Below are 69,700 nucleotides of genomic sequence, written 5' to 3'. Positions count from 1 at the left end.
TACAGATTTCACAGCCAGGCTGCTCAATTAGATTTTGTTTATCAGGTTTGTTAATATCAATCCAAGGAGGCCTCTACTCGGTATTTTATGTCCAGAATAGAAGGGGAGAAGGGTAGACTCCAATTTCCCGAAAAATGTCCAGCTTTTTACCTTCTCGAATTTTGCATAGACAGATTTCCAACAATGTTCCAGCACATGAACAAGCTATGAATAATTCAATCCAAAAACTAATTTATAAAAGAATTGAAATTCTTATGTTAGAAGACAATGAGTCGTAATATTAGAGTGGCTTTAACATTTTACAAAGAACATTACAAAGAACGGATTAAATGCAAATCCGTTGGAAAAGGTTTGAAGGATATTTGAATATTCGAAATCGGTGAAAAGAATGTACGATTTGTCAAGTATTTTGCAGCAACAAAGTTTTTATAAAGATTTTCGTCTCGATATTTTGCTTTAAAGTTCGTGAAAAAAAAAAATAAAAAAAAAAAAAAAAAAAAAAATAAACGGAAATATGTTTCTGCCATGCTAACTATTGATTATTGATAACGAGACTTGACGCACAAATTTCATCGATAATAAAACATCGCGGTGTGCATCACCAATGACATTTATTTCAATTAATTTTATTATCGCAAATTGTTATTAACTTTCATGGTATATGATTTTCCATACGGCCAATTTGATTATTATCAATGATTGATAAATTCACAGCAAAGAAAAAAAAATCAATTGCAAATGCTATAGTTTCGCTGTATTCGCAGCTCGCGCGCGTGATACGACAGTTTTTATTAAAAAAATTTATCTACGATGAAAAATTATACGAAGGCCTTTACGACATCCCAATTACCGAGTGATACATATGCGATTTATAAGCTTCTTTTTTTTTGTAACATCGATTGTTCCAAACTCCTCAGCGAAACGATAGATTATTGTAGTACAACACTCGTCCTTCATCCCTGATGTGAATTTCGATTTTGCGGGCAAGGCACGTGGAAGCCGAATTTTCAACCCGAAAATTCAAGGGAATTGATTATTTAGAGGACTTCGTAATATGGACTGAAGTGTTTTTTTTTTCTTTTATTTTCAAGTTCCTTGACACCGAATACTCCTCAATAGCTTTCTTCTTGTTGGAGGATTTTACTTTTAAGTCCATAAAAATTGATCGCGACTTCGAGGTATTTGATCTTGAGGTATTTGATCCAACCAAAACTATGGTTGCCGAAATTTATAGAATAATCCCGCAATACACACGCGCGCGCGCCCTTATTAAATACAAACGCCTGCACGATTATTAAAGACTTTTTAAATCTATCATTAAACATTGATTTTTCAATAATAACTTTATACTTCATATGATAGAAGAAAAATATTTTTTTTATCATATTTCAATAATTTTATTTATTCCATACTTCAGCTTCAATTAATTAATTAATTTTATTATTGTTATTAATTTTACGACTTATATTTATAGTACCAATGGCTTTTATAAATACATCTCTTGTTGCTAAGGATATATGACATAACAACTTTTTATATTAAAACTCTTGCGTTGTTATTACATTTATCCGATATGTTTTTAGCATCTTTTACTTAAATAATGAAAATTATAAATACATTTTTATATACTACAAGTATAAAGCTTTGGTAGGGTTGCTGAATGATATGTTCTCAATAAACCTTAAAGTGTTAGGTAGTTTACAATCGTAAATATTAATAAGTAATTATCGATACTTTTTTTTTTAATCCAAATTTGTGTGTTATCGTAGATATTGCACAGACGTCACTCCAGTATAATGAATATTAGTAGTTATTATGTCGCTCTAAAGTGCACAAATTATTTTTTTTACTAGTACACTCGACGTTCTATGTCCTAACACAGGCTATTCGAGTAGTGGATTGCAATAAAAATGCAATAGGACAAAAAGAGACGAGAATTTTGTTGAAAAAATGGAGAAAATTCAATTTTCAAATATTTTTTTACAAGTATTTTATATATTAACTTAACATGGTTAAAAGCTTAATACTTAAAGGTACTAAGATATAAAGTATTATTAAAGAACTTTGGTAAAAAAAATATATATATATAAAATCCTTTTTGTACACAAGCTAAAAAGACAGTTGAATTCAGCAAAAAACGAGGAGATTGTGATTAAAAAAAAATAGCAGTTTATTGTTCGAAATAGAAATAAAGCAGATATTTTAGCAAATTTAGCATTTCTCGAAATATGCATTGTTATATATATATATATATATATATATATACATAGAAAGCGATAATATTATAATAATAGAAAAGCTCTTTACCATATAAATATAAATATAAATAATTTCATAAAATTACCATTATATTACAATATTATATTTTAGTCTTTTACATATACGAATTCATAATATATTAAATGACATTCGCAAATAGTGTGCCAAATAAGCGTTTATTTTTTTACAGCCGTTTTCTATAAATATAATTACAAAAACACGCTTACATCGAAATACTTAGATACAATTATATTTAAATTTCTATATTAAAAACAATGATTTACTACTTTTGTGATCGCCTTCGTGGACTTCCCATACTCTAATATATGTACGACGATACCATGTTTACAATGAATATTAAAATATACAAATTAAATAATAAATATCTATTTAATGTTTTTAATTTAAAAGTATTTCTATTTTAATTGGCAAAATGTAAATACGTACAAGCTATTATTAGATATTTATAATAAGAATTAGCACCGTCTTACAATTATTTTTCAAAATTTTTTTTATCTAATTTTTTCTATCTTTTTTTCTTTTTCTTTCTTAATACTTTCGAACTTATGTATATTCCTTATAGTCAATAAGTTAAAAGAGATTATCTTTATTAATGGAGTCACGAGTAAAACAAAGCTTTTATCAAAATAATGCGATTGTCAATTATTATAAATAATTTACCGCGGCAATTTTCGAATATTATTTTATTCGAATTTTCTCGATTAATAGAGCTTATCTTGAGTATTTTACACATTTTTCGCCGATTCTTTAATCTCGTCGAAAAATAATTTAGAAATATTAAATCTTTGAATGAAATTTTAATCCTTTGATTTTATTAAACTACAAAAATTAATAAAAACTCGATACTCTTGGTCGGTATGTACTTCATTGGCAGTGATTGTACATGGATGCTTGATTTATTTATTTTTATTTTGGGCACATTAGAGAGCTTATGCTATCTATCCAATTGGCTTTATTCTACTATCTAAAAATATAAATATATTTGTCGGACTCAAGAAAAACTATCTACGTTAATGTGTTATGTATGTACCAAATGCATTACCTAAGCAACTCATAAATAAAATTATCGAGAACATTTTCAGTTCTAACGAATAATTAAATAAATTAGTATTAGTTCATTTGAACTCCAGCGAATATTCAATACGATTCAATATACGACGTATACGTTTATTAGAATGTTCATTAATGAGTCTCACACGAATCACACGAAAGTTTGGACTTTTTCCTCTTCTCTAACATTATATTGTAACACATAATTATGAATATAGGAAGCACCTGCTTTCAAATTAAATTATGCTCTCATTATCGCCTCCAAGTGTTCATTTAATTTAATCATCATGTTGAATAAAAAATCTAATTACAAAATAGATTAGAAATATCAAAAAATGTACTTAGGCTAAACCTTTAGTGAAATTTTAATCGACTTAAAATTACTTATATAAATAGTTAGGAGTATTTTACTTTCATGAACAGAACCAAATTAAATGCGTCGCAAGACATTATATCCTCTAGAATGAAGATAAATTTCAGACATTTTCTGTTTTATTTTGATAAATTAATTAACTTATGATGCCAAAATCGATTAAATTTGGTTAACAATTTAATAAGTCATTATTTCCTTTATTTTCCTAAAACTAGTGTCAATGTCAAAAACTACCTCAACATTTCAAATAGAGAGGGTAAAATAATTATTGTTTATTTAAATGTTTGAGATTAGATTATATGAAGTTAGAAATTTACAAATTAGAACTATTGATTAAATATTATATTATGTGTGTTGTATTTGTTGTAATCGTGAAAATATTTTAAATAAATGTATTGTCGGTAAAGCAGGAGTCTAAACAATTTTATCATAAAAATCCTATTCGATACTTACGTTCTTTCTACCTAAATGTAATTCAGGTTGAATAAAAAAAACCTTCCATACCTTGCCACAATTCGAACGATCATCGAGAGTTAAGTAATTTCTCATTGGCATTAGTAAATTTTCATAAGGATCGGTATTTAATTTATATTCTTGCATTGCTGTATAAATTGCTTTGAACGGTGGCTGTTTCTCAGAATGAAAAGTGCCTCTAGAACCATGAAGAACCAAAGCACCATCTTTCTCAGCTTCGGAGCACACAGACATGTACATACAATGATCGGGTCTATAATTATAACGACATGAGTAGACATATAATTTCTCCGGATGATAATGAAATATGATATTAATAATATCTTGATCTCCCCAAGTAATTTTCAATTGATACTCTTTGTGAATGGGTATGACATATTGCGTCCATTTGAATTCTCTCATTCTAGTCAAATTCATTAGCATCACACCAGAATTTACTCCTAGTTTTCCATAATATGGATGCTTAGCGAAGCGGTTATACCAGCCAGTATTTGGATCTTCGTGTTCTGGGCTTAAAGCTGCAAGCTGAACATTGTTCATTTTTTTAAATTCATCCCATATTACTTCTGGCGGCGTTAAAAACAAAGTGTCCGTATCAACGTATAAAATTGCATCGGTATCGTTTAATACAGTCTGAAAAGTCAACAAGCTTATGAATTATTTGACAATTGGTATGCCAACTAAATTTTTAATCATGACATTGAGATTTTCAAGTAATTGATTATTAAACAAATTAGTCGAATAAATTAATGTACTATAATATCATTATTAACGCTTTAAATACCCAATTTCATACATAAGATGGAATATTAAAAACTTTATTATATTATAACTCTCATGCACAAGGATTGTATTCTACAAATAAATATTTACGTACAGGAAGAAACAGTCGTTGAGCTGCACAGGGTTTAAATAGTTTTCGCCACATGGTGACATCGCTAATATCTGGAAATGTTACAGGTCTAACGACAAAGTCAAATGTTTTATTCACAATTTGCTTCCATTCGGTCAGTTTTTCATGGAACGCTGGGATAAGCTCGTAATCGGATATAACGATAAAGCGAAGAGGTCTTTTAGAGAATATTAGAGCAGATTTAAGCATTGTCAAAGATTCATCGAGTCTGTTGTCGCCACAGGCAACGACGCATATGACAACTTCATCCTCGATGGGTTTAACACTTTTTTTGGATGATTCGGCAAACATGTTGCTCGCGCGATTACGTACATGGTTAATTTTGTTAGATATATTAGTTTGATAATTTAACAAAATGAAGAGACCAATGAAGCCAAGGCCCAACAACAATAATCTATAAAATGATTTCATATTTTTACCAAGTTCATTCTCAACTAAACATAATTATTGTCATGATGATGTATGTTACAACGTCCGAAGCAAACATGCCCAAACACTATTTTTAATCAGCATCAGTTTACTTAAGTCGAGTATCAAAACATAGTTTCTAACCTTCACTTCAATAACTCGCCTTTTTTCGGCTTTATTACAAGCGACTTTGATTTAAACCTAATCGAACCCATTACCAATGTTTCTCCATAACAACGATACGTTGCATTTCACGCGCCACGATTACTTATCTTATATCCTACAATTTTGCTTTACCACTGTCTTGGGAGAGCGACGAAAAAAATGTTCAAATCCCTCGTTTTGCTCCCTCTTCTATTATCTTCTATGATATCCTGATTAACGAAATACTTTACTCTATCGTTGTTTACGTCCTTGGCGTCTCGATGGTAGCGCCCCTCCCTCTCGTGGCCACTTCACGTACGACAAATATACGAATAATCCCATTAGGAGTCCAAATGAAAGTCCTTAATTGCTAATTTATGCGGCTCTGGAATTCTTAATAAAAAAATGTTAAGCTCTGCTCAGACGAAAAGGAATGACAGGCGCCGTTACCAAACTAATGGAGGGAGGGGCGGGCATTGATTTATTTAAAATGTTGTATTATTATTCGACATTCCTATAAATTGGATCTATGGAATTTACTATAATGAAATGACCGAAGGAAACGAATGGATGAACGCATGGGCGAGCGCCGATATTGCAAAGGATATTTCCTATTATTAATTTGTAAATTCTAGATGTTAGGGTAATTCCTCATTGACATTAACGTAAAAGATCATTTGTTCAATAGTTCATATCGCCGGCCAACATTATTTTTTTTAAAATGATTTTAAATGAAACGGTGGCATTTTATGCAGAAGCTTAGTATAAAATTCATCGGTCTAGTTGCAAATGATCTATTTAATGGGATTATCGTACGATTTATAAAGTCGAGAAATAAAAACACAGGGCATCATTTTCAGTTGTATATTTCTAAATCTTCGCTTTATCCACAAGACACATTCTAAATTTTTCGTACAACCGGAGATGTCTCTTTTGGCTTAAATTTACTATATTAAATCGGTAAGTGAAAACATACTCCTTACTCGGACGACTGACACAACGTATAAAAATCAAAAAATATCGATGGCGATGGTTCACACAATTAACTACGTCTTACTATCAAAGTAAATATTGTTTATATGTAATAGTTTAATGTATTTATATTGGGCTGCATTCGTCGTCAATATCGTCTCTCTTAAATAATTGTACATTCGAATGTCTTTGCGCGTGTACGTGTGAAAGGACGTAGTACGAAAAAGTATGAAAATCTTAATGTTCCAATAAAAATTTTCCAATGAATTGTTATTGAAAAAATGTGAAAATATTCTCTGACGGTTATTTTTCTTCTTCTTCTTCTTATCTCTCTCTCTCTCTCTCTCTCTCTCTCTCTTTTTTTTTCTTTTTTGTAATTTACTAGCAGCTTATGGGCATTATGCATTTTTATTAGAATATTAACATTTTTATTCTTTTTCTTTCTAGAACAAATTTCATGTAATGAAGTTTCTTGAATCGTAAAATACTTATAATTTTAAAGTTTAAGAACAGCATTGTAAAATGTATATAACGTGAAACGCAAAATAAGAAGGGCTTATAAGAGAGACGGAATTCACTGAAAACACGCTGTTTTTTTTTTTTTTTTTTCCCGTCATTATAACAGTGTTTACGTCATGAATGCGTTGTAGCATAGCGTATTTAATCTAGCATATTTTATATATTTCTTATTTTTTATATTTTCTTCTTCGTTTGCATTCAAATTTTATCCTTCTCCATTCTTCATTCTTTGGTTGCAATATTTCAGCTTCTTCGCCGGTCGCTTTTTCCAGTCGCGAGCGCAAAACAAAAAGGTAAAGAGAAGAGGCAAGAATTTTTGTTCAAAAACTTATCACAGCTCAATCAATTTTTTTTACATACTTGATATACTATCAACATACATTTTAACTTTATAACTTTGTGCGCTAATTAATTTTCGTTATTTAATAACAAGTATTCTTGATTAACAAAGAAATTACATTTTTTTTTTTTTTTAAATTTTATTATTATTATTATTTTTTTAATATAAAACTCTCGGTTAATAAATCTTCAATATAGTCCTTCCATTATTTCATTAAAAATAAACTTCGGTACTTTAAATGTATCATTAAAATAATTAATTCTTATGGAGTCCTGCTTACTACTAATAATAGAAATATTACTCGAACGAAGAATTAATAATCAAAGCGAGCGTAGATTAAAAAACAAATACTTATAATGTTACAATGTAAAACAAGTACTTAAAATAAAAGAAAATATAATTGCGCCCGCGCGCATGCACGAATAACAAAACATAAAAATTCTACGTTCCCAAAAACCAATTTTTTCTTCATCTTTTTTTTTTTTTTTAACCTAATAAGGTAACATGTTTTTAAACACATAGTGTTTGAAAATTTCTCAGGATTTGCCTTTTTGTATTTACGCAATAATTGCAATCGCGACAGACTTTGATTTCGTTTTTAATAATAATAATAATCGCAACTGATTATAAGACAGCACATCTTGTGTTCAAACACGCAGATAAATGAATAAAATACTCTTCTAGGATTCAAAATTACATGTGAAAAACGTAGCTGTGATTTTTCAATTCAACAATCGGGAGTACTTTTATTTATTATTATTATTTTTTTGTTTATTTGTTTCGTTTATATTTTTATTTTATAGAAATTTCGCAAGAATTATTTAGAGGCATACGGTACAGTACATCGTTGAGTACGACTTACGGATATCTAGAAATTTACATTACGCACGCGACGACATATCGTTTATGCTAAATGAACTCGGTGTATTGCACAAGCATTGAATTATCATTGTGTAGCTAAGATTTACTTCTTATATCAACGAATGAAATGGTTATGAAGAAACTCTTGGGTGAATAAAAGCTTGGGAATTTTACAGGCATGCCAATACAACCGACAGATTTATTAGCAGATAAGAGCCGAATCAATCGGGGAAATATTAATATTGAAACTCAAAGCGAATTGAAATGATCGTTAAGCAGTCACCAGCGATTCTACATGCCTTCGCGACTAGTGCTTTATGAATCACTGCTGCTTAACACGTCAAATCGATCAAATTTAACACCAAAATCATAGAAAGTGATTTTACTCTGAGAGTTCAGTTAAGATACAATAGCATAGGTTAAATCAAAGTTGAAAGTGAAAATCTAGCCGTAGACCTTGAATATTCTATTCCTATTCTCACTGAATCCATGATATCGGAGTTGTCGCGCACACGTTTACCTTCAATGAAATAATTAAGCTACGGATGTGACCGAAGGTCAATTCGTAATTCTGCGTATGCTTACGGTTATAATTTACGATTAAGATCACGCGAATTCACGAGATGTTGGTCAATAATTATTTATCTCGGGCAGAGTGTTTAATGGCTGCAAATATCGTTTATCTTTGGCTCTCATGAGAATTATGGTAAAATGTTCGAATGTGGAACAAAATTTGTGAACAATAATCCAACGTTAAACTCATCGGTGGCGATGGACCGAAACCTGACACGAAAATGCGGAAGTGTTGCAGCCAGTGTTTTATTCCGTTTTATCTTATTCTTTCTTTCAGACAATGTTTCTTATTCTTCGTTGAATATAGTCTATTCTCGATTATTATCATACAACGCTTAAATGCATATCGACTCGAGGCATGAAATGCGAAGACAAAATTATACGCTCTACTTTGGTATTAATAATTAGAAGCAAAGCTGCACCCCTCTCTCTCTCTCTCTCTCTCTCTCTCTCTCTCTCTCTCTCGCTCTTCCCCCTCTTCCCCCTCCCCATCCCCATCATGTACTAGTCAAAAAAGCCTAAATAAAGAGTATGTTAAAAGTGTGCAAAGAAGTTAGAAATATTTTACAGAGTTAAATTCAAGGGTAATATATTTTGGTTGAATGCACTTACTTGTCTTTCTAATTTATCGAGTTAGTCGAATAAAGACACAAGATATACCTTTCATTATTTCAAAGCCCACCATAATCGCTAATGTCGTATTCATATTGAAATTAGATAATACTAATCATGCATATATACGCATGTATGTGTGCATTATTTGGGCTGTATAAACATTTTTTGTGAAACAGAAATTTATGTTACATTAGTTTTACTTCTTCATTGATATTTTATTTAAAACAAAGTTACCATTCGATTATAGCTAAAATGCAATACTATGCAATCTGCATTTTTAATTTTTTGCAATTAAACAATTGTAATATAGTAATATTAAATTCTCTGATTTTTCTTATATATATATATATATATATATATATATGTATCCAAATAGTTATTGAGCGCGGCTTAATTTTAAAACTATTTGAAATAACTATAATTTCTTGTAAAACGTGCTTTAATGTTTATAACATTAAGACTATTTAGATTATAATAAGCAAATTGTGTTGTTCTGATTGAGCAACGTAACAAATTTTAAGAACTACGTACTATCGTATTTACCGCGTTAATAATAAAATGATATCTTGATAAGGAGACAACCTGAAATCTTCAATTGTTTTGTAATGTTATTTTGGCGAGTTAAAACATGGATATTAATTATGCACACAATACCTATAATTACACGGCGAATGAACTAAATTAAAAAACAAAAACAAAAAAAAAACAAAAAAAAAACAAGATGATACATATGATGAAGTGCCTTTAGATGAAATGGGCAGCGACATATGCATTTGTGCAAGCCAACGACCAACCATCCACAACAGGGATGTCCGATTCAAGTGGGGACTCATTATTAACCTAAATGGTATGTGAAAAAAATACTTGCTTGGAAAGTTAATTCACTCTTATTCAGATCATTAGTCTATGCAAAATATATATCGCAATAGAACCACGTAACATAGTTCTACAATGCTATGGCCTCATACGATGATGAATGTATTCATTTTATCGTAACCCAGGACATTGAAAGTATTATATACTATATAATAATAATAATAATAATAATAATAATAATAATAATAATAATAATAATAATAATAATAATAATAAAGGTCCTAAAAATTGATAAACTGAGTAAAGAAGAACAGTATATTATATTAGAGATAAGTGCGACAGTATCAAGAGCGATTAAAACAAATATACGTGAAAACAAGGCAAGTACTCACGATGGCAGAGTCTAAGATAAGCAAAAATTTAGCATTGAAGTGCAAATTGCAAACATAAGATTACTCGGAGAGTGATGACGACAACGAGCCCAAGAAATTTAAATAATAGACTGTTCAGTTGGTCGCATACAATAAATATAAAAATTAAGAAAGAAAAAAAAAGAAAAAAAGTAGTCCGTTTATTTTTAGTTATGTCTTATTAAATCGCTCTAGAATTGTACTATTAAGTCGATAAATTAAACGAGCATCATGCACTTGACTAAAAAAAATATTTCACGAAAGAAAATAAATAAAAGAATAATATTAGTAAAATTTGTAAGGCAAAATTAAATAAAATAATGAGAGATTAGAGATCAAGTATAATAGAATCACGATTATATTATGTTGTCATTGTCAAGCATCATTGGGCTTTGAATTATACTATACTTTATTCAAATCGATGTTTGTTTTGATCGTTAAGGAAGAGAGTTTTAAGTGCTTATCAAATACATTTGAAAAGTTCTAACAATTACGATACACAGAGAAAATAAAATAGATTTGCATGCTATTTTACCGCCGACTACTGGACGTTTATATATTCACCGCCACGTTTCCTGTTCATTTTTATCAATAGACATCTTTTATAAATCCAAAATCAATGCAAATAAGTTCGAAAATTATCGATATTAGTACTTTTAAATACTTTTAAATAGAGTTAATACTCCATTACGTCAAAATATTGATTGATCATTATTATTGATATTTCTTCGATAAATATTTCACGATTAAAATGTATTTGCTGTTATTGTGCACTATGTGAATGAAAACATATTAATTTTTTTTTTATCAAAGGATTTATTAAAAATTTGTAAATTATAAATTTATTAGAACTTATTAATTTATAAGATTTGAGAGCGCAGAGAAACGCAAGCTTTACTTTTTTCATTTTTTAGCCATTAATATGTAAAAAAAAAAACAAAAAAAATTGCACTTGATGACTAGTATATAATAAAAAACAAGATAAAATTTTTCATTTTAACAATAAAATGTTTAAAATGTGATAATAACTTACAATACATGTATAATCGCCATTATCTAACAAGTTCAGATTGTAAAAATTATAGTAATTGCTAATTATCTAAGAACAGTAATAATTAATAGCTTATGAGTAAAATAAAAAAATTCCATTTAAAAATTAGTTTGATAAATAATTAATCGTTAATATAATGAATATGCATCGAATGGTATACGGATGATAAAATCATTGACATGGAAAAGATTTTTAATTTTTTTTTTTTTTTAACAGAAATCTAATTGTTATATTTAATGGAATGTTTATTGTATTGAAGTTTTAGAGCTTTAGTTATGGAATTATACGAAATGGTAATAATTTTGTTAGAATTCATCATAAAATCAATCTAAATCTGGTTTCAATGTGTATTCATAATTGCATATAAAGAAAGACGTAAATCGTAAATGTTTAAAAATTCTCTCTCTACGATCTCATGTGTGTTTGATCTCATTTGTGTTTTTAAGAATTTATTTAAATACAAATTATAACTGTATATTTATTACTGCGACTTAAAAAAAAAAGAAGTAAAATAAAAAAAAAAATTTTCTATTTTAATATTTATATTAATGCCCATTGTATGGATAAATTAAGCTTTAGTAGAATTTGATTCAAAAGAATAAATTGAAAAGTGTTTAAAGCTTGATATTCATCATAATAAAGTAAAATATACTGTTTCCATTAATAAAGAATTAGTCACAAAATTGCTAATTAGTATACAGTAAAAACAATCAGTGAGATATAAAAAGAAGAAAAAAACCAAGAATTTACAACCAATCTAAAATCAAATATGTTTAAAATGTACTTATTCCGAACAGGAAGCTCATTCAGAATATTTAAGTATTATGAAATTCTATTTGGCCCATCAAGTTAATTACTGTACATTATCAATATACATAAATCAAGAAAGAAATGTTACAAAGGAATTCACTTATACACATTGATTATGTATAAATGTATATATTGATCAATGAACTATGCAGAAATAAAATAAACGTGTTACATATTTATAATTAAATGTATACTCTATTATTACAGAAACGCGTAATAATTTTTCTAGACATATAATTAAAATTATACGGATAAATTCTCATACGAAATAAATCACTTTTTAATGATGAACGTCAATGATACACTAGTCCTCGATATCAAAGGAAAAAAAAACATGGATTCTGAATTGTTTATCTGTTTTACGCTGTAAATTTATGATTTTAACTTTCATTTAACTCAAGATGTCAGTTTGTCCTACTTTTATCAAATATATCGATTTCGAAGAATTTGCCTACAAGAAAGTACATACAATCATTTTGAACTCAAAAGGTATAGAAAATTTTCTAAATTCTTATTGTATATACTAAATACTTATTAACTTTTAAAATAAACAATAATATAAAGTGTTATACTTGTCTGATTTGTATAGTATAAAAATAACAAAGTCTAGCCTAATACTTTAATTTTGATTGTATATGCTTTCTTCAAATTTTCATAGCTAAAATTATATTTAAAATTATAGGTAAAAGTAAGCACTTAATTGTACACACTTTAAAATGATATATATATATATATATTCTTTTTTATTTATAACAGATTATCAAAAAAAGAAAAAAAAAAGAAAAAAAAGAGGGAGGCTATTTATTTTATACGTAGCTCTCTATTTAGACGAATCTCATAATCGAACGTTCCTTTGGACTTTCGAATATAAAAAAAAAAAAAAAAAAACCACACAAATAGAATTTAAAAAGAACTATAAACGATGTAAAATTTTTTACCAAATAATTTATAATTGAATTTTTTTTCAATTTATTATGTAAAATTGGTATTTCGTTCTTTAGAAGAGATTACCAATGATGATAAACGACTTCTTTCCCCCTCCCCCACCCGCAATTTTTATCGTTCCATTTTGATAATAATTTTTCCCTTGCCCAACACTCATTTCATAGAATGAGATAAGCGACCGGACAATATTAAGATATGTAAATCACGAATAAAGTGAAAGATGCTTCGACGGCTTCGGCTGTCTTAAGGAGGTTAAAAAAGTGATATGCTAAGGTGCAAATTAAAATGAACTTTTCGCAAAAATTATAAGATGCTGATTGTCTATTAATTGTGAAAATAAAAGAATTTCCTTGCATAATGTCGAGATAATATCTCATAATCTACAATTCTTCCTGATTTATTTAAAAATATTTTTTAAAGTTTATGATTAAATCACATTAATTAGATAGTGTCTTTTAAAAATCTTGAATTTTTTTTTTTTTTTTTTTTTTTTTTTTTACAAAGAACTATCTAACTACATGTTTGAATCGGTGATAAAAACACTCACCCTTGAAAAAATATACTATCCAGGTCTTATTTATTGGACGGACGAAGGGTGATCGTTCATTGTTATGGAAGTTAAGGACTTTACATTTAGATATTTAGTCAATGACTTAATAAAGCGAGATTACAAATTATTAAATGCATCTATTAAGTACTGGAGTATTTTTCATTAGGTTTCAGCATTTCATCAGAACCTTCGAGATCATTGAGCGGAAGCTGTCGTACAAGTTCCATTGCTTCGAAACGAACAAAATGCATTTTACAAAATTAATATAATGCAGAAGGAGAAAAGTGCGTTACTGTGCAACTAATCGTGTATGTGTTGTCATGGTGCACCCTATTTGGCACTTTGCAATGCTGGTTTAATTCAACACAAGTGCCAAGAGCTTAACGAGTAGTGCAATTACAATGAAATTATAAATTTACATCTTTCTGCACAAATAAACTGTTAAAACTGCCAGGTAATATTCGCTTTGTACCACCATAGCCATTTTGTGCAACTAGTCAATTGCAAAAATTATCCGAGGAACGACAGTTTTTCATAATTCTATGTGAATTATGAAAATTTAAAAGTACCAAACGTGCAACACATAAACCATTATGTAAATACGATTTTAAATTTAACCAAATCTCTTTCATTTATTTCATTTTATAAGTGTTAATAACCTCTGTCGTACTTATTTTCCTCAGCAAATAAATTATCTATGATAGATATTTGCACATAAAACTTAAATTTTATTGAAATGTAAATTGAAGGAAACTTATAACTAAACTTATGAAACAAACAACAGTGTTACATACATTATGTTCGCATGCTTATGAAATTATAGAACTTTTTCTCCATAGATGCTATTAAAAAATTAAGGGGCTTCAAACTATCTAATGATCGTAATCAATGATTAGGCAGTTTTTATATAAGCAACTTTGTCACATGAAAAGTACTGCTATGTATAGAGCTTAATTGTTCTTTTTATGAACAATGCTGGTGCTTACTTTCTAATCTTTATCGTTTCTTAAATTCCTGCTATGTATAGAGCTTAATTGTTCTTTTTATGAACAATGCTGGTGCTTACTTTCTAATCTTTATCGTTTCTTAAATTCTGTTTTTTTTTTTTTTTTTTTTTTTTTTTTTTTTTTTTTTTAAAGACGAATATTATCGCACCTTATAGTAAAAGTAGAGTCGAATATTTAATACTTGTTCATTAAGAAAATGCTTAATGAACTACCTTTTGCGTGCTCTAGTCGAATTTTCTTTCACTAACATTCGCATGGTATCAGTTCTTGTGGTATGCAACTCACTGATAAATGCATGCGTGCCATGCATATTCCAGAGGTAAGCAAACTCGGCAACTTCTTAATTGTTGCAAAGTGAAACAAAAATTGTGCCTGCCACTTCAAAGAGTCTTGGCCTTTTCAAGTAAATCATTAATAAATTTCTGAAATACATATAACGCATGAATATTTTAAACCGTCAAATGTAAAAACAGTTTTATTATCGAATGTATAAGTCAATTTTACCTTGACATCATGAGGAGACTTCTTAGCGTCGACTAGCAGCTCCTATTTAGAAAAAGAAAAATATTACAATCGAACGCACAATGACGATATAATTTTATATAAATTATTAAAATATTTCAACGAAAGGGTTCTACGCTTACAAGTTATTAAGTGATTCAGAAATGAACAGCACATTCATTATTCAATTTATTTCATTTAATAATGACACATAGTAGACGTATATAAGAAATGATGTATTTAAAAGACTATTATTTACTTAAAATTCGTGCATCGGTGTTGAAATTAATTTTCATTCGTATTACAATAAATACTCTCTGCGGATCACTACTTGGGACGATTACTTGTTTTTACTTACTTGTAAATAGTTTCTTCTGTGATCATCACTGTCCATATCAAGTAGCTCATCGATATCAACTTCCACTTCCCTGCTATTTCCATTCTCGTTCTAAAATTAAAATCTTTAGTTTTATAATCGCTCAGCCTTGCTCAAAGTATAACATTTATGAGTTTTAAATTTCAAATACTCACCACAGACTCGTATAACTTTTGAAGTTCTTCGAAGAGCCACATTTCAACAGCAAGTCGTTTACGAATAAGAGACATTTGATGAGATCCATACTTGGCTGTTAGAAATTTTTCTCTACGTTCCTTTACTTCACCTTTCACAGTGAATGCAACGTGCAAATTTCCCCGAGCAGGACTGCGATCTGCCGTCAAAACACCTCCAGCTTCCATGATCTATAAATTTATAAGAAATCTACAAGAAGAAAAAAAAAAAAGAAAAAAAAATTAATATTAGCGTTTCATTTATTTAGCTGGAGTTTACTTTTTTTTTTTTTTTTTTTTTGAGTACTTTAAATACACGATAGATAATAATATTATCGAATGATATTTTTCGCTTAAATCATTCATAAACTTTAATTCCAAAGAGGACTAATTTTTACAAAATTAAACTTTAATATAAGAAATGAAAGATATTAGAATGTAAGAAACTAAAAATCAAAAATTCTTTATAAACTCTTCTTTTATAAAGCCTTTTGTTATTTAAAAGTGTGTGTCATATATTTACAGGTCCTTGAAATACAATATGAACAAAGAAAATAAAAGTGCCTATTGACATACTTGTTTCGATTGAATTTCACTGTAAGTGAATTGACAAAATTTATTCTATAAAAAAAAAAGAAAAAAAAAGAAAAAAGAAGAAAAAATGAGAAAAAAAACCTCTCGAAAATAAACTTTTATCTTAAAAAAATTTTAATATTCATCAAGATAAAATATATTATAATTACTAGTAAACAATTGAAATTTAAATTAAAAGTAAAAAAAATAAGCCTAATTAAAAAATTTACATAATTAAACATTAAAAGTTTTAAGTAAATAAACTGTTATTCCAATTAAAATCCTGAAAATCTTGCGATTTACTATATAAATTTTATTATTTATAATGTGCATTAAAATAAAATAATAAATATCAATAAATTTCCTATAATTGTTCGGAAACTATCATTAATAAATAACAAGTGTATTGGTTGTTTGATGATTACGATTGTCATAATTGCGAAATGTTGACATTGCGATTTGCTTAAAATGAAAAATGAATTTGTGACGAATTAAAAAACTTGCCACCATAAAATTCGATAGTAATTTTTAAAATTTCATTATTAATAATCTAAAGATACGTGGTTTTTAGATCGGTATAGGCGAACTTTTATTTAAAAGATTAAAATCGGCGAAATCATTTGCAAGTACCGCCACCGTACACATGCGCACAAGCGTAAACATGCATATGCCTCCGCTCATTGACACGCCCGTACGCTTTTTAAAATTGATGTGTTTTCATTCGGTTATTCTCAGAATGCGTTTCCGTGTTATATTAAGCGATATTCTTCACTATAGCGAATAATTTTCTTAGAAATCCATGATTAAAAATTTCATTAATTCTGAGTAAAGCTATTTAAATAGGCAGCTATTTAGCTATTTAAATATACAATAATTAGAATTGATTATTAACCAATACATGTGACTTAATATATTAAAAATTTATCTGAATTGTGAATAACAAATACATTGTTTTATAATTGTTGCTGTAATTGTAAGCTAATGTTGATAAGGAGTGCACTATAAATGAAATACATTCAGCGGTTAATATTTTAAAAGTGGAAAAATAATATTGTTCCAACAAAATGCAAATGTACACGATCAAAAAAGTTTATAAAACGAAAAAACCACGTTTTATTCTTATATTTGTACACGTTTTGTTTCAACATCGATAATATTCTGCCTTCGTGTCACCACATACTCTGACAATTATAAGCACTATTAAAGGCTGGGCCTTAGACATTAATACTAACATGCAATGTATTATGTAAGAAAGTGGAAGCACGTTTGAGCTTCGACAAAGAGAAAAAAGCACAAGTGCATACGAAACTACATGTTAATGTGTATTCACTACCCTCCCCCACGCCGCGGCCGTCACCGCCCTGCCAATCACGTGCAGGAGAATGAAGACGAAATTTTTATGCGGCAATCATCAGTCGTCGTTCCCCCAGAAAACTTGGGAATACGTATAAAGCTCCGGACGCTCGTACTACCAACAAACCTCGAACGCTTTTAATCATTGTGCGCTCTGCGGATCCATTGTTTTCAATTCAATGGTACACACAATACATGAAGAGTCGGCGACGTCGGTAAGCTGAAAAGGGGAGCGAACGAAGGCACACGCATTGAATTATTTTTCACGGCTCCGTGAGCGCGTCCGACTCTCTACCAACGCCTGGACATTCCTAAAGGATGTCTAATTTCCGCGTGCCTTCGCCTCTGCGTTCCCTCCCAGGCCCCGCCGCCGTCACAGTCACAGCCACAGCCGCTGCCGCTACGGCTGCCGCTACGGCTGCCGCCACCTCCATCACCGCCGCCCCACGACACCGCCGTCACTTTACTCAATCACTTTGCTCTCTCTCTCTCTCTCCCTCATGCGTACACACACACGCGCGCGCGCGCGCAAACACCCGCCGCTCAGACACGAACGCACGCACGCACGCACGCAGATAAAACAACAGCAGCAGAAGCAACAGCAGCAACAACAATAATTATGATTATAATTATTATAATGATAAAGATAACAATGATAACAATAATAATGATAATAATAGTAATAATAATATCAATGACAATAATAATAGTAACAGCAGCAGCAACAAGAACAACAATAACGATAACAAGAATGACAGTAGCGACGGCAACGGCAACAACAACAACAATAATAATGATAATGATGATAATAAGACGCGAGGCGAGTATACTCACGCTCTCCGTCTTGCTGCTCGTCGTCGTGTCGTCACTAAACTTTTGTCGCCGAGTTGTTATACGAGTGAAAGACGGCGCGGAGGAGGAGGATGAAGAGGAAGAAGAGGAGGAGGAAGAAACGAGGGGCCGAAAGCTTTTATGCGCTGCTACGACGATGCACCGCGGCGACTGAAAAGTGTCGAGTGAACAGCGGACGCGGACTTGGAAAATAATCCCTTCCTGGCCACTGATCAACAAGCAATCAACCGATATTTTATTGGACGGTCAACGGCACCACACGCGAAATAAAAAGTCTTCTTCGTTCGGCGGAATAAGATGAGAAGGAGGAAGAGGAGACCCGTACAGCGAGATGGTCTATAGCGGAAAGCGGCCAATGCGCGAGTCTTGCTCGCGACTCCCGACTCCCGACAATTGTTTTTTTTCTCTCTCTCACTCCCTCTCTTTCTCTCTTTTTTTTTTCGCCGCCACCGCCTCTGCCGCTGCCTCTGCCGCTGCCGCTGCCGCTGTCGTTGCCGTTGTCGTTGTCGTTGTCGTTGTCGTTGTCGTCGTCGTTGTCGTTGTTGTCGTTGTCGTTGTCGTTATCGTCGTCGTCGCCTTGGAGGAGTATTACACACGCGTGTATATGCAGACGCCCTAGAGGGCGCTTACATAATCCTTTGGACGCTTATGCGCTCTCCCATGCTATCGCTAAACTCTTTGCTCTTTGCAATAATTGTCATTAATGGGTCCTTAATCAGGATGGAGTTTGCCGGGGCTGCTTTACCGTGTTTACGCACGGAATCGCACACTTATAATATACTTATAATATAATGCAGTTTTCATGGATATTTTGAGATTTATCGAGCTCTCAGTGAGCTTAATCGCCCAACATTTAACACGCCTTATTGTATTGGTAGAGCGAAATAAACGCGATGTAAGCGGGCGAATTAAAATTGTTAATCGACAGATTAACATGACATGATTTATTGTAGTGTGACTCGGTGTGGGGTAGAACGAGCGCTCGGCTTATCGCGTAAAGATTAAATGAAGTAAGAAGTGGCGGACCGACGAGAGCTTGGATCGATCGTTAAGCTTAAAGTGCTCGATCGGTTGACGAGTCGTTGAATTAGTTAGCAGGAACGGATGGCGAATTATCGAATTGTAGCTGAACGCTGCCCCGTTCGATCGCCTTATTTCCAATTGAAAGGCAATTCGGCTCGGGATACTGCATCCGACATAAATTTCTGCGTTTTGAATGTCGCGAGCGTGAAAGAGGAAGAACTTGGAATATTTTGAATTTCGATAATCATTGGTTGAATGCGGACTGTCATTCGAGCTTCGATTCGATCAATCAGATCAAAATAACCTAACTCGCGGCTTTACAAAATTTCGAGCTTACGCAGAGCTGGTGCTCGTGAAATTTGAAAATTCCACGTGGATATTGGAATAAAGAATTAATTTGTAATTAAGACGTTCGGAAATGGCAAATCTTAAGAAAGCGGTTCTAAGTGTGTACTATGATACTTATAAATGGTGAGAATAATCGTTAATCTATTGCAAGACTGTGTATACTCGATGTTTGTATAACATTTATAACCTTAAACAGTTGGCGTTCGCTAATTGTTTTATCATTAGTTAATAATGCATTCGGCCAATTTATAAGCGACTGGGCAATAACAACTATAGTCGTTTATGAATATTACGCTCTCATAATTAGAGAAAGACCTGTTAATATTGTTTAAAAATTTCTCACATAATCTTCAATGCCCAATTAGCAATTTTATACTTTATATTATTAACTTATGATTTTTCTGCCCATTATGTGCTTATAAATAATTACATAATATTTCTAATGTTTTATTAGAATTTCTAAAAGTGAACTTATGATTTTAGGTCGTTAATAAAGAGCGTAGGAATATTTGTCATTGGGATAAGAATTGCATACAGTTGTAAAGGAATAGACTTGATGGCTGCTGCGATATAAATCATTAAAATAACATTTTCTATTTGAAAAATTATTTAAATGTATGTAAATTAAAATATTATATTTGTAATGTACATATAATAATAAGAGTGATGTGTAATGTGGTAATGGTAATACACTAATTCCTTGGTTGTATTATTATTTATGTCATGATGTTTAAATAAAAATGAAATTTCAATAAAAATGTAATTTTATTTACCGAAATAAAGCTATTTGCAATAATTTGTTATTATTCGTTGTTCTCGTATTGAACCGCTGAGCAAACAAAACTTGAGAAAGTTATTTATGCACACATTTACAATGCATAATGTCCATGAGTAACAACTAGTAAACGGCTAAGTACTTCATTCGCATACATAACCTTAATTCATCATATTTTATTCGGTCACGATATTGGCAAAGAACTAAAGAAATAATATTTATCATATAGTACCCTAAATAAATATTGTTTTTTTTGTGCGCTCAAGTTTTCGAAATAATAAAATTGTTGAAAGAATTGACTCTGATTGTTAAAAGTTGGCAAAAGTTGTGCTCATGTAGCTTTGGAAAATACTTATAATTTCCATTAAAAATTTAACTAACTATTTAATTTCAATATTTCGATAATTTAAAAGTATTTAGACGAAATTCTACCGCAAAAGAGAGAATTTTCATCAAATAGAATGGAGGATAATAAAGTAAAGATTGAAAATCCTGATCTACCAGGTAATGGGGAAAAAAAAAAAAAAAACAGAAGACAGTTAATTAAAATAGAATAATTAATTAATAGTTTATATATGTTAAATAATGATTACAGTTGTTGTCGAAGCTCTGTTTGATACATTAAGCGATAAAGATGACATGGTACAACTATCTGCTATCGAATCCATAAGGACATTATCACGTAAAAAACCTTCCCTTATTATTCAGACTGCTGTTTCTTTTTTGGAATTGTACCAGAAGGTTTTTATATAATACGATAAAAATTACGATTGTATTGTCAGTCAATTTTGTTAACTGGAATGTTTATTTAGAGATTACAAAATCATAATTCGATCGTTGTTATAAAAATAATGACGGATGTTTGTCAAAATCTTGTTACACCTCTGGATGAAACTTTAGCAATATCTGTTGCAAATTTAGCTGTGGAGACGATTGAGGCTGGAACGGACGAGGCATCGGACTTGTTGGTCGCATTAAGCAAAATTCATTGTTCGCAAGCAGTAGGAGCATTAGTAATAAAGTATATATTAGTATTATTTAATGCTTGTAGTTTAAAAGCATTGCAAATGTTATGATTGCCTGAAAATTATATATAATTCATTTTTAGGTTTAAGCCAAATACAAGGCCACACTATACAATAATAAGAGCTATAGGAATGATTGCGGAAAAAAATTCCACAGGAATATTTCCATTCATAAAAGTGGCATTAAGTATCTTAGAATCATTGTTGCTTAGTATGCACGAAGAATCGTTTAGAATAGCAATTGCCTTTAGTGAGACTCTTTTATAACATTAATTTACCATAAAATTTCTATAAAAAAGCATTTTAAAAACGTTGTATAAACTTGCAGCTTTGGGAAAAATATCAGATGCGATTCACGATTGCCCTACAAGCACGGAGATAGTTCCTAATGCAGAACTACGCGAAGATATGCTTTACGACGAGCTTTTAACTGCTTTCGAAGTGTTGATCGAATGGCTTTGCACAAGTCGTAATATAATTTTAATAGAAAATATTTTAATAACACTTGCTTCAATTTTACCTTTTCTACCGAAAGACTATAATTATATATTTATTTTGAAAGTTATTCCTACTCTGTTGAATTTGTGTAAAAAATTTAATGTGAGATTAGCTGCCTCAAGGTTTATTTTTTCTCTGCATACGTTTATCAATAATTTTGATACAATTCATTTATTGTCTCTTTATTTCATTATATAGACTGCTTGCGATAATTTTAAATACCGTAGCGTTTCATGTAAAGGAACTTCTTCAACCCTTGTTGGAGCAAATACATCAGACATTGTCGGAAATGATTAGCATCGCACCTTTTGACGATACGAGGGATGCATTATTAACTCATTATGAAGTCTTACAGTGTTTCCGAGCCATTGTAATTTTATATCCAAGAGAGGGATTGGATCGGTATATAACTGACTAACCAAACCATCAAAACATTGCAATTTATGTTCGCGTATAACGATTGTATTAATTATAGGCTCTTGCAACAATTAAAATCGCAAAACATCACTCAACGCTCTCGGTCATTAGTCGTCCTTAGACATCTCATAAATACTTTACCAGCAGAAGTATATTTCATTTATTAATAAAAAATGATCGCCGAGCCATTAATGTCATAATGTAATTTATTAAAAATGTCATCGTCAGGATCACGAAGGACTTCGAAGAATCGCCCTGAATCTTCAAGATTCATTGGGTGAGAAAACCACTCACCATATTGTTGGCGCAATCGTAGCTTTAGCTGCAAGACCAACTCTGCCACTCTTACCTTCTCAACTGTCGTCATTCATAAAATTCATGGTAATTAAGCTGTTGATAATTTGAAATGTTATTTTAATTTATAATCGTAATTTTAGGTCATGCATTCTAACTTGGAAACGGATGAAGGAGTAGCTTGCGAGGAAGCTTTACATCTTCTATCCAGCACGGTTAACGGAGCTGAAACATGGCTTTGGCCGTTGCTGATTAAAGCTTTGTTAGATCCGTTAAACACAGCCTCCGTAAGCATTTCAACTGTGTATTTTCTAATGGAAATAACTTTTTAACAAACAAGCTAATTTAATCATTATTACCAGCAATAAAAAATATTTATAATCAAACGTGTTTATATAAAAAGATTTAGAACGTAATTTTCAATCTTATTATTAATAATTGACGCTGTTTATAAAGTTTTTTTCATTCAACATCACACGTATATATATATATATATATATATATATATATATATATATATATATATATAAGCACATAGCGATATTATTTATTAAAAAAATATAAAAAATAAAAAAAAATAAATAAATAAAAAACAGGCCGTCTCGATTTTACGTGCCTTGGCGCCTCTGGCTGTTAAAATAATTCGAGACGAGAATAATCTCGCCGATCAGAAGGACTTTCAAAGCTTGAAAGTTTTTGGCCGCTGCTTGGAGCTCTTGGAAAGCGAACGAAATCAATCAGCTGTCATTGCCTTTCTTAAATGTACGGCACCACTTTTGGGGCATCGACTGAAGCCACAGTGGGACACTAAGCTTACCGAATTATCGAAATTCTTGAATCAATGTGCGGAGACTATGACGGAGGTAGAGAAAACGCAGATTTGGGAAGAGAAAATCGTTGAATTTGTGGAAGAGAGCGTTAATTTGGAGGGCGAGTATTGGGGTTTAAGATTGGCGGACGAATTAATGGGAAAGACCATCACTCCATCGCTTTCGATCATTTTAGCGGCTGTAGCCAGGGAACCAATTCATATTACAATATTGGTTGAATCAGCGCGGATGCATAGTGTAATTAGTACTGGACAAAGGTATTTCATCATTATAATTTTAATTTGGATTTTCAATTTGGACGCTTGTCCAAATTGCAGCTTCGTATTGCATAATTGCAAAGAATAATAATTGAAATCGAATCATTTTTATTGATAAAATTATATTTAGATTTAGCAGTCGGCAATATATTTATTTGCCTTGGTCCAAATCATTTCAAGTAAATAAATAAATAAAAAAAACAAAACAAAACAAAAAAGAAGCCCCCTCCCCCCCGCTCCCGTTATTAGCTTAAACCGCCCGCTTAACACTTACCATTTACCGCAGACCCACATCCAGTAAGTACGCAAGGGCTGTAGGTATCTGTGCAAAAAATCATTTGGAGAAGGTTTTGAAAATCATGTTGGGCTTTTGCAAACTCGAAGACGTGAAAAAGCAACCCGTAAGACTTCTTGGCTGGATTAGAGATGCGAAAGCCGCGACAATTAACGAAGCGACCAAAGCTGGTTTGTTGATGGCATACGCAGAAATTGCAAAAAGAGGAGATGCCACGGCTTTGTTTCCTACCTTGGATAAGGAGATTTTTCCTTGGATCGTAGAGCAAGTATACAGTTGCAAGGAAATAACGACGAAAGAAGCCGCGCTCGTTGCCTTAGAGCAAGTAATTACATAATTTAATTATTTAAAAAAAAAAAAATAATAAAAAAAAATTGCCGTTAAAGTAATCAAAGTTTTTATGTTTTTAAATAATAATTGATATACACTATGAGGTATTCGACTTGTCATGTGAAATGTTTTATTTTAAAAGAAGCAATGTTAAAGCAAGTTAAAGGAGATCAATTTTCTCCACTCTTCTCCAATCAATTAAACTTGTTTTCGTTACTTGTCATCCTTTTTCCTACATAGACAAAACAATGTTAAAACAATGTTAAATGTTATTTTATGCTTATAAGAGTTGTGAAAGAAATATTTAAATTCTATTAAACGAATGTGTGTGTGTGTGTGTGTGTGTGTGCGTGTGTGTGTGTGTGTGTGTGTGTGTGATTGTGTTTATAGGCAGGTGAAGCCATTCATCCCAATCGATTACCCAACTCACCGGGTTTTTATGATCGAGAGCATGCTTTGCAAATTCTTTTGAGACTTTATCAATCACCCACCGGCTATAAGCCATTGCAGTTGTATCCATTGATTTTGAAAGCAATACTATCGTTAATGTATCCTTTACAAAAATAATCCACTTTCGATTTCTGGAGCCTACAAACATTCCTTAACGTATATTTAGAAAGTTACCTCCCGTCTTGACCGACGAAGAGAAAGAGGTACTTCTTAAAACAACGATTGATAAAATAATACCAGCTAGCAATCAGGTATATATTATTTATTTTTCTTGTATTTTCTTTGTATTTGAATAAAAATGTAATTTTGACATTATCGATTATATTTAATTTCATTTGTGAATATATAGATCGAGGAGATGAAGATGCCGCAAGTCATGCAACAGACTATTGAATATTTGGGCACTATCAGCAGTGAAACTGTTGCCAATTCAGCAGATACTTTCGCATTGTTAGTCGACATTCTCATATCGTGGATGGAATCTGTATCATCTTTCAACCGTAGAAACGTATTATTTGTTCTTAGAACGACTCTTAGGTAAGGTAATGATAGGATAATGTCGTGAAATTGTGAAATGCACATATGACGTATGGCGGTAATGCTACCTTAATGGCATTGAATGTTATAACGTTATGCCATTAAGACATAGATGCCTTAAAACATATTTTATCAATCGAATATTGTAAATAAAAAGAAAAAGAGGAATAATGTCGTAAGGGTAATACGTAAAATAACGTGATAATATTTTGTTTTTTTTGTTTTGTTTGTTTGTTTCTTTTTCTTTTTTTTTTCTTTTTTTTTTTTTTTTTTTAGATCTTATTATGATTCATTGAAATATACATATCCAGGAGGGAAATTGGAGCCAGGCAAATTACTTGGAATGATTTTATGTTGGAGCGCAGATCCTGAATTTGCATTGAGGCCACTGGTGGTCGATTGCGTTGCTTTGGCATTAAATATTGGGGCAAAATATCGATCTACCATGCCGGATAATAATTTCAATCACGACTTGAATGAATCGAAGCGAATTCTCGTTAGCGAAGATACTAATTTCCTTTACGACGGCATAAAGGTAAAGAAGGAATTAATTAAAAAGCGCAACAGTGAAAATCATATAATTCGAAATCTGTCTTAAAAAAAAAAAAAAAAAATCCAAACAAATAAAATATTATTATACTACTTTGATTTAAGTTTATTCATTTATTAATTTTTGCTTTTTGTTTTAAAAACAAGCTAATGTCGTCGATATGATTTATTAGAGTCTGGCGGCAGCGGTTAGCGAGAGAATATCAGGTACGGAAATTGTAAGCCTAACCCACGGCCTAATCAAAGGATTATTGTATCCGTCAGAAGCAAAAATCGCCGCTGCATTAGCCCTATCGGAATTATTTAAAATTCGTGGCTTGGAATTTCCACGATCGAATCTCGATGTGGTCGGTAAGAAAACTTTTCAATTAACTTTGAATATTTCATATAATTCCTATAAAGACTCCTATCGCCTATAAAGAGGCTATTCCCGGTTAAGGGCGCAGCTTCTCCGAGAATTTTAGTGGCTTCGTCGGGCCTTGATTGCCTGTGTATTGCACCAAACAACGAGTAAAAAGTTCCTGCTAGCGCTGAATAATATCAATGTAACTCCGCTGAGCAAAAATGGTAATTCATTTGTAGTAAATAATGCTTTAGAGTCATTAATGTCGGTAAAATTGAGTTTATAATGAAAAGAGTGTTGGGATCGACTTAAACTTTAAGCGGCTGCCCCGTTGTTTCACCTGTTAGGCATACACGACTCACTCGGATGCCCCGTAGACTCAAATTATCGATACAACCGATGATAATTATTAGCCTATCCTTATCGGGATAATCATGCCAATTGTTTATCCTTGAGCGCTTTCCCGTCGGTCGGGCATCCCATTCTCATCGTACTCATTGTCATCGCTCTCACCTCTACTAGATTAGCCAGTTGTTCGTGAACATCGGATCATCTGCTCCTTAGGGTGTGCTCTTTAATTTTGTCTTCGTCGTTTCTCTCTATCAAGCAAGAACGATTAAAAAATCGATCGTTTAACAATCGTTCCGGAAAAAATTATTTAAATATTTTATCGCGACTGGCCACATGAGTATTTATTTACGTAACTCTCATCCTTGAACTATCAATGAGAATATATGTTCGTAAAAATTATTGCATTTTTATAATATCGTATGATCGAATCGCGATGCCTCTCAATTACATATATTCAAAGGAATCAACGAATGAGCTTCCTCCTTAACATTTTCAGTTACAATCATTAATCAACTGAGTCCAGATAATCCGAACTGTCTAAAGAAAGCTGTGGCGGCAATTAAAGAATTATGCATACACTATCCACAAGAAATTTTGGAGCATCTGCTACACCAGCCTATACCTTTTGATTGTGGCACCATGGAATTTTGGAAAGAGCTTGGAAAATCAGACGATATTGGCTTTCGTGTGTGTACATTTTGAATGCAATTCATAAATAGTTGTACGGTTTAATTTATAATACGTAAGGGCATGAAAGAATAGGAACCAATGCGATTGTGTAATTTTAAAAAAAAATTTTGATTATCTTAAATTTATTTAACATGAAATTTGTCTGATTTTTTTCGTTTGTTTAAATCTTATTAATCTAACTTTAACGCGTAAACAATAATAATAGAATATTTTTAAGCTAATACTTAATCATTATTAAGTGATTTTTCGTAACGATTGACATGAAATATTTCAAGCAAAGTATTACAAACATTAATTATCCCCAACGTATTTTCCATCATATAAAGATATATATATATATATATATATATATATATATATATATTTAGGAGAATATGCGGTGCTTCAAATAATGAACTATTTTGTCAGTTGTGGAAATTTAGCGTGTGCAAACTCTCGTTATTTTCTAGGCGTTGGAGCTGCTTTTAACCAGATTGAAAAATGATGATATACTAATCGACAATATTTCATCAGCTGATAATTACACTAAACGTTCTGTCGCGGCGTTTACGTCCTTGGCAGCAATTATGGCGATCGGACAGCTCTTGAGCTCTCCAAAGGCTCAAGACTTAATCGATCCAGAACTTGCGGCATTAATCGCCGTTTTAATCAAGTTTTTGGCCGGTTGGTTACACGCTGATCCACCAATGTCCAGCATCCGCACGAAATTTGGTTTTGTACCTAATCGCGGGGCATGCAAAATTAATCCACATAAAGAAGCCTACGCTGTCCTAATAAAAGTTTTGAATATTATTGGACTGCATGATGCAAATAAATCAACCGAATTTGTGAGTATAATGTTTTCATGTGACACTGTAAATTGCGCGCCCCTACCTCTAACAATAAAATTTGTATACGCCTGAAGGTAGACATCGTTGAAGTACGAAACCTTGTTTAATTGCATAATTAAATGGGGTAACAATTTGTTTTTAATTAAAAAATTACATTTTTTTAGTCGTTAAATTAAGCTTTAACAAGAACATTGAGCTCCCTCGAGCATTGGTAAAATTTTTTTGTTAATTCCCAACAGAGTTTCGAGTCCGAGTCAGAAGCCGAGGAGAATTTAGTGAGGACGATGCGCGCGGTTATGCAGTGCTTATCAAAGCGCAACGACATCCTGATCGACGTGACCAGATGCTTGGAGAATCTCGTGACCAGTAATCTGCCAGCTCAAAGGGCAGTTGCCATAGTCTTTCACGCGGAGCTCATCGGCGATCCAATCTTCGACGTCATGTCGCTCGACTCAATTGTGAAGATGCTGCACGAGGCCAAGGCAGATTCTTCTCCGCTGGTCAGGAAGTTGGCAACCATTGGCCTCGCGCGAGTGGCACTCTTGGAACCGGATCAGGTAAATTGGGAAATGGAGAAAGACGGGCCCTAGAGCCGAGTTGACTTTGAAGTATCCGAGCGCCGAAAAGTTCATTCGATGTTTCTGGTCAATCGTGACCATCTAATCGAGCTCTACTGCATTTAATACATAAATCATCTTTAATTATACAGCTCAAATTTGCCATTAAACAATTCCATTTTTCCACATTCAAGGCAAACATTAACCCGTCCAATTATTTATAATTTAGATATTGCGCACATAACTATTGCGACCAATGAATATTGTATAACTTCTACGTAATAGCCGAGATATGATTTCATTTCTCATAGCCGAGCTTTCCATGAAAATTGGAACTTATTGTAAATAAATTTTGCCGACACGATGAACGTTTAGATGCGTCTGCAAGGGACATTGGCAATTTCCGCGATCTAAAGTAAGACGAGATGGAATCGCACACGACCAAATGCTTTTGGATGTCTATTATTGCATCCACGCCACACCCTCGCGTTAATCCAACATCCTATTATAACTCAGCCTCTGCAAGAACAGGTGGAGAAGTATTTGGACAGCTGCCTGACCTCCCTGATGAACGGCTTGGAGGAGCCAGCGAACGCGTACGGCAGTACGGAGGTGGTGCTGGAGTCGCTGAAGGGACTCGGGGTGCTGCTGTCGGCGAAGACGGACAAGCCGATAAACCCGCGAGTCGTGTTTGCTCTCAAGCCCTTCATCGAGAAGGAGAACTGGGAGATGAAGCTCGCGGCGATAAGGGCATTGGGTTCGACAACCCAGGGCTGGCAAAGATTCATCCAGTCGCCGGACGACGACATAACGGACCACTTGCTCGGATGTATACCCTGTCTCGTAATCAAATTGGAGGATGACAACGATAGCGTGGCAACGGTGATCTTATATCCCTCATTCTCGAAAATATTACCAAGGATAAGCATGGGATTTATCTTTGATAATAATTTCAAGATAATTCTAAGATATTGTGTAGTTTATTAGATGTTTAATTAATATTCGTTAGCAAGTGTGATGTCCTTTAATTTGATTGATTCGGATCATTATCGATGTAATAGGAAGAGAGAGAGAGAGAGAGAGAGAGAGAGAGAGAGAGAGAGAGAGAGACTTTTGGCTCATCAGTGGAGATTAAAATAAAAAAAGAAAAATGATGATCCAATTATGTATGCAAAGTAATAATAGATAGATAATTGAAAAAAAAAACATTTGAAAATTGTGCCCATTTAATGTTACAATCACTCGTTATTCAAACCAAAATCGTGTGAATGAAACATTAATTCAAACATAATTACAAAACTTTACTTTATATATGTATTAAAATATAATATAAATGATACGCTTTAATCGAGGATTAACAATTACAATTATGAATATTCAATAGATAATAAAATGGAAAACTTTGGTTTATAATAGGAATACTAATTAGCTAATTAATTAATATAAACGACTGGTAATAAAAGCTCTTTCGTCATTTTATTTAGGAATCGAGGAAGGTATTGTACAGTATGGGGCATCTTATACAATGTGAATCCTTGGCTAAAATAATCGACACTTATCTAGCGCCCGAAAGTAATTTGAATTTTGAGAAGTTTGTACGAGAATTGATAAATTGTTTGAAAACGGATTTACCATTACGAGCCGAAGAATTGCGGTAAGCAATATTTATCTAATGTTACAATAATCGTTAGATTATCACGATAAATAAGGTTTTCCTTATTTTTCTTTTTTCTCTTTTCTATGATATTATAGAAATGCAATTGTCCGAGGATATTCAAAATCGGAAAATGCGATGGCTCGTGCGACGTCGGCGACGATATTAGGATTGTTTGGTGAGCCGAGACCGGAGGACGTCCAGAGGATGCTACAGCTATTGCACGATAAGGATAATATCGTGAGAGCTCGAGCCGCTCAAAGTCTCGCTTTAAGTTTTACATTTTGAGGCAAATTATTACTGGCTTTCACGGAATTATTATCGTAAATTTTATAAAATGAAATGTGATTACTGATTAATGTGAAAATCAAAATCACACGTTCTATTTTTTAGGCAAAATATTTCAAATAATTTGGGAACAAACGAATAAAATGATGAGAAAACTTACGATAATATAATGCGTGAATGTAAAGGTATAAGCTTGATTAGGTATTAGTAGACTATATTAATAGCCATCATTCTATTTAATTAGAAAATCAATATTTCTTATTAAAATACAAACTCTAAACACTGTATTGAACAAACGAGAGAAAGTTTTTTGATTTTATATGTTAGCTTTCAGCGAAATAAAAGATGCTACGTAGTAATCGAATCCCATATCTGCATCTGTTAAACTCATTGACTTGTATAAAAAATTAATTAAAAAAATCCAATTTCTTATACTTCCGTAGTAAACATTTAAACATTTACGCGATTAATATACTAACTTTCGGTTTATTAACGTTCGATGTATAGACTTTGTATATTTCAGAAAACTTTCTCGTGTCAATTTAATTTTAATGTGCAATTTTCAATAGTATTATGCGTAAGGCTATATTTTTAAAAATTATTTACGGATAAATGACATATTCTAGAAAATAATGTAATTTTTAACGCCATGAGAATTTTTTTTCTTTTTTCTTTATACAAATGTTTATTCAATATGAATTTTTATTAATACGTTACTTCTTTGTCTTCTATTTTTATTCGAGCCTGTTGTATAAAAAAAAAAAAGTTACCAAAATTTTAAACAATTTGTAATTTAGTAGCTTTATAAATATCATAAATACCAAAAACGTCTTCGGTACAAAGAATAATAATTCATAAAAATTGTATTTAGTTAAGCTTGTTAATTTTGTTATTTCACCTTAAAGAGCGTTATGTTATTAAATCATGAAATTTTCTTAACAAGTACTTCCTTTGATTTTAAACTTGTAAAAAAAAAAAAAAAAAAAAATCATGAATTTTATTAAAGATAATTTTCTTCATTTAGTTTTCATTTCAATCTATATTTGGTAAATAAAAATAAATACTCCATTCTATTATGTATAAAAAAATGTAAAGCAGATTTAAAGCAAAACATGTGTGTGTGTGTGTGTGTGTGTGTGTGTATGTGTGTGTGTATATTCAAGTTAATTTAAATTATGTCTGCTTTAAAAAAAAATAAAATATTTTTGTATGAATGATAGAAATGATATAAAGCTTAGAAAACGTGGCCTTCTGAAAATTTTGTACGTTTATAAGTACTCTTACGTAACAATTTAAACAGAATTTATATATTTATTAGCATATTTGTAAACTCAACAATTAATTACAAAAAATGTACAAAAGACATATCTATACAAAAATAAATCAACATTCACAATAATATAATAAGTATTTTCATCTTATCATTTACTATACACGAACATATAATTATTATTATTTACTGTGCAGTTTCTCAATACAAACACTAAGTTGTTCGAGTCGTTGAAGAAGATTAAGCATATTGGCACTCGATTGTCTAAAACTTGATTGCTCAATCTCGTGAATATCCTGACGTTGTCCCATTTCAAAATGAAGTCGCGCAAGTTTTTCCTGCTGCTCTCTAATTTCAATCATTTGTTCCATACTACAATCTTTTCCTGTTATTTCAAAATAAGAATAACGATTAAATGTATTAAAACATTGCATTGCTATACTTAAACTAAACAGAAGCTTTACGATTAATTATAGTTCTCGTATTAAAAAAGTTAGAAAATCTGTGTAAACAAATTTTAAAAATAAAGTATAAGTTTTCCTTGCATATAGATTTTATATTAATATAAGTTATAAATAATTTTAAAATGGTTTAAAATGAGTTCGATTAATTTATAAAGTTAAATTGAAATTTAAGAGAAAATTTTTTCATTGTAACAGACTCATTAATTACGTAATAATAATAATAATAATATATCAGTATACGCGTGTATTTATAATTGTTTGAACAATAGCCGTTTAAAATGTATAAAATGTATAAAATATGCCGTTATTCGACATTATTATCAGTATTTCTGTATATCGTGTTTAATCATGTTGCATTAAATTTATCTTAAATTGCATAATATTGTATTCAATGTATCAAAAACATGTTATCTTATTTGTAAACATATTATAAATTAATTTTTTTAAAATTAATTTCAATCATTATTCGGATTGCTCTCTATTTATAAAAATTTATCCAAACCCAGTCGAATAATTAACGATATTTTTAAAAATTTTCTTAAATAAAGACGATGTAAGAAAAATAACAAAGAACAGTATACTAAATTAAATTTATGTAGTTTTTCTTTTTTTGTGTAACATTTATTCTCAATAAATGTTACTGTCTGTAATCATTATCTACATATGATCCGTAGAAAGTCGACTTATGAAATACTTGATAAAAGTATTTTATAATATACGTTTTTGATTAATAGAAATATGTTTAAACGAGTTACTTAGTGTTATCCAGAACTGTAAGTTCTAAATCTGTGATCAAATTATTTTCATCGCTTTCGTTAAATATATTGTGCAATTGTAAAAAGATTAAAAATTGTAAAGATACATATAAACAAATAAATAAACTAAGCGTGAGAGAAAAATGTTATCTTTTTTAAGCGATGAGAGTTCAATGTTTGATTAAATAATAGATAAAATGAAAAATTTAATATTTTTTCTTTGTCACTAAATTTTACTAAATACGGACTTGACACATATTATATTCATAAACGTAAGCTTGAAGGTTTTTTCAAAAGGACACATAAAATTAATTAAATACTTGAACAAATTTAGATTGAAAAATAAATGTATAAATGTATAAATGTACATAAAAATATTTCAGAATAATACAAACACGTAATATCGCTCAAGATTTGCATAGCTATTACATAATTTTTAAATTATTACTTAAATGTTTCTACGTACATTCGCATAAAGTTATAGTGAAGAGTTTTATATATGTAAAACATTACCAAAAGCACGCAAATTGCCACTATGGAAGTCTTCGAGTAGCTGGAGTAGCGCTTGCTCCATATGCCTGACATCGGGTACTTCTGATAAAAATGAATGATGCTTGCATGGTAGCAGAACTTTTTAAAATTTTAATAAAATAAAAAGACTTTAAATTAAAAAACTGATAAATATGATAAATGTATTAAATAAATGGTAATAATTAAATTATTCAAGTATACGAAACAACATAATTTAAATAGTAAGTGCAAGAGTTGTTTGATAATGAAATAAAATAAATTGATATCATAATTATAAGTGGCAACTTTTAGAAGACGAATTAGTACATTAAACCAACTATTACAAATTATCATTTACAGTAATTTAAGATTTGAGATTTTTCAGAAAATGAATTGTTTCAATATTATAGTATAATAGCCAATTTTTGCTTTGTTTACTTAATCTGTTAAAAATGTACTAAAGAATTTAAAAATACTATGAAAGTCTTAAACTATTTACATATGTATTAGGTTGTTGTAATTCAATGTCACTCAATGACAGTAGCTTATGCTTTTCGATCTTAAAATATTAATTTCAGTAGATAAAGTTTTAAAAAAATCATTGAAATTAAGTAATAAGCTAATGTTTCTTGTTAAAAAAATTTTATTTTACCTTATCTATAAAATAAAAACAATGATAATCTGTATTTAAAATTATGGCCCAATCCATAGGTATAAACAAATATTTAATTTTTTACAATAAGAACATAAAGAATGTAAATGGTAAGGCAGTCTATTACCTTTACGTTGCTTATTTATATTTGGAACTTCGGGATTAACGGACTTCTGTTTTTCTTTATCGTTTGAATAAACGAGACGAGATTGATTTCCATAGCTAGTTGTAGCTTGACTCGAAGATTCTTTGCTTAATGCCGATGAACTTTGTGCGTTATTCTCCCATATTACTTGTTGCTAAAATATAATTTATAAAAATCTTATCGGTATAAAACAAAATTTAACAATTATCGGGTTATATGAAAAATTGTATGGACATTATCAATACGAGATTGATATATAATGTAATGGTAAATGTATAACTAGAATACTTATACAATTTTAAAATTGTATAATTACCAATTCATGGGGACTGTGTATTTTGCCTTTAGATTGTTTATTAGACTTAGTAGGAGTACAAGGCGGCGTTACTTCATCGCCTCTACTTAATGGCTCTTCGCTCTCCTCTTTCTGTACCAATTGTTGTAGTTCACCGCTACCCGAGTGTTCATCCATGTTCATCGTCTATACAATATGCATAATATTATTGATATAAAAAAATCTAAGAACACAATAAATATTTTGCCACTAATGAAATATACAAATCTATATTGATATTATAAAAATATTGTGTATAATAGATAGAATAATTATTTTGATATTATATGTTTTTCTAATTTACCACAGCCACTTCTTATATTCCCTGAACATCATTCAACATTCTAAAGTATTTATGTATAAAAACAATAAACTGTATAGAAATATTTGTAGGTTATTGTCGATAATTCGTAAACAAATAATTCGCCGTCGTTGTCAGCCCGACACATTTGCCGTGCCATTATTCGAAAAAAATAATTTACTTAATCGATTAGACTTCACATCAAACTAAATGTATTTTTATGCCGTATCAAACAAAAACTTTACGACGATCGCCTAAGATGGCCATGTTGAAGATTCAAGACAGACGCCAATACTGCAAACTACAAATGCATTTGTGTTTATTCCGAGCACACATGTAAATGATAAAAGCAGTGGTATGAGGAAATAAGGATTATAATAATTCACTATTTGTATATCCAAGGTAATAATCATCTTTCCAGATATATTACATGCGAAGAGAAATTAAATTAAAATTCTCAATGCGTTATAAACGCATTATTTAGTATGCGCGTAAATAAACATTAATGGTAAATATATTGCGAGTAACCTATACTGTTATTTTTATGTTATTTTTATGATTTCGTGAGTTATTATTAAGCGATAGAGCTTTTTATTTATGATAAAATAATGATCGAAGGCTAATTGTTAGCGGCTGTACCGATCTCTAATAATAATACGAGATGCTTTAATATACATAGCTTAAGTTAAATATTGTAAGTTGAAAATGTTTATCGAATAATTTAATCAGGCATATAATTGCATTAATTTTTTTTTTGCTTTTTCTTTTTTTTTTTTTTTTTTTTTTTTTTTTTTTTTTTTAGTTTTTTTGATGATTTCATGGATTAGAGAGCAATTTACAGAATCTGGGAATAGCAGGAAGAATTCAAGGAGTGCTAAAAAGCCCTCCTTGAATGGTTCTTCCAAAGAAATCAAAGGAATGCAAACATCTACAGCATCAGAAGGTTTTCTTATTAAAGTTGTTAGGTAATTAACATTTTTCTAATTACAACTAACGAGCCATTCTACTTTTGTTTAAATAAAAAAAGAAAAAAATCTGTTTTTACTTGTTGGGCATATTAAATGCAGTCTGGAAGGGGATGTTTTGAATGTTGCTGTGACACAGGAATTTATGATTCACAAAGTTAAATCGATAGCTACGGAACATTTTTATGGACATGACAAAACTGCGGGAGTTTTTCAATTTCGCTTGATACATGCAACAGTTTTGAAATCACTTGACGATGAAAAAACTTTAAAGGATGAAGCAATTTCAGAATCCGGTTAGTAATTGACATTAATATATTCAGTGTAATCGAGCGATATACATATGCAAGATTTTATCAATAGTTCTGTATTAAATAATAAATACATGTAAATATTATAGATGAACTGTTATTAGTTAAAATTAGAGATCATTCTGAGCAATTAAATTCGTCAGAAGATAATTTAAAAGCACCAACCGAAGAAATCATAATGAATGCGACAAAAGAGTTACCAGTTAAAAATGCGCCAAAGCCGGCAATAAATTCCGATTGTCCTGAAGATGTAAATTTTTTAGATCATAAAATCTTACTAGAGTTAATATTTATAATTCAGGTTACTGCAGTAATTAATACAGTTTCAGAATGAAATTCGTAAAATCTTCATCACACTTGTACAAACATCTGCAAAAATTCTTATGTACAGTCCAGATGCTCAAAAATTTTATGAAATTATTAAAGATAAATTAGAAGAACAATTAAAGCCACCTAACGATCCAAAGGCTGTGAAGTATTTAGTAGAAATGGGCTTTTCAGAAGTTAAAGTAACAAAGGCACTTCAACTTAAAAAGTATGTACAAGAATTACGTTAAATCCTAAACATTTATCACAGCTTCAATTGAATAATAATGATTTTTTTTTTCTTATTTCATACTCGTATTATCCCTACTATATTTAACAAAAAAATATCGATAAATAAAAATATTTTATAACTGTTTTGATGGAAGCTTATGATAAAAAAATAATTACGAAATAAGCATAAAATGAGCTCGGTCGAACAAATCATTTGTGATAAATTGCAAAATTCTCGGAATATTCCATTAACGATTTGTAAATGACGTTGAAAATTTTAATTGATACTTTCATTTTAGAATGAATACAGCAGAGGCGTTGGAATGGCTGTTCGAACATCAAGATGATTCCGATAACGATGAGGATATACCAACTTTAGAAACAATATTAGATGCGGATGCCGGTCCTAGTTCATCAGGTACAATAAAAAAAGCAAAGAAGAACTCTATTAGAGAGACTATCCATAAGCTTTTTAAAAAACGTAATTTAGTAATGGGCCAGAATGTTTTTTCGCTTAACTAATCCTTATCTTTTATTAATAATGTATTTTCTAGATAATGAATCGGAGAAAAAAGAACCAAATCTTGTTCATATTGTTAATCTACTATTAAATAGTTTTCGACAATATCAAAAAATGGATTTTAAGCCCAGTTCGTCATTAGTTCAATCTTTGGAAGAAATGGGTTTTGAAAAGCCAAAGATTTTAGAAACACTTAAAATTACAGGCAATAATCAGGCAAATGCAGTAAGTTGTATTATTAATGAAAGTGTGCGTTATCAGTTGCACGATAATTTAAAATTGAAATATTTAGTGTGCATGGTTACTGGGAGAAAGAAGAGCGAGTTTAGAAAATTTGTACGATGGCATGGACCCTGATGGACCTATTTACAATGCAATAATGAATAATCCTCAAATTCAACTGAGTCTCACAGATCCAAAAATGTTAATTGGTACGTAGATGCAAAGAAAATAATTCCTTTAAGATAATTCAGCGAGTCTTGGCTTTGCATAAGATGCTTGTTATACATTTATTACAAAAATTTTAATCCCATAATCTTATACATACGTATATATATATATATATATATATATATATATATATATATATATATATATTTTTTTTTTTTCAGCTTATTTATCGATGCTAGAAACGTCTAAATCAACAAGTATATGGATGAAGGATCCGCAAGTTTCGCCAATACTTAGCCAAATATTTAAAACGTATCACGCCGAAAAGCACGCGATTCTTTTGAATCGTTATAATAGCAGCTAACGTTTTCTCTATTGCTCTTGTGTTTGTATGAATCTACATTTTGATATGAAATTATAAAGATTAACTTTATTTATCACCGAAATTATTAATTGCTGGATATTGTTTTAATTATTAATATATGTCATTGTTAAATGACAATCTTGCTATTGGAAACAACCCACATTAACAAGTGCTTAGCAATAATCGATGAAAGTAATTAAGATTTAAAATGGAAGAGTATTTATAAAACAATCTCATTTTTCATATTTAAATATGAATTTTGTAAATACAATTATACTATTGTATTAAAAAATATAGTTCAATTTAATTTAAGAGTTTTATAGCTAACTAATATTAAACTTTGCAAACATTGTTACTACAATTATAAATTATACAAATATTGAACTAGCTTTGAAAGAAAAAGTTATTGTTAAATACTCATTAGATTTTTAAATGTTAGAAGTTCTAAACATATATTATCGTGATTTTTAAAATGATAGAACTGTATAAGCTTTTCTCAATGAAAATTAAGAAATCAACCAATCCGTATTTTTACATAAAATTATAAGATACAATAATGTATCATTTAAGATTTTTTAGTCTTTCGATTTATTTAATATGCTTTATTATTTTAATTAATATAATAAAGGACTGAAAAATAGTTACAATATGCCTCGACTAATTAAACATATGTAATACAATTTATTCTTACGAATGTACCATTCTTTTCTTTAACTTATTTAATTTTCTCGATTTGATTTGAAAATTATAAAAGGAGCTAACGATTAATTAAGAAGCTCTTAAGATTATTAATTCATAAATTCCTCTAAATACACTATTACTTAAAATCAAGAGCTATGGAAATTTTTTTAAATATATAGCTTCTTTAAACTCGATTTAATTAAACTAACATTTTTTTAACAAGATTCATAATTTTCTTGGCATGTCACAATAGATAAAAATTGCCGCATAATGGGAAATACAAAATAAATATATTGTATCTTGAAATGTTTATATCTCACGGAAGATACTTCTCTCACTTAATATATTTATATACAGTATTATGTTACATAAAAATTCTTCCTTAATATATACAAGACACTTATCAAAGATATATAGTACATTTAATTGATGATATAGTCATCGTATGTTGAATAAATTTTTAACACGAATATACATTATTTTTAAATATATTAGTATTTGCAATTTATGTTTACATTTCTTGTCCTTTGGGCATTCAAGTTGTCCGTTGTTTGAGTATTTTGATTTTGACAATATTAATGTACGAGTCGTAAATGCAATGTTGCTTAATAAGCAACAAATTATATTTAAAATTTTATAATACATATGCAATTAAGTAGTAAAAATAGAAGAAACAGCATTTAGAGACAGGGGTATGGGAAATGTATATAGTTTATGGATTTTTTTTTTATTTTCAAATTTACAAAAAATATATAATTTTTTAAAATAATTAACAATTCATCGATACAAATATTAAGTATAAATATGTAGAAAAATATAAATTAGAAGTAATATTTACAATTAAAAATCATTTGATCAACTTTCATTACAAATTTTTGATTATTTGCTATGCAATTGCTCGATGCAAACACTAAGTTGTTCGAGTCGTTGAAGAAGATTAAGCATATTGGCACTCGATTGTCTAAAACTTGATTGCTCAATCTCGTGAATATCCTGACGTTGTCCCATTTCAAAATGAAGTCGCGCAAGTTTTTCCTGCTGCTCTCTAATTTCAGTCATTTGTTCCATACTACAATCTTTGCCTAATTTGACAAATAAACCGTTTAACTTTCTATAGTTATATTGTCGTACTCAACAACAAATACAACAAAACTAACAAACAAAAAATACTACTTTGATCACATGATTCCGTTTAAAGTTAAGTGCTAATAATTGAACAAGTAAATATAAATATAAACATCGTATTGTATAATTAACATAAGAATAAATTATTTATCAAGCTTACAAATTGCCAAGTGGTATATATCTTTTTATACGTGTTAACTTAATATGTCAAATTTAAAAAGTAAATTTGAAATACTTTTCCAATTATTTTTCAATTATCTGTCAAAAGTATAATATTTGATGTTGAGTATATCGATTAAAATTTTGTAATACAACGATTACCAAAAGCACGCAAATTGCCACTATGGAAGTCTTCGAGTAGCTGGAGTAGCGCTTGCTCCATATGCCTGACATCGGGTACTTCTGATAAAAATGAATGATGCTTGCATGGTGTCATCACTTTTTTTTTTTCAAATTAAATAAAATAAAAAAGCTACAAATTAAAAAACTAAAAATGGTATAATACAATAAATCTATGATAATATCAAATGAACTTAAGTAGTAATATGAGAAAATAAAACCATAAAATATAAATATTGGATAAATAATGTAAAGGAATTTTATAATAAAACTAAACACATTTTAAAGTAAACGCTCACCCTTTTGTTGCTTTCCCATCCTTGGGAGATCCATACGAATTGGTTTTTGTCTCTCTTTGTCATTGGCATGTATCGGGCGTGATTGATTCCCAACATAAGATAAATTGAATGCTCTGCCAGACATAGAGGCTTGACTAATTGTTGCTTGACTCGATGACTCTTTACTGATAATCGACGACGCTTGCACATTATTATCCCACATGGTATGTTGCTAAAAATTAGTTATATAATTAGTGTTTAAAAACTAAAATAACAAAATAATCTTTATTTATTATGATTTTGTTAATTTACCATACCAACATTATATTATTTTATTATATTATATAAATTATATATTATATAAATGGATATGTAAATAAATATAATAAATAAATACAATCAATAAATTCAGCATTGTAGCATTGGAAATACTTAAAATATAAATAATTACCAGGGTGTGAGAGCTGAGCGTTTCACCATCGGATGGATGATTGGATTTGACAGGTGTAGAAGGCGGTGTCGCTTCACCACCTCGAGTCAATAGCTCTTCGCTCCTCTCTTTCTGCACCAATTGCTGCAGTTCGCAGCAATCTGAATTTTGATTCATGCTTAATCGAACGTACGTGTATACTTATGCATCTGTACATAAAATATATAAGCGTCTAATCTGTAAGAGAGAAGTAGGCATTTTAAATGATATTGGCAATAAAGGCTTCATTGCTAAACTAGGGTGATAGTAAAAAATAATTATGAAAAGTTTTAAAATGACACTCTTAGATACTCGCCTTAAAATAACAGTTCTTCTTTAAAACAATAAAACCAATATTTCCATATAAAAGTATAAAAATATATTTATAGGTTATCCGAATTTATCCTATATCAATAATTCATATAACGAACTATGATTGTTAGTCTACTAGATAAGCCGAGTCTAAGCATTTTCGAAAAAGCCTTTTGTTTCTTATTCGACTTATACCTCGTATCGCAAGTAATTTATTATCACATTTGATTAAATGAAAATATTTTTGCTACATTAAGATCGCATTGTTAAACACTAAACTGTAGATACGTAAATACCGCAGCCCTACAGCATAAACTGTCGCAATCTTCGTCGTAATCTTATTAAAATACGCGAATAATAAAAAAAAAAAAAAAAAAAAAAAAAAAAAAAAAAAGAGATGAAAGCGTAATGAGAGCCGAATCGACGAATAACGAAATATCTCTCTATATTTAAGATATAATTTCAGTGTCTCTATTAAAGATGTAATAATATAAAATGAGAAATGCTTACGTTACATAGTTAAACTAGTTTTCATCACAAAATTAATTTAATTATTTAGTGAATGTATTAAGGGAATTGATTTAATTTTGTTATAGTAAAAACTTCTTCACACAAATTGTCTTACATCGAATAAATCCAGGTGATTTGGGTGAACGATGGCATCTTTTATTTACATACAGGACGAAGAACAACAATTTTTGCCAAATCTACTCGTCGACATCTAAATGTAGAGGTAATGCAAAAAAAAAAAAAAAAAAAAAAAAAAAAAAAGAAAAAAAAGAATAGTCCAATTGGTCTACAAATGTTCAAACGTAATTTATATATGATTATTGCAGTTCGCTTATACTTTGTTTGCTAAAATAAACGATAAAAGGTCTTGTAAAATTCAATACTTTCACTTTAAGTGCTTGTAAGATAATTTATCATGTTACTTTCAAAAGTCGATGAGCTTAAGCTTTGATTTTCTCTTTAATTTTGATTCGATTTGACGTGCATTCATTTATGAAAATTCACGTTAATAGTGCAAAAATTACTTTTTCAAATATTGCTCGAAACACATAATTATTGCATCTATTCTATGAAAAATTTTCATTTTCTCAAACATCATTGCAAACTTTTGATCCGATGTGTTAAAGTGCACTGTAGCGAAGAGGTCTCTTAAATATCTTTGTCCATTATTATTTAATTATTCTCGGATGAGGGAATTTTGTTTTTTAATAAGTTTTCCTATTAATCGATCGATTAAAATATCCCCTTATTAATATTATCGGGCATTTTTCATTTCTTCGTTTAGGGTATTTATTCGGGCAAGATCAAACGAAATATTGTACATTGAATTTGGAGAATTCGATTTACTTTTGTTTGAGTGCAATTCAAAGTGAGAATGTCGCGCACATTCGCGACTTCAAAGCTTTTTCTTTTTCTTTTTCTTTTTCTTTTTTCTTTTGACGAATTGTCGGCAGTACGTTTCTTTCTCTGCTTTCTTTCCTCTTTGAAATGCCGCCAACAGATGACTTATTGTCGGCAATCTCTTACATAAGGAAATGCCAATAAAATCGGTCTCGTTCGTCCTATGGAAATCTATCAAAAAACACTGGAACTTTGTCTTGTGCATTTGAGACGGAGTAGGGATGGGGCAGTCGTTTCCAAAAACATGTGCGTCAAGCAGCGCCATTCGAGAAGATAGAGCAATCTTACGAGCAAACTTAATTAATTATATCCGACAAAAATCGACACGATACGCATAAAAGGTGGATCGATCTCTTAACTTTCTTACATTCTTTTATTGTAACGCTCCCTACAAAATACTAAGATCGCTATGGACCAAGATGTTATTGGGCTTTGGGGTTCGGGGTTTGGACGGTGTTGGGCGAGGGAGGGGAAGGGGGGGGGGGTATATGCGCGTGCGTGTGTGTGTCAGATTCGCGTTATCCAATACACGGTGGCTGGTCTTTGATATTTGAGGAGAATCAGGTCGTTTCTCGTCCAGAATCGTCGTCCCATCAAACGATTTCATTATCTCTTTCTCAACGATAATATTCAGCTCGCGAATAGGTGGTGCGTCTTCTCCCGACCTCGAAGGTCATATGGCGTAGCAATGACATTTAACGAACGGCGTATTATAATCGGGCTAATAAGTAGCAGCTTCGCGTTATTTGCCTGTGTAAGCTCGGCCAAGTCGAGGATGCCTCGCCCACTTGAAAGAGTTCCTCTCCAGCCGATGGAGTTGCCCCTAGCATTAGGTGAAAGCAATACGTGTAATATAATAATAGTCGGTCCCTTTAAATAATATCCCCTCCCTCAATTGGTAAACGATGCTCCGGCCGGTCGCAGCCGACGGACTTGGATCACGACTAATCGAGCACCTGGGGGAGGTAATTGAGACGCGCAACGATAAGCCAACGATAAGTGCCGCCGTCGTTTGAGCGTAGCCAAGGATCGCGCGCGACTTTCGCGGAGGTGCGAGGGGGTCGAGTTCTCGTAGCGGCGCTCTCGCAACATCACGCGTTTTACGGTAATACGTCACATCCACTGTTCCGCAAATCTAGATGGCAGCCCGCGAATCGTAATGCCGTTCAAACGACGAAGTGCACGACGGATTGATTAGGTGCGTCGGCGTTGGTAGGTTGATAATCGGCCACTGGAAACGTGTCCCCGTGAAACGTGCCGATGCTGCGCCGCCAATACGCTAATAAAGGCGCTTGTAACGCGGGTAAAAATCGTAGTATTAGGAGCTACGAAATAGTAGCCGGCCGGTGGTGGGCTTAAGGTCGACGCAGGGAACGGGGATGCCCGCCCGAGTGTTTGCGCAGAAATCGCTCGCGTCGGAGGGTGGAGGGTTGTCATCGGGTGGGTGGGACAGTATATTTACAAACACACACAATACATACCATGCCAACATACATGTGCATATAATGCTAGTATTACCGAATAAGAGTGATGGCGGTGGGAGGGGAGTGGAGTGGAGTGGAGGGATGAACGGCGAGTGGCGGTGGCGGCTCGGTGGCGTCGACAACGAGGAAGTCCGTTCGCCCTTGGTCGATCTAATGGCAAAGGTGTTGTCCTCGTGTCCGTCTTTAGACCTTTGGGAGGTGAGAAGTCGAGCAGCGGCCCCTCGAAATTAGGCCTCATTGTTCCACGCTCCGCGTTCCATTGAATTGGACAGAGAAAGGAGAAGCGAGGGAGCGGAACGTTGAAGTATCGCTGCACTGCGGTGCAGACTTGCGCTGCGGCTACGTATTATATGTACATTCCTTCTTTATCTCTTTATCTCTCTCTCTCTCTCACTTTATCTTTATCTTTCTCTCTCTCTCTCTCTCTCTCTCTCTCTCTCTCTCTCTAATATATATATATATATATATATATATATATATACATAAATATACATATGTGCGCGCGTGTGGGCGCGCGTGCGTATGCATATACGTATTTATATACCTATCTATACATCTGTGCGCGCGCCACAAGCGTGCGCGCGCGTGCCTGTCCATTAGTGTTGGTGAAATGTAAAAAGAAAGAGTATAATATAGTAGCGCGTGAAGCGTGGAGTGCGGTTGACTTAAGTGAAGGTGGGCTGTTGTATCGGGTGGTGGTTCGAGTCCATGGACGCCAGAGTCGCCGAGTCCTCGAACGATAGAGGCGCCGATCGTCTTCCTCGAGTCGTCGACGCGAGTCCCGCTCGAGCCGCCTAGGCCGTCGATAAGTGCACGGAGGTTGGGAGCTCGGGGACTCGGAGCGGCGTCTCGAGGAGAGCCTCAGGGCCTGACGAGGCGAAAAGAAGACGAGGAGCACCGCAGTCAGTCACGAGGTCGAGGGCACGAGGAGTCTCGGCGGTGCCGAGGCCGAAAGCCGCTACTGTATGGTGGAGCGTCCAAGGAGGAAAAAGAGCAGCGGTGATCCTCTTCGCTCGGCGCCGATCTCTTTCATGGGGATTGCGGCGGCGTGGGTGACCCTCTCGCACGCCGATCGGTCTTTTGTTGTGAAGTGCGACGACCAATAGTGTGTACATAATTTTGAGAAAAGTTTATCGCGAAGCGTCGAGAGAAGTAAATGCGCGTACAATATTTTATATGCCTGTACGCACAGACTTGACGGTGTAGCACGTAAGTGTGCGGCAATTCTCGGGGTGATTTCGTTCGAATTCTAAGAGCCAACTTGATTATCACCGAGATATATGTAGAGAGGGAGAGTTATACGTACGCGCATTATGTAGATAGAGTGAAAGAGGGATATATATATATATATATATATATATATATATATATATATATATATATATATATATTAGAGAGAGAGAGAGAGAGAGAGAGAGAGAGAGAAAGATAAAGATAAAGTGAGAGAGAGAGAGAGATAAAGAGATAAAGAAGGAAGGAAGGAAGGAAAGAAAGAAAGAAAGAGAGAAAGAGAAACTAAAGGACTCGGTTGGTTCGATAAAGTTGTGTTCACACAAACACTTTTGCATACATATACGAATCATCGCGTCTCGTTGTTCCTATACTTGCGAGAGAATGGGCGCGGATGAGAGGGGAAGAGCGAATAAAAGAGAGAGAGAGAGAGAGAGAGAGAGTGTGAGAACGTGCGTGCGTGCTTGTATGAGCGCGAGTGTGAGAGAAAGGTAGAGTGTGTGTGCGTGTGCGTGTGCGTGTGCGTGTGCGTGCGCGTGTACGCCTGCGTGAGTGAGGGAGAAAGAAAGAGTAAGAGAACGGGCAAATGGTGAGAAGGGTGGAGGGGGTGGGCGAGAGATAGAGAGGAAGAGAAACAAAAAAAATATATAAATAAATAAATGAGTAAAAACATGGTCAAATGTAATTTATGAGCTAGTTGAATGATGACAAGTTGAATTCAAGTGGTGTTGACGCATGTATATGTTTATTCTAATAGGACTGTATTCTTTTTTTCTTGATGGACCTTTTTATGTGCTTAGCCTCCTTAGTTTGCTCTCCTCAAGTTTTGCTAACCAGAATTTGTTGCACAAAATTTAATTAAACCGAACTTGAATGCACGGTTCTTTCAAGTACCAAGTGCGGTTGACATTGTGTCGGATCATTAAAAACTTGTTTATAGTTTTGAATAACTGATTATATTATGCATAAATGTCTATAAATAATTTTCAAGTTAAAAATGAAAATCTGTAACACCTGTTAAACTGTAGATTCTCGGTTATAACGCAAGTAACTCGAGAATTTCTAGGATACTCAAACATGGATATCGTTGAACTTTTGTCCTTAACAAACAAAAACTTTTTCGACAGCAAATGTGTCACAGAGTCTTACAATTATTGTGTTCTGAGGTCAGGTTTTTTTACATTTTTGTTTGTGTCATGTTTCTTAATACAATAAATAATTTAAAATTACTTTTTATTTTTTTTAAATTATTTTTATAAAAGTGGTAGGCAAACAAAGGTTTTAGTTTGTATTTCAATTTAATAAAACGACATGGTGGCCAAGTAGTTAAGTAAGTTTAAATTTTTGAGGACACAAATTGGTATTACTTTTTCCAAATTTATATCAAATTTATAATGACCTCGTGTCCTCATTGTTTGCTATGAGCGGACTATAATTATGGATCAGAACAAAGAAATAAGCTTTAAGTTTAAAGTTAAATATTATTTATCGAGTCAATCGGGCACTGCCTTATTATTTACTAAAATATTTCATTTTTAATAGAAAGTTTAGCACGCTACGTTAATTATGACAAATGCAGATAACAATTATTATGAACTAGTTAACAAATACCAAATAACGTTACTAAAGAATATTGGAAACGAATTTTTCAATAACATTTCTAAAAACAAACAGAAAATGCAAGCTCATTCGAACGTCTTTATTTATTTTAACGTAAAGATAACTTTTTGAATCTATATAAATTCTTCATTTAACTGATTATACAAATTTTTTTTTGTACCGAAAGCTATATAATTATTATTTTAAATTTAAACTCAAACAATTAACAAGTCAATTATATAATTTGGGATTAGAATTTTTATGGTCATCATGTTATGTCAGTGTTAATAAAATTTTAATAGGCCATTAGTAACATGTTTTCATATATTTGCATTTCAGAGAGGGTATAAAGTCACTACCACATTACAGTGAAATAATTGGTTTATCCAGGGACATATATCCTGGGTGATCGAGATAAGCACCAAAGTCAAAAATAATGGACAGCAATGCAGATGCTGACAACCTGACCTTGAGTTGCGGTGAGAACGATATGGGGGATGAATTAAAGATTGGAGCCGATGAAACATACGATACACGAAGTGAAGTTTCATCGAGCAGCTCAGGATCGGACGACGAGGAGGAAGAGGACGACGACGACGACGACGACGATGACGACGACGACGATGACGATGACGACGATGACGACGATTCCAGTCAACCTACTATTACTTCCGTTTCGTCAAAATCATCAAAGGAAGATCCAAAGAGAAATCATAGAAGTAGGGGTAAAAGAAGACAATCAAGAGATTCGTCATCCTCCAGTCCCGAAGCAAAAAGAGCTCGGTCAAAAGAAAGTTCGAAATCAAAAGGAGGAACAAATACTGTATCCACTGCAAAGAGCTACGATTATGCGACAAAGTTAAATTACTTGTTTAGGGACGCAAGGTACTACGTATAATTTTTCTTATTTCCCTCGTTATTTGCTCGTTTGTGTAATTGTACGAAAAGAAAAGAGAAAAAAATATGTGTTTGTGTATATATATATATATATATATATATCATTCGGATTGAACGAAAAATTTGGAGAATTCGATTTACTTTTGTTTGAGTGCAATTCAAAGTGAGAATGTCGCGCACATTCGCGACTTCAAAGCTTTTTCTTTTTCTTTTTCTTTTTCTTTTTTCTTTTGACGAATTGTCAGCAGTACGTTTCTTTCTCTGCTTTCTTTCCTCTTTGAAATGCCGCCAACAGATGACTTATTGTCGGCAATCTCTTACATAAGGAAATGCCAATGAAATCAGGCCTCGTTCATCCTATCGAAATTAAAAGAAAAAAACCAAAACTTCTTGATTATTTGTTCACCTGTGTATCTTTAATGATGTTAACGTTTTCGATTAATGACTGTGCTCTAATCGACATATTTTAATGCAAAATATTACAACGACGTGTATTCATGTACACCAGATGTGGCAACTATTTTTAAGATATATGATTTTTAAGATTTAAGACCAGGACATTTGAATTGTAGGTTTTTCATCATTAAATCGAACAACGCTGAAAATGTTACTCTATCAAAGGCCAAAGGAGTTTGGAGTACACTTCCACAAAATGAGGCAAACCTTAATCAGGCTTACAGAGAGTCGAGAAATGTTTTACTTATTTATTCGGTAAAGGAGTCGGGAAAGTTTGCTGGTTTTGCAAGACTCAGCACGGAGTCTCGAAGAGATGGAACTTCTATCTCTTGGGTATGAACGAAATCTATATTATCTATATCTCGAGTAAAAATCATAGACGTTATAATTGCAAGCGAATAAATATTAGGTGCTACCTCCCGGATTGTCGGCCAAAGCTTTAGGTGGAGTTTTTAAAGTGGACTGGATATGTAGAAAGGAGTTACCTTTCACGTCAACCTTACATCTCTATAATCCATGGAACAATGGAAAGCAAGTGAAAATTGGTCGCGACGGTCAGGAAATCGAGCCTCGCGTTGCCGAGGAGTTATGCCGATTATTTCCCGAGGACGAAGGTAATGAGAGAGAGAGAGAGAGAGAGAGAGAGAGAGAGAGAGAGAAAGAGAGAAATTGGAGGGCGGGTGGTAAAAATAAAATAAAGTTACTGTAAAATTGAAGTAATGGTCGCGAATGTAAATGAGCCGATGTACGTAATATTCTTTCTACAAAAATCTTAAAAACTTGAAAATATTTTCCCAACTACGTGAATTGATAGTTAATAAAACCTCTCCCCACAGGTATTGAAATGACTCCTATTTTACGTAAATCAAAAGAAGCTGCTAAACATGTGGTGAAACCAATAGCCAGGAATCACCACGAAAGTAGAACTGTGATAACGCCTAGATTTATTCGAACTCGTGGCAGAGGACGCAGACTATTTCTTACGTCCAGGTCAAGATTGGCCTCTTTAGCGAGGGGCGGACACTTATCATCAGACCACAGAAATTCACGGGACCATCATCGATATTCCAGTTGGTTCAATCGCGGAGAATATTCCAAGTAAGAAGAGTTCCATCTCATTGATCCGTCCTCGTTATCTTTGAGTGACAATTTTTAATTAGTAATAATAATAATCTTCCGAGAGCTGTCCGTTCGGTTAATAATCGATATTTAATTAAATGCCCATTTTCACGAATGACGCCCCGGAAATATAATACCTAACCACCGAGTCTTCGATATTGTCTTACAGAGGCTACGGCGCCTCGGTCCTGGGCGTGGCAGCAGCCGCGGAGGCCTACGTCGCGGACTATATGCGCACGATGCAGCATCAGCTGCCGCCCTTGCCGCCTTACGTCGCCTCGCTGCCTTACGACACGCTACCGCCGCCCCCGCCGCCACCCCCGCGCTACTACGAGGGGCTACCGCTGCCACCGGACTACAGCGTCGCGGCTGCAGCTGCGAGCAGCCTCGAGAAGCGCAGCTACGAGCGCAGCGTTGACGAGTTCCTCTGGCGTACGACGAGCAGTCGACACGGCCGACACGGCGAGCACCGCTCATCGCGCGATCATCATCATCATCGATATCGCGAGCGCAGATAGATACCAGAATATTTCTCTCCTATTTAAGGAGATTGTACGACGGTCCATTTTTTTTTTTTTTAAATTTTATTCCCTCCCCTCCTCTCCAAGTGCATCGTGCATATCGATTCGGACGACGTTTTCATAAACTGCGGTATTTTATTATTACTATTAAGCGCACCGGGGAAAATGGCAACGTTTGCGTCCAATCGGATCTGAAACAGACGTGGCTGTGCTTAGAGAATTAAAAGAAAAAGAAGAAAAAATAGAAAAAAAAGAAAGAAATAATGAACGCCCCTACGACAGCATCGTAACTGTGTCGATGATGCACAGTTACACGCGGATATGCTGGGACGGGGGGGGGGCGGAGAAGCTGGACCCCAGTGGGTATGATCGAATTACGAATTCTGGGAGCAGTCGCATCGAGTATATTTATTTCATCGACACGTACATGTTTCAAGTATATGTGTGTACTCGGCAACGGTAGCTGATGAAATTATCATCTTATGTTGAATACGCAAGCCAGTGATGTAGTTTTCCCTTGCCGTAGACCGTGGATGGAGGAGTCTCTTGTAATACCCCGCGTACATTGGATGCAGGAGCACTACTTAGGTAGAGACAGAAGTTCCGGCGACGAGCGCGGAGTATATTTTCAGTAAGTTCGCAATTTTGTAGTAAGTAGCATCGCACAACCGGGCAACGTCTAAGCACAATAAAATTGAGCATTGGGGCCACCGCCTCTCTAGATCAGAGTCGATACCGCGTGGAAGTGCATTTCTCCGATAAAGGCTCAACTGTTTCTCTAAGCGCTGGGGAAAATCACTTTCTTCTATTAGTACTGAGTTCGTTGGCGTTTGAAATAAGCGTCGGGGGCACGATATCTTCCGCGTTCTCGTCCCAACTGCCGGGACGAAAGAAACAAGTCCTTTTTTTTTTTTTTTTTATCGATGCATGAAGAATTGTTGTTTGTTGAGGATCGGCGTTTTACTTGCGGTATTGGACGTCGTGAAAAGTTGCTTCGTACTGTTTCCTCGAATAAGAATAGTTAATGGGGGGATGCTTTAAGTCTTTGGTCCCCAAACGACGCTTCATTTGGGCTTTGTATTAACCGAGCAAGTAATTTTTTGAACATTAGGAACTTGAGGCGTGCAGCGTGAACTTCAATACGAGTCTTGTGAAATGTACAAAAAAGCTTACTTTTTTTTTTTTTTTATTTTTTTTTTTATTTTAAAGATACATGTTTAAGTACCTCTAATTTCTGACAAGTCATCTTTTATATCCGTGACTAGAAAGCTGATTTGAACAATCGATCGATTGTTTAACCGAATAATTGTTATTCAATAAATGGAAGCGAGCGAAGGTTTTTCTAAACCTTCTATTAGTGTTTATTAATGTAAATATGATCGTATCCAATCGGATCCAAATGTACAATGTCGGCGATGCATTAATATATTTATCAGCTCTTAAATGAATTAAAATTCCTATATTAGGATCATTTGCTAGCTCCAAATTTGGGATTTGATTAGATATGACATTTTAAGGATTCAGTACATTTTTTCCCCGGGTGGAGTATGAATAAAAAATAGCGCGTGGAATATACCGTGAGCTGAATGTTGCCGAAATGGATACGTTAATTCTTTAGTTTATACAGTTGAATGATCTTTATATATATATATATATATATATATATATATATGTGTGTGTGTGTGTGTGTGTGTGTGTGTGTGTGTGCCTGCGTGCGTGAGCATCGATTTTTGAATGCATGCTGCGTACGTGTGATTTAGCTCTTAAGAGAAGAACATTAAATATTTTTTACGTATTCTTTATCATTTCATAAATTAAACATTTTTGAGAGATTTATTCGCTTGAACAATATGTATGAAAATAAATTGCATTTATATAAGCAATTTATACAATGACATTTAATATAACTCTGTATAGTGCATTACAATGTTTAGTTGACAAATATTGCGTACAGACTATATTTTTTGTAATCATTATCCGAAATTTGATAAACGCTGTCACTTATTAAAGACTGGATTTCATTTCGGTAGCGTTCCACTTCTTAAATAAGAAATATTTTTTCTGTTTTAATACAAAATTTTGCTATTATGGGAGAGTTCAAGTTTTTCTGCATAAGTTAAAAAGTACTTTAAATTTTTTTTAAATATTTCATTATATGTATTTACTTGGGTACGTAAATTATTTGACATATACATAGTGCAACATGCGAAACATGAAATTTTCTGATGTGTTTTACTTCGTTTCTTCTTAAATATTTTTCAATGCTTATTTATAATTGATATTTTAATTATACTGTGTCAGCAATTTGTAGAAATATTTTTTAATCCCAGCAATAACGAAACACAATTAGATAAAACAGGAAAGTATTTTTTACCACAAATTATTCGCTTAAGCGAGTCTAAAGTTCAATGCACAAAAAAATGTATAAATGTGTGCAATGAAGTTAGATTATGGACTGAATCGACCTTTACTAATGTGGTTTATATAAATACCTTAAAAATGGCCTAGTTTTTTTTTTTTTTGATTTTTTTTTTAATTTTTTTTTTTTAAATCTCTTAAGTCTATGTTCATTTGAATTATTTCTTAAGTTTATGAAATAATTCAAATATTAATAGTTGTTGTGGAGGCGTATATTATATTATACATATATTGTCTTTTAAAAACAAATTGGTAATTGAACAAATTGGTAATTGTTTTTTTTTTTTTTTTTTTTTTTTTTTTTTTTTTTTTAACCATTATCTCTCGAGCATCTTTGTGTTCCTTTGGTGAAATAACGTTATGAATGAATAAAAACTTGAGTAAAATTGATTTTTATTAAAAAGTATTTAAAAATCTCTGTAATACATAATAATAAATGATTGACGAAATATAGTTTATCACTGCAGTGAACGTGAAAACTTGAAGTCCGGTATATTAATCAACATTGTTTGTTGCATTGTATACGATTTTTTATACTGTATAAATTGAAAAGATATTTAGTCACCTACAGTATGATGATTTAACAGAAAAATCCCAGTGATCTCCAATAGTACATTATTTCTCTTTTACATTTTGCGCGTTAATGTTTAGAAACTTAGAAGGTGGCTGGCGGTAACCGTAACACCTTTGTATCTTTGTATCGAACATTTTTGCGAAAGGTTCTGATTTAATTTTTAATTATAATGGGAAAAAAATTGCTATAAAATTTTGAGTCATTCATAATAAAAATGTTTGAAGATAAGAAAATACTTTTTTATTGTTAAAAAAAATGAATGAATAATGAGAGAAAGTTCGAATCTTCGAACTTAGATTTGAATGCTACTTACTGTCTTACATTAAATTCGATCCAACTCAAAAGCTTTTATGAAAATTTACTTATTAAAAATATACCATTTACATTAAAGAATATTTTTACTTTTCATTGGTGATTCCTTCTCACGTCAAATGATTCGTTACATTGTCATATATATATATATATATATATATATAAATTTTTTTTTTTTTTGTATTATCCTTCGATGCCTCGATTTTAAAGGAAAAAAGAACTTGGGAGATAAGAAATTATCATACCGAACATCCACGCCTACAACATATGCGTCTCCAAACGGAAGCTGTTGAATATCCTCAGTGCAAAACCAAGTGCTGAATAGACAAGGCAACTTAGCTATGTCGGTGAAAACTCATTACACCCGCTTTCTTTTCTTTTTCATTATTTATCTTGGTATTAATTTGTTGATCATTAAAATTAAAAGTAGCGACTACATTTACAATAATCTTATGAGTATTTTGAAAAACCACAAATCATCAGCCACCCACAGCGAGAGGCTTAATAATTTTAGTCATAATGGAAAAAAGGATAAAAATATTGGCATCTCCATTTTTAAAAAGACAGTTAAGATTATTCCTCCCGAGCCGAAGGTGACGTTAAATACGTTAAGCGTATATATTTATAATGAGAATTTTCTAAATTTTTTATTTAATATAATTTAACTATTTTCAGGATAATCGAAAGATAGTGAAGCAAATGTCGGACACTTGTAAAGAAAATAATTTGACCACTTCGATTAATAAAAAGAACTTTTTATATAGTTTTCAACATAATGATTTATATTGTTGGATTAGGAAAGTTGGCTCGACGAGTTTTACAAAAATCTTTTCCGAAATGAACAATCGAATGACTACGCGCAATTATTACAAGTAAACTAAATCTCTTTTATTTCTCTTATCTTTACATTTGATACTTCGTATTATTTACGCTTTGCTAAAATTTGTTAGAGAAGTTGAGTTCTTGGCCCCAAAGACCGATGATATATTAAAAGATTCGAAAGTTTTTAAGCTCCTTGTAGTGAGGCATCCATTCGAGAGACTAGTTTCTGCATTTAGGTAAGGTTTTATCAAAAAAAAAATATCAATAAACGCGATTGCATGTTAATGGTGTTATTTTAAAATAGAGACAGAATAGAAGATAATTCAAAGTATACGGCACAATCGTGGATTTATGCTCCAAAAATATTTCACGTAACGAGACAAGAATTATTCGAATCGTCCGGGACAATCGACGAATCTGTATTTAAAATCTTTTATGAAGATAAAAGGTGATTAAAGCGATTTGAAAAATATTATTCTTATCTCGATCTATTCATCAAATTGTCAAGTATCATGTAGTTTTTATACGCATTGCTTTCTTTAGATTAAAATTAATACCGACGTTTAAAGAATTTGTCAAGTGGCTTTTACAGCAAGATTCCGACAAGGATGATCCACATTGGAATCAATATTACAAACATTGTGCCCTTTGTTCCATTCAATACGATTTTGTATTGAAATTAGACAATTACACAAGCGGTGATATCGATTATATGTTTGCTCGAATGCATCTTAATGAAAATGATGTTTATCTACCAAAGTTGGAACAGACGAAGGCAGGATGTACTAATTTCGAAGAAACTTGTAATTACTTCAAAAATCTATCGCACGAAGCGGTTGTTAATTTATATGAAAAATATAGAATTGACTTTGACATGTTCAATTATGAATTTGATAAGTATTTTGAATGTACGGATGGAGACTAATTCATTCTTTCGTTTCTCAATAAATTTTATTAGCAAAACATACTTCGAAAAAAAATTTTTTTTTAAAAAAAATTTTTCCGCTGTTTTTTTTTTTTTTTTTTTTTTTTTTTTTTTTTTTTTTTTTTTTTTAATCAAAAAACACTTTTTCCTGTAAAATATCGTATTTTATTTCGTGGAAATTAATTATATTTATTTATAAAGCTATCTGTGTAGATTTAATATTATACATATATGTAATACTTTCTTTTTTTTGTTTTTTTTTTTAACCATAAAATGAAAGTTATTATTAAAATACATTGATATACAAGTTTGAAAATTATTCATTCTTTAATATTATTTCCACATTAATTTAATATAACTTTAAGAAATAAGTTTTCTTTAATCGAATAATGTAAAAAAAAAAAAATGAAGAAAAAAAAGGTGACTTAATACTATGGATCGATTACTTAGTCTTCTCGGATATCATGCAGACATCAGAATTATCATCGTCGATATCAACAATAAAGCAATCGTCATCGTCGTCATTGTTGTCGTTCTCGTCATCGTCGTGCTTAGTTGTGGGAATTTTATGCTTCATTGGCAATTTTGACATCGCCACAGAATTAGAATTGGCGTCGTGTTCAACTATACAAATGTCATCATCGCTGTCGGATACATTGCTGCTCACCTCAACCTTTCGCTTTTTGCTTGGTGTAGTATCTGAAAGTGGATCGGTTTTTCGCTTCTTCGCTGAGCCCAGTTCGGATTTTTCGGGCGACACCTCATTCTCACTCTTAGCAGCCTGAAAGATTTATAAAACAGCGATTAAATGTTATGCCTTTATAGCTACGCAATAAGACCAATTAAAAACATCTTTTACTTTACGCTTACGTGATTTTTAATAGTTAAACGAGAGATATAGTTAATTGTTATATTTGGCTATCAAATTTTTAATATTTAAAATAGATAAAGTGAATTTCATTTAATTATTATGATTTGTGTTAAACTCAACATTTTTATTTCAATTCAATTTAAACTGCTAGAGTTGACAATCTTTTACTCTAATTACTATTATGAGTTTATTCAACGTTTTATTGTAGTCAACTGAAATGTAACACACGGATAATTTCAGCTTACTCTTCTTTTTTAAGAAAACTGCATTAAATGTGTATAATTACTTAATAGAAAAGTGGCAACTCAAGTAAATGAATGAATTACAGTGATTAGGATCGGTTCTCCGATCGATTCTTATCAGAGCTCCGAACCAAACAACATTTTTAACAATTACATTTCCATTTAATTTATAATCTTAAGCTGTACGTTAAAATTAATATTAAATTTCAGCAATACACTGATTATTTTAATTAAAAAATTAATTCTAATCTTTATCTTAATAAGTCAATTACGACATAATTATTTCACAAGTTTCAAGCATCCATTATCTAAGTATTTTATAAAAATAGCTACATATAATAATAATTTAATCATTTTTCAAAAATTTGTAAGATTCGTATTGGTATTGGATAATCATTTGCATTAATTTTATTCCTAGCGGTATTCTCTCTAATATAATAAATATCTGATATTACTGTTATCCAATGTTACTCACATCTCCGTTCGATGTAGAAGGTTTTGCACCAATGTTATTTTCTTCTTTAGGTTTGAGGTCTTCTGCATCTGCTGTAATAATAAACTCGGATTCGTCACTGTTAGGCGCAGGTTTATCTCGATGAATAACAGTTACTTTTAAGGAATAATTCTGCAAAAAATCATCAACGCAAAGAACCGATCCATCCACAATTCCAACCTCTTGTAAAATTTTGTTATTATTATCTTCTGTTTCTCCTTCTTCGCTACTAATAACAACTATGCCTTTCCCATCTATCATAACATCCGGAGCAATCATATTCATACCTTGCTTTAATACTGTATCTTCTAACTGCTTTACAGTCATACTTGTTACATCGGCAGCGAGAGCAGCTGTTGGAGTTTTGGCACATACGTAGCACTTTGGATTGGGTGCATTTATGCACTTTTCTGGCACTAGCAGCTGATTTCGATGATTCATTTTTGGTCGAAGATAAACGGATTTACAGTCTTGTAACATATTCAACAATACCCGGAAAGCATGTAAAATTACCACTCCGGCAATTATTGCATTGGTTGTAGCTATTGCTGGAATGATATTACCAGCCATTGCTAAAATAAAAAATTAACTCTTTAATATTTTCCATTCGATATAAAGATATTTTGATAAATTGTTTCACAACTAGAGCTGTGCTTGCGGTAAATACTAATGCTACACAAAAATGTTTAACTATTTACAAATCCATAGAAATAAATAGTAATTATTATGAGTATTATGTTGTACATTGTTTGTAATATAAAATACTTACATTTAATGTCAAATCGGGTTTTTTGTGGAATGCCAAAGATGTGGGCTCGAATATTGGTACAGGATGCTACAAAATTCATAGCCGCTTCGTCATCTTTGTCCCATACAAGATGATCCGTTGCAGACTTTTGTCTACAATTCGTAAAATTAGCATTTAAATTTTTAAGCGATTCTGCAAAGACTAAGCCACATTTTGATATACTCCAGCGTTGTTGATCCCTCAGTACAGAATTTTCATCCTCTTTACTACAGCTGGCAACTAATAATTGAAATTAAACTTGGTAAAACGTTTTGTACTTTAGCGTACATTTCATTTTAATACATAATTTTCATAAACTATTTACCTCCATCGGATAAATTATTCCAATCTAATGGTGTCGGCGGTCTACGTTTTTTCCATAAATTATCCATACTGAGAAGGTATTTAATATCATCGTGGAAGAGTTTGGTAAATAGTTTTTCAGGATCGTAATTATTAGATTGGGCCCACGATCGTGTAGAAACACGTTTAATATTTCCATTATCATTAGCTTCAGACTGCAAAGCAGTTTCTCCTATAGTATCTGAAATATTTTCATGCGCATATCGATTATTTTGTCAAACCACGTAACAAAAGAAAAAGAAAGGAATAATGTAAATAATTTTACCTCCTGTTGCTTCTGGATCAGCTGTGTCTGGAGAGACATCTTGATCTGGATCTTCTTCGCCAAACAATTGACTATTAAAATTTAAATTATTTATCACAACAATGAATTAATGCAATATATGTATATCATTTTTAGAATCGTCGTTAAAAAAGCTCTTTCATTATTTATTTAAATAAATTAAATTATATGTAAGAAATTTATTTACATTACTTTCACTTATATATAATTACAAAGAATCGTGTAAATGAATTTTTACAATCTTCTCTTATTAACCACCTAATGAATAGGTAATAGTTTCAACAAAATATTGTAACAAATGATTACTTCGATAGTTATTCTAATAGAAAAAAACATCATGTATTGTTAAATGAAAACTTAAATATTTCCGTTTCCTTTGTATATTATTAATAGTTTAGATTTTTTTGTTCGGCTGCACCAGTATTTACGCATAAAACTGTACATTTAATGCAAGAAATCATATAAACATTTACATTTTGTAATTGATATTTTATAAATAACTAATTTTTATCATTATTATTGATTATATACATTTCTTATATAATTCCATTTACGTTATTTTTAATATTTTTTATACACTATTATTATTTGCTTCAACGTTAACGATTACATTCATTTTTATTGTGATTAAAGAAATTGTTGTATTTAAGTATCGATATAATAAATTAATTTAATTACGATCGTCCAACCGTTTAAAAATACTTTGCGCGTAATTTAAATGACGGATATGAGTTTGAATATTGTTTACAAATAGTATAAAATATTATTTGAAACAAGTTGGAACAATGTGAACATGAGAAAGCGAAAAGTATAAAATAACGAATGTTAATTTAATCACAAAATTCATTAAATCATTAATCCCATTAATCTAGAAATTTCTAATATCTTTGTCATTCATCGTGCAAGCTTCGATCTAACTAATAAGCACTTATTATTTCCTGCATCAAAACCTTTTGACTTATTATTATTAATAAATTAGTTAAAAATAAAAAAAAAACAAGCATATTCACAAACAATATATTTAAAAAAGTAACCATTGTTACTATTGTTATCGTAGTTGTGTTTACAAAATTACTTACTTAAATAAATGTTTTGCCCAAACGATGCAATGAATTGTTTCACTAGGTGTGTTACGTATAGTACATCCAGGGAATGTTTTTTGCGCTACCTTTGGAGTACATTCATAACATTGTGTTAATCCTTTCTTAATGAGTTCGACTTGCCCATCGTAACCTGCGGTTCCTGATTCAATCAGTGGTATTTCTGCTGCCAAGCACATGCGATTAACGTGATTTCTTGCTGCTCTATTATCTAACGCATTCAAAACGAATGTGAACTTTTTAAAGTATGATATTCCATAATCAGTACTGAAATGCAATTTATTAATGGCATTAGTTACAATTAGTTATGCATTAGATGAAATGTAACGTGGAAGCTGCAAGTCGCACATTTTTGTACTTACGAAGTAATATTGTCATGATGATCAATGATTTTAACGTCTGGATTAAAAGTGAGTGCCGTTTCACGGGCTACTGTAGCTTTTGACTTTCCGATATGTTGTTTTTGAAAAAGAAATTGACGATTCAAATTGCTCACATCTATTGTATCAAGATCAATCTGAAAGGATTATAAAGTATGAGAAGGAGATGCAATTTTTCATTTCAATCGGCAACGTTCGATTATTTACGAATCTGTCACTCATTTGAATTACTTAATTAGATTGTTATGTTAAATTAATGTACGCGTGCCTCGATATACTGGCTATTAATGCGGCTTCGAATGTACGATAAGTGAGGTTAGCTTGGTACGGCATCTTTTTATATTATATAAACATTGTATGTTTTACTTACAATTTCGATATCAGGGAATCCAGACAACACTAAATTCTTAAGTATTTCACAACCGATGCCACCGGCACCCACAACCAACACTTTACTCTTTAGAATTGCATTTTGTAAATTTTCGTTAAAAACATCTTGAATAGCTGCTGCCATTTTAAATGTCAAAAGGCCACTAAGCACTAATCATTAAGCAACTAATTAATAATTTAGTCGGTAGCCGGTCACTAAATTGCTTTGATAAACAAATACAATGCGGAAGAATGCCGGATTAGAGTTTTGTGCTTAACACCAGCTTGTTAAATTGTTTAGAATTGCCAGGTCCGTCGCGATATATTATGGTATACTCTGTTAGGCGAGTTTTGCCATAGATGTTGTGCTTTTTTTTTTTAGATAATATGATTTTAATTCGAATAAATCATTGAATTTGAAATATCGTTGAAGATCTGCTAATATTGTATAATAATATGTATTATTAAAAAATGTTTATTTTGATTATATTCTTGCCCGGCATTAAATTTGCTAATATTGGTACAACTGTAAGTATGTTAAGAAGCACAAAGCAATAGTATTAGGGAATAAAAATATTTGAAATGTGATTTGAACGAAATTTTCAGGGTATTTTCATTGGCATTTCTACGCAATGCTAAGTTAATTGGAAAATCGTAGATGAATAAGGAAGGTCTAGAAGTCAAGAAAATAATGTATTCCCATCGTTACCAATAGGACGTGAAATTGTATTTAATATGATTTATAATGAAAGTATGAGGTTTTTTTATTTTTTAATAAATCATTTATTGATAATAAAGGTAATACATTCTTAAATATATGTTTCAAATACAAATTAATAATATATTTAAACTAATATATGTAATTTATTTCATTTAAATAGATAAAAATATCTCAATATCAAAATATAGTAATGAATAAAGTTAATTTTTATGGTGTTAAAGCGTAATAGCGTAAATAGAGTTGCAAATTAAATTCAGCAAAATCACGTTTATCTCTTTCTAGTTTCACTTTACATTTTGCATAAAGATACCTGCTTTTTTAAATAGTATTTTCAAGTATAATTTTAATTCTATTATATATAATACAGTCTTCTACAGATTCACGCTTGCAATGAGATTGTTCAGTCGCTGTCGGAATCATTATTATCATTATTTTGAATGATTGCTGGTACGCAGCTCTTATCACGAAGCAAACCATGCTCTATTAGAAACGATTCAACATCTGATGCATAGAAATCGTCTCCGAGACTATTTGTAACATGAACAAAGTTGCCAATGATTTGACTATTCTTGTAAGCTAATAAGGCAGGTACACCTTCTTTCTTAAAGTGTTTACTAACACCGACGGTCGAGGCTAAAACAAGTTTCAACGATATTAATTGTATATTAAATGAACATAATAATTGATATACAAATGTCCAAAGTACCTGATATTTTACAGAATTTTACATATGGATATTCTTTCGCTAGTGTTATAAAACAGCCGTTCATAGCAGCGCAGCCAGGAACATCGTTTTGATATATATGAATGATTATAGTGACCGATTTGTCTTCTTTGTCAATAGCTGTTAGAAATTGGGTAACATTTTCTAAATTTATAACTGTTCCAAAGCGCAATTTTTCTGCTTTAGCTATCATTTCTTGCATTCTTTGCTTTTGATAAGCGAGAAGAAATTCATCGGCCATGAGATCAGCCAAGTCAGAGTCGCTTTCAAGCATCTTTTCTCTCTCGTCGTCTAAGCTACTACGGCAGGTTAGGCTAAGCTTTTTCATAAGTTCTATTCTCTCTTTTTCTTGTTCAGCTCGCTTTTCGCTTTCTATCTGCTTAAAACGCTGCCAGTCCTACATTGACGAACCAAAGGATAAAAGATACCAATTTAGAAATAACATTACAAATAGTTTGTACACAAAACAACAAACCCTAATAACGCCTTTTGGTCCTGTATTACTTGAGGTGCCATCCCATTCTGAAAGATCCATGGATGGTTGCTTCGTTGGCATATCAACAATTTTCGATAATTCATCCTCCTTATCAGAATTTTCAGAACCATTCTCTTCGTCGTCGCTCGAACTACTGCAATAATACTGTGACTTTTCACCTAAAATCTTATCCTCGAGCGTTGCCATATTACCAACTGGCGATTCCTGTACGAGTGTCTTTGAATATACGGCTAAGTAAAGCTTCTAATAATGCCTTTTGTGAATTATTATACCTATGGTTCACTCGACTTTCTAAAACTAAAGCTCTGATAGCTTCTTAAGCCAAACATTATCCTTAGTTAATCTTTTATGAAATACGAGGTACTGAAATACTGGTGAAAATTAAACTTATGATACCTAAATGGATATTGTGCTCTTCTATCCTATTCTAACTTCTCAATACCTGCGTTAAAAATAATTCGTTATTAATTTGGACTAGTTTTCTCGCCTCATTACATGGTTATTTCTTGCAAGGCCAACACGCGAATCACATAAGTTAATTAGCCAAAATATTATATATTATATTGTACGCGCTAGAATTGCGTGTCGTACTGTGACAGCCTACAGAACAATACAATGTAAAACTGTTTTATCGACGTAGTGGTAAAAAGTACCAACGATATATGATTATTATTATGCTTTTGACACTCCCGAGTTGATTGCCACTACTCGTAGAGTGTACTTTGGAATGTTTACTTTACTCCCCCTTTATGCCCAGATTTAAGGTATGTAAGTATGGCGTTGTTTCTCTCATTCTTCCATTAAGTCGCGTTTCGCCCTTCATTCGTCGATTCATTGGATTCAGGAATTACGTGCACGGGAAAATGAAAAAGTATCTGTATCGTTTTTAGTTAATAATTTACTTTCAAATAATGTCATCGTTATTCGTTGTGTATACAATAATACATTGAATATAATAAAACTTATGATTATTTTTCACGTAGAGTAATTGAAATTGTCGTGCATTCGAAGTTAGCCCTTCGGTACAATATTAATTGTCCTTTTGCTCTTTGTTGTATTCTGTATACGTACCGACAAAAGGATTTTTAATTAATTTGAACGCTTAATTTACGCCTAGGCGTTTTATTATTTTGACTAGGTATATTCGTTGAAATCTAAGATTGTACACAAAATTTTATTTGCAATTATACGATTTCTACTACATGGCAATGATTTTGCACTTTTATGGACAAAATAGATAAAGTGAATAAATACCATTCAAAATACTTATCACTAATACGATTGTATTTGTGTTCTACATACTTTTTATTGTGCATATAAAACTTAAGCTTTTTGTAAAATATTTTATTTTATGACATAAAGTTTTTTTATATATATACATAAATATATTGACAACATTTCTCAACTATTTGCATTACTAATTACGAGTATTTTTTATATTCAATAATAAATTTTGGCAATTTTTCATTTCACTATTCTCGTGTGTTTTTTTATTATAAAGGATTTTTAACTCATTCGATTCGGATTATGCTCTTTGCGAAACAATTTGCGAATATTCTATGAGACAGTATGGATCGAATCATTAAACTTCCGTAACATAAAAATCTACACGTTGAAGTGGATAAAAGAAGATTTAAGCATGTTTTAGCCAATACAAGAATGTTGTGATTATTAGACGATTTAATGGACAATACAAGTGCATAGTTGTGTGAAGGTAAAACCTGCTGTTATAAAATTTCTATTGATTGTACTTTAAATTTAATATATATATATATATATATATATATATAATTGAAATTATTTTTCTTATTTCGTTTTCATTGAAAAAATATTATTAATAAATTATGACCTCAAAAGCATTTAAACTTTTATGAAAAAATATAATATTCATTCAAATTTCATACTCCCGATAATCAATTCTTACCATTATAATTCTAAAATTACAAACTACATCTGTGATTTATACAATAAATCCTGTCGTTGCTTATACAAATAATACAACAATACAGAATTATTACAATATTGTTATTTATATGTTTTATCATAAGAAGTATAAGCAAAAAAATAAATAAATAAATAAAATTATAGGTTTGATATAAAAATCCATTGAATTCATGTTTATGGGATTTTGTTCGAATTGCTTTACATAATACATAATACATAAAAAGTATTTTTATAATAGCATTAGTATTTGATGAATAGTATTTAATAACGAAATTATATTTGTTATAGAATACACTTATATACAAGAAATATAGCCCGTCAAATGGATGACAACTGTTCCGGAGAATTTTCGTTCATACAATATTGTACTTAAAATATTCGATAATATTTAGAATTTTTGTGATATTTTTATTTGCCAAAATAATAAATTAGTTTAAGAGCTCAGCTGGAATTTTTCATAAGAATATGATATAAGGTTTATATTACCCACAAGTATAATTAAAATTAAAAGAAATATGTAACAAGACTAACAAATTATATTTTACTTCTTAAAAAACTTTTGTTTGGTTGTGCGATCACTGAAACGTGATTTAAGTAGGAAAAAAATAAAAACAAAATTTACGTCTTCGGTTTCAGTAAAGTTCGATTAAGTCAATTAGTGTTGTGACGCAGAAAGTTTTTTTTTTTTATTATCAAAACAAAAAAAGCTAACAACAACAAAAGTTTTAAGCACAAAGCTTTAATACAATGTATATCTAAAAAAAATTGGATATATTTGAATTAAAAAGAGAAAAATGTAACACAAGGTTTTTCAAGTATATCATATCAAACCTATTTATTTTAGACTTAAAATATTATTTTTTTATGTAATAAAAATTATTTTGCACAATAATGTGATAAATTATTATTATTAATGCAAGAAAAGATTTTAATTAATGTATAAATTGTTATCTCTTTTAAGATTTTCAAAATGTTAATAATTTATGAAATTATAAATTTTTATAAAAGAGTAAGTAAAGGACAGAGATTTAAAAAAAGAAAAAAGATAAAACTAACTGCCTTGTATAAATTGTGTTCAAATAACCACTTTTTATTGAAGTTGATACGTATATTGCTTAAATAAATCAACAGACATTCTTACTTACTTAAACAAAAGATTCTTATTTTCAAATAGAAGATATACGTATACATTGGGTATATAATGTATGGAAAAATTGTAAAAAAAATGTAAGAAGAAATATGCTATCATCTAATTGCAGCTCTAATTGAAATATATATATATATATATATATATATATATATATTTTAATATAAAAAGAACCCATTGCAAATTGCAAACTGAAATAAAAAAGTGAAAATACATTTTCAAATACTTGAAAAATAACCAGTAAAAATCAGTCAATAACCAGTAAAGTCAGTAGTAATAGGATTGCAATACAAAGTAGGTAAAGTTTTAGAAGTATGTATTTATATTAGAAGTATGTAATAATAAGCATATTACATGATGCTTAACCGTATTATTGCTAATATATATTAAGATTTAAATTCAATTTGCTTTTTTCATTTTGTATTATTCGTTTTGAAATTTCAAATTAAAATCTTAGTTAAATTATTTAAGAAGAAAATTTTTTTCAATTGCGAAAAAGAAGTATGTCGTTAAACTTTTTTACTTTGTTAAAAACTTATTCAAATAAAATTGATATTGTTTTTAAAAACTTTAATGCAATTAATATTTCATGCATTTAATGTTCATGTAAATTTAATGAAATTAATATTTCAAGTTAATATGATTGATTGCAGTATACAAATGATGATTAACGCATTATGTCAACACGGATGATACGTAAATCATTTGATTTCATTTTGCGATTTAAATAACTTGAAATCATATGTTTATTGACAAATATTGAAGGAAAAAGCAAACAATTTGTTTATATAGATTAAAAAAAAAAAAAAAAAAAATTGATTAAACTAGTGTCAAAACAGATAAAAAGAAGTAGAATTGAATACTCGAATAGTCGAAATTTATTCATTTTTAATTGACTCATTTTTAACAAATTTTGCATAATAATGCGTAATTAATTTTACATATTTTCATATTTTTAAAAATGTCATCGATTGCATATATATATATATATATATATATATATATATATATATATCTTTAATCAATTTTTGTATTAAAGTTTGATAATTGATAAAAATTACTTACTGAATAACTGTTTAGACCGAAAAATATATATGTAAACAATTAGTTATTAATTAATATATATAAATGATAATTATTTGATGCTTGAAAGAGTTGAAATTCTGCAATATTATCTGAAGAAAATAAAAAACTCAATTTGTAAGTCTAATATTTTAATGCATGGAATTCAAGAAAGAATATTTAACTGGATAATATTTTTTTATAAAATCGTATGCTTCGTTAGGAAATAGATAATATATACATATACATATATATATATATATATATATATATATATATATATATATATATATACGATAAACATAAAAATCAATGATGAAATCAATAAAAATACCATCATTCGAATATAATATTTTTCATTTTTTTCACTGCTTTCACTATCCTTTATCTCTCTCTCTCTCCCCCCCCCCCTCCCCACATCCCAACACGTCCCGTTATCTCTCTTCTCATGTAGTCTTTATGATATATGGACGCTAAGCTAAGGTGATCAGCCACAAAGTTGTTGGATCATTACATCACGATTAAAGTAAACTATATGTACATATGTATGCACGTGTTATTTTTGTTTGTATGCTACAATCAGTCACGAGGTTAAAAGATAAGAGTGAGAACTGGGAACCCCTGCAGATCGAGTTACTGCTCCCCCGGAGCGCATTTAAGTGTTCCAACAGAGATAATGATAAAGAAATGGAAGGGCGAGTGGGGGGGGGGGAGAAAGGGAGGAAAATCAAGAAAGCTTTCGTAGATCAGTAAATGAATTTTTCGTAGACTTTCTTCTTTCTCCAAATCAGCGATCATATGAAGTAATAATTGGGATTCATTTATTTCTTGTATTTACGATTAATTTTTGTTTGAAAAGTTGTTTCGATATATAAATTTGCATAATCTCTTTAATTTTCATACGATTGCCACTATTACAAATGTTTCGATTATATGCGATTATTAAAATCACTCAATTTAATGAAAATTTCTTCATTCAAGTAATGTTAAGATATGTTGTTTTATTTCACTTTTTTTATATGATGCGATAAAAATATTTAATAAATAGTAGCTTATACATTCAAAGCGGATACAATTTAATTAGCCTGCAATAAAATGACGCTATTTTATTTTAATTAGAAGAATAGTTTAGAAGAACTAATAAATATATGATAAATGAAATACAAAATAATGACCAGAAACAAAAGGAACGAATATCATCCATGAAAAAGTAAAGAAAAAAAAAAAAAAAAATTAATTATAATATTAATCTACCAAGTAATGATTTTCTAGCTATAACGTGCCACATCGCTAAATTCATTTATTAAAAAAATCATGCCACATAATTATGTAACAAATAATATATATTTCACAATACCGATCTTAGACAAAATTGAAAAATAGATAAAGTGTTAATAATAAAATAATTAGAAAGTAAGGTATTTTTAGATTTTTACGAGTAAAATATCATGTCTTTCAACTCAATTATGAGTTAAATCAGAATATATGTTGAAATATATTACAATCCTAATCATATTAATGTAGAAGTGTAAATAATATTTATGTTAATCAATGTAACGGAACGACATGTGTATGCCAAGGAAATAATTGATATATATAAAAATGTTTTAGTTTTAGCTTCTTTTAGGCATCTTTATTGAACAAAATTTTCGTTGGTGGAGGAAAGGAAATTAAAATTCATCGATTATTATGATAATATGAGAAATAAATGTTAAAAAAGTTATATCTGCGCTTATTGATATAGTATGAGTAATTAGATAGAATTTTTAAATAATAGTATTATAAATTGACAAATGCATGATTTTTATGGATAATGTATTTATTACAATGATATTATTGAGTAATTAATAATTGATAATTACTAAGCAATAGCTTTTTCGTTATTATTTAATAATGGTACTTATTTGCTACTTATTTTATAAACATTTTAATATACGATATAGTATAAAACGCAAGAAGAGTAAAATTAAAGTATTAAAGAGGTGTTCTTTTTTAGGATATTAAGAACAATAAATGTAACGAACATTAAACATTTTATAATTTTATCTAAGAAATATTCATATATTGCTTAGAGTTATAGAGAATTAAATTTATAGAGTAAATTTATATAAATTTGTAGAAATTAAATTTATAGAGAATAATAAAGGCTTTTAAACTAACGTAACGTCTTGGTTAAAATGTAAGATAATAAAATACGAAATAAATTAATGTCTGCGGTGAAAGAAAAATTGATTTTGATGATGAGGACGAGCTTGGGAAAATAACGTTAAAACAATAACAATTGCAGGAACTTAATTATTACTTAATATATGGGATAAATTTGAATTAAGACAAGAAATTCGTCATTGATACGGCATATTAATGAGACAATTCGTGTTCATTCATGTTTTAATAAAATTACACTTTTTTCTTTTTTTAAATCAATGATTTGACAAAATTAACTATTCTAATCTGTTTAAAAATATGCATGAAACTTAGGTATCTAACGAAGAAAAAAATAACCATGATAAGTTTTAAATCACGATTACAAGCAAATTAAGAAATTTAACATTTTCTTAATTATAATATGTTTTTATGTAGTCAACGATCTTTTCGTATGTAATCGAAATTTCTTTGTTAATGATGGAATTCATAATGATTTGATTATCTTGAAACTACATCAAATTATTCATTCGAATATTACAAATCTTTACAAAATTATGATGATATGTTATGATGCAAAATTATGCTTCTTATATACATTTATAATGTATTTTTATTCATTATTATGTATATATTAATGCCCGTCAGTCTGTAATATTTAATTTTCTCTCTTTACATAATAGATAATTTAAAGGATTTTCATTTTATGTGATTCGTGTAAATATTTTACTTATAACGGTTAATAATTTATAAAGCAAATATTTTTTACAATAAAAGTGCATATTAAATGTAAAATTTGTGCTTAAT

At 31.1% G+C, this 69,700-nt stretch overlaps 10 protein-coding genes and 1 long non-coding RNA gene across 15 annotated transcripts in view; 4 read left to right on the top strand and 7 right to left on the bottom strand.

The window, feature by feature from the left end:
* LOC105363127 (uncharacterized) overlaps positions 1-7,507 on the bottom strand; it is a 15,104-nt gene extending 7,597 nt beyond the window's left edge. Inside the window, exon 1 of the long non-coding RNA XR_912914.1 lies at positions 7,238-7,507. This is a non-coding gene — a long non-coding RNA (uncharacterized LOC105363127). The remainder of the gene's footprint in view (positions 1-7,237) is intronic.
* On the bottom strand, positions 4,080-5,502 carry shams (glucoside xylosyltransferase 1 shams). The gene is made up of 2 exons (XM_011500729.1): positions 5,055-5,502; positions 4,080-4,810 (listed from the first exon to the last, which is right to left on the bottom strand). Exons 1-2 carry the CDS (start codon positions 5,499-5,501, stop codon positions 4,142-4,144), a joined length of 1,116 nt encoding a protein of 371 aa, XP_011499031.1. The 5' UTR covers position 5,502; the 3' UTR covers positions 4,080-4,141.
* Positions 7,508-15,452: 7,945 nt separating the features above from the next.
* Positions 15,453-19,020, bottom strand: LOC105363128 (protein phosphatase 1 regulatory subunit 14B). Its single transcript, XM_011500730.1, has 5 exons — positions 18,922-19,020; positions 16,138-16,372; positions 15,971-16,057; positions 15,616-15,657; positions 15,453-15,533 (listed from the first exon to the last, which is right to left on the bottom strand). The coding sequence occupies exons 2-5, from the start codon at positions 16,348-16,350 to the stop codon at positions 15,492-15,494; spliced, it is 384 nt and encodes a 127-aa protein (XP_011499032.1). The 5' UTR covers positions 16,351-16,372; positions 18,922-19,020; the 3' UTR covers positions 15,453-15,491.
* A 2,655-nt stretch (positions 19,021-21,675) lies between these two features.
* Positions 21,676-31,437, top strand: LOC105363125 (maestro heat-like repeat-containing protein family member 1). The gene is made up of 21 exons (XM_011500727.1): positions 21,676-21,826; positions 21,898-22,106; positions 22,194-22,360; positions 22,439-22,730; positions 22,807-23,010; positions 23,084-23,174; positions 23,254-23,406; positions 23,463-23,606; positions 23,916-24,406; positions 24,693-25,026; positions 25,422-25,579; positions 25,648-25,732; positions 25,831-26,018; positions 26,295-26,553; positions 26,741-26,918; positions 27,758-27,948; positions 28,401-28,778; positions 29,021-29,338; positions 29,870-30,220; positions 30,823-30,992; positions 31,091-31,437. The coding sequence occupies exons 1-21, from the start codon at positions 21,725-21,727 to the stop codon at positions 31,278-31,280; spliced, it is 4,653 nt and encodes a 1,550-aa protein (XP_011499029.1). The 5' UTR covers positions 21,676-21,724; the 3' UTR covers positions 31,281-31,437.
* A 1,206-nt stretch (positions 31,438-32,643) lies between these two features.
* On the bottom strand, positions 32,644-35,562 carry LOC105363124 (coiled-coil domain-containing protein 28A-like). Of its 2 annotated transcripts, none has more exons than XM_011500725.1 (4): positions 35,393-35,562; positions 35,059-35,230; positions 34,283-34,399; positions 32,644-32,935 (listed from the first exon to the last, which is right to left on the bottom strand). In XM_011500725.1, the coding sequence occupies exons 1-4, from the start codon at positions 35,552-35,554 to the stop codon at positions 32,733-32,735; spliced, it is 654 nt and encodes a 217-aa protein (XP_011499027.1). In that variant the 5' UTR covers positions 35,555-35,562; the 3' UTR covers positions 32,644-32,732. The 2 variants fall into 2 exon arrangements, with proteins under 2 accessions (XP_011499027.1, XP_011499028.1); XM_011500726.1 differs by having other exon boundaries at positions 34,283-34,363.
* A 94-nt stretch (positions 35,563-35,656) lies between these two features.
* Kpc2 (Kip1 ubiquitination-promoting complex subunit 2) lies at positions 35,657-38,867 on the top strand. Of its 3 annotated transcripts, none has more exons than XM_011500723.1 (9): positions 35,657-36,113; positions 36,514-36,676; positions 36,779-36,972; positions 37,077-37,237; positions 37,311-37,522; positions 37,824-37,942; positions 38,079-38,269; positions 38,337-38,475; positions 38,656-38,867. In XM_011500723.1, the coding sequence occupies exons 2-9, from the start codon at positions 36,522-36,524 to the stop codon at positions 38,796-38,798; spliced, it is 1,314 nt and encodes a 437-aa protein (XP_011499025.1). In that variant the 5' UTR covers positions 35,657-36,113; positions 36,514-36,521; the 3' UTR covers positions 38,799-38,867. The 3 variants fall into 3 exon arrangements, with proteins under 3 accessions (XP_011499025.1, XP_011499023.1, XP_011499024.1); XM_011500721.1 differs by having other exon boundaries at positions 37,824-38,005; XM_011500722.1 differs by lacking the exon at positions 35,657-36,113 and adding an exon at positions 36,263-36,405 and having other exon boundaries at positions 37,824-38,005.
* A 1,435-nt stretch (positions 38,868-40,302) lies between these two features.
* Positions 40,303-41,877, bottom strand: LOC105363121 (coiled-coil domain-containing protein 28B-like). Of its 2 annotated transcripts, none has more exons than XM_011500719.1 (4): positions 41,673-41,877; positions 41,243-41,453; positions 40,926-41,042; positions 40,303-40,561 (listed from the first exon to the last, which is right to left on the bottom strand). In XM_011500719.1, exons 1-4 carry the CDS (start codon positions 41,826-41,828, stop codon positions 40,359-40,361), a joined length of 687 nt encoding a protein of 228 aa, XP_011499021.1. In that variant the 5' UTR covers positions 41,829-41,877; the 3' UTR covers positions 40,303-40,358. The 2 variants fall into 2 exon arrangements, with proteins under 2 accessions (XP_011499021.1, XP_011499022.1); XM_011500720.1 differs by having other exon boundaries at positions 40,926-41,006.
* A 3,873-nt stretch (positions 41,878-45,750) lies between these two features.
* Ythdc1 (YTH domain containing 1) lies at positions 45,751-50,769 on the top strand. The gene is made up of 7 exons (XM_011500718.1): positions 45,751-46,105; positions 48,065-48,292; positions 48,371-48,610; positions 49,195-49,411; positions 49,488-49,692; positions 49,915-50,176; positions 50,367-50,769. Exons 2-7 carry the CDS (start codon positions 48,162-48,164, stop codon positions 50,713-50,715), a joined length of 1,404 nt encoding a protein of 467 aa, XP_011499020.1. The 5' UTR covers positions 45,751-46,105; positions 48,065-48,161; the 3' UTR covers positions 50,716-50,769.
* A 3,705-nt stretch (positions 50,770-54,474) lies between these two features.
* Positions 54,475-55,809, top strand: LOC105363311 (carbohydrate sulfotransferase 11). The gene is made up of 5 exons (XM_011500979.1): positions 54,475-54,615; positions 54,698-54,894; positions 54,973-55,080; positions 55,149-55,292; positions 55,388-55,809. Exons 1-5 carry the CDS (start codon positions 54,475-54,477, stop codon positions 55,767-55,769), a joined length of 972 nt encoding a protein of 323 aa, XP_011499281.1. The 3' UTR covers positions 55,770-55,809.
* A 344-nt stretch (positions 55,810-56,153) lies between these two features.
* Uba2 (Ubiquitin-like activating enzyme 2) lies at positions 56,154-61,057 on the bottom strand. The gene is given in 8 exon segments (XM_011500717.1): positions 56,154-56,550; positions 57,358-57,947; positions 58,145-58,420; positions 58,488-58,706; positions 58,791-58,861; positions 59,888-60,175; positions 60,271-60,425; positions 60,659-61,057. Coding segments are annotated over 8 exon segments (2,082 nt in total). The 5' UTR covers positions 60,803-61,057; the 3' UTR covers positions 56,154-56,211.
* Positions 61,058-61,581: 524 nt separating this feature from the next.
* LOC105363118 (phosducin-like protein) lies at positions 61,582-63,060 on the bottom strand. Its single transcript, XM_011500716.1, has 3 exons — positions 62,578-63,060; positions 62,085-62,499; positions 61,582-62,011 (listed from the first exon to the last, which is right to left on the bottom strand). Exons 1-3 carry the CDS (start codon positions 62,782-62,784, stop codon positions 61,779-61,781), a joined length of 855 nt encoding a protein of 284 aa, XP_011499018.1. The 5' UTR covers positions 62,785-63,060; the 3' UTR covers positions 61,582-61,778.
* Between the last annotated feature and the right edge of the window lie 6,640 nt (positions 63,061-69,700).

This window comes from Ceratosolen solmsi, unplaced genomic scaffold (genome assembly GCF_000503995.2).
Source record: "Ceratosolen solmsi marchali unplaced genomic scaffold, CerSol_1.0 scaffold27, whole genome shotgun sequence".
NCBI lineage: Eukaryota > Metazoa > Arthropoda > Insecta > Hymenoptera > Agaonidae > Ceratosolen > Ceratosolen solmsi.
The sequence above is the reverse complement of the archived record's forward strand: the minus strand, read 5'-3'. Positions and strand labels throughout refer to the sequence as shown.

What these genes read in the sequence shown, in the direction of transcription:
- LOC105363121 (XM_011500719.1), bottom strand. Translation starts at nt 41,828, where the DNA reads ATGAATCAAAATTCAGATTGCTGCGAACTGCAGCAATTGGTGCAGAAA. An exon ending in CGCTCAGCTCTCACACCCTG is followed by an intron (nt 41,454 to 41,672) that starts GTAATTATTTAT and finishes ACTAATTTTTAG; the next exon opens with CAACATACCATGTGGGATAA. An exon ending in TGGCAATTTGCGTGCTTTTG is followed by an intron (nt 40,562 to 40,925) that starts GTAATCGTTGTA and finishes TTGTCAAATTAG; the next exon opens with GCAAAGATTGTAGTATGGAA.
- LOC105363311 (XM_011500979.1), top strand. Translation starts at nt 54,475, where the DNA reads ATGAGTATTTTGAAAAACCACAAATCATCAGCCACCCACAGCGAGAGG. An exon ending in TTATTCCTCCCGAGCCGAAG is followed by an intron (nt 54,616 to 54,697) that starts GTGACGTTAAAT and finishes AACTATTTTCAG; the next exon opens with GATAATCGAAAGATAGTGAA. An exon ending in ACTACGCGCAATTATTACAA is followed by an intron (nt 54,895 to 54,972) that starts GTAAACTAAATC and finishes AAAATTTGTTAG; the next exon opens with AGAAGTTGAGTTCTTGGCCC.
- LOC105363118 (XM_011500716.1), bottom strand. Translation starts at nt 62,784, where the DNA reads ATGGCAACGCTCGAGGATAAGATTTTAGGTGAAAAGTCACAGTATTAT. An exon ending in GACCAAAAGGCGTTATTAGG is followed by an intron (nt 62,500 to 62,577) that starts GTTTGTTGTTTT and finishes TCGTCAATGTAG; the next exon opens with GACTGGCAGCGTTTTAAGCA. An exon ending in AAAATTCTGTAAAATATCAG is followed by an intron (nt 62,012 to 62,084) that starts GTACTTTGGACA and finishes AACTTGTTTTAG; the next exon opens with CCTCGACCGTCGGTGTTAGT.
- LOC105363125 (XM_011500727.1), top strand. Translation starts at nt 21,725, where the DNA reads ATGGTACAACTATCTGCTATCGAATCCATAAGGACATTATCACGTAAA. An exon ending in CCAAGAGAGGGATTGGATCG is followed by an intron (nt 23,011 to 23,083) that starts GTATATAACTGA and finishes TATTAATTATAG; the next exon opens with GCTCTTGCAACAATTAAAAT. An exon ending in ATCGAATCTCGATGTGGTCG is followed by an intron (nt 26,919 to 27,757) that starts GTAAGAAAACTT and finishes TAACATTTTCAG; the next exon opens with TTACAATCATTAATCAACTG.
- shams (XM_011500729.1), bottom strand. Translation starts at nt 5,501, where the DNA reads ATGAAATCATTTTATAGATTATTGTTGTTGGGCCTTGGCTTCATTGGT. An exon ending in CTCAACGACTGTTTCTTCCT is followed by an intron (nt 4,811 to 5,054) that starts GTACGTAAATAT and finishes TTGACTTTTCAG; the next exon opens with ACTGTATTAAACGATACCGA.
- LOC105363128 (XM_011500730.1), bottom strand. Translation starts at nt 16,350, where the DNA reads ATGGAAGCTGGAGGTGTTTTGACGGCAGATCGCAGTCCTGCTCGGGGA. An exon ending in TATACGAGTCTGTGGTGAGT is followed by an intron (nt 16,058 to 16,137) that starts ATTTGAAATTTA and finishes TAATTTTAGAAC; the next exon opens with GAGAATGGAAATAGCAGGGA. An exon ending in AGTCTCCTCATGATGTCAAG is followed by an intron (nt 15,534 to 15,615) that starts GTAAAATTGACT and finishes TATGTATTTCAG; the next exon opens with AAATTTATTAATGATTTACT.
- Kpc2 (XM_011500721.1), top strand. Translation starts at nt 36,522, where the DNA reads ATGATTTCATGGATTAGAGAGCAATTTACAGAATCTGGGAATAGCAGG. An exon ending in TGAAGCAATTTCAGAATCCG is followed by an intron (nt 36,973 to 37,076) that starts GTTAGTAATTGA and finishes TAAATATTATAG; the next exon opens with ATGAACTGTTATTAGTTAAA. An exon ending in AAGGCACTTCAACTTAAAAA is followed by an intron (nt 37,523 to 37,823) that starts GTATGTACAAGA and finishes CTTTCATTTTAG; the next exon opens with AATGAATACAGCAGAGGCGT.
- Ythdc1 (XM_011500718.1), top strand. Translation starts at nt 48,162, where the DNA reads ATGGACAGCAATGCAGATGCTGACAACCTGACCTTGAGTTGCGGTGAG. An exon ending in TACTTGTTTAGGGACGCAAG is followed by an intron (nt 48,611 to 49,194) that starts GTACTACGTATA and finishes TTTGAATTGTAG; the next exon opens with GTTTTTCATCATTAAATCGA. An exon ending in ATTATTTCCCGAGGACGAAG is followed by an intron (nt 49,693 to 49,914) that starts GTAATGAGAGAG and finishes CTCTCCCCACAG; the next exon opens with GTATTGAAATGACTCCTATT.
- LOC105363124 (XM_011500725.1), bottom strand. Translation starts at nt 35,554, where the DNA reads ATGAACATGGATGAACACTCGGGTAGCGGTGAACTACAACAATTGGTA. An exon ending in TACACAGTCCCCATGAATTG is followed by an intron (nt 35,231 to 35,392) that starts GTAATTATACAA and finishes ATTATATTTTAG; the next exon opens with CAACAAGTAATATGGGAGAA. An exon ending in TATAAATAAGCAACGTAAAG is followed by an intron (nt 34,400 to 35,058) that starts GTAATAGACTGC and finishes AATTTTAAAAAG; the next exon opens with TTCTGCTACCATGCAAGCAT.